The 61,238-nt window shown below is 33.3% G+C and overlaps 1 protein-coding gene across 1 annotated transcript; it reads right to left on the bottom strand.

Annotated features, from left to right (window-relative positions):
- Positions 1-5,984: 5,984 nt before the first annotated feature.
- On the bottom strand, positions 5,985-37,228 carry LOC129227429 (protein archease-like). The gene is made up of 9 exons (XM_054861987.1): positions 37,093-37,228; positions 29,010-29,034; positions 28,911-28,921; positions 25,548-25,579; positions 22,339-22,417; positions 21,375-21,457; positions 17,700-17,752; positions 8,929-8,965; positions 5,985-6,430 (listed from the first exon to the last, which is right to left on the bottom strand). Exons 1-9 carry the CDS (start codon positions 37,196-37,198, stop codon positions 6,341-6,343), a joined length of 516 nt encoding a protein of 171 aa, XP_054717962.1. The 5' UTR covers positions 37,199-37,228; the 3' UTR covers positions 5,985-6,340.
- Between the last annotated feature and the right edge of the window lie 24,010 nt (positions 37,229-61,238).

The raw sequence follows: 61,238 nt of genomic DNA, 5'->3' as shown, positions 1-61,238 counted from the left end.
AATACTTTTGATGCTAAAGAGTCTATTCTGTGTTTTACATTTTTCATCGATTCACCTGACATCAGTTGGATGTTATTAAACTGGGATATATTTGTAGTTTGTGAGGGAGGTGAAAAGAATTCTTTTAATGCTTTAATCACCATTTTAACGCATGAAGTGTTTCGTAATTGTGGGGATTCCAGGAAATATTTCAGTGCAGGTCCTTTCAATTTACTCTTTAAAAATAACATGGATCTTTTCTCAGACCAGCCATTTAGATCTATTAAGTCTTGCACTTGTTCTGTAAAGAAATCCAACGTTTCTGGATCGCCTTCATAAGGATCAATATTTATAATGAAGGATTTGTCATTTCTTCGTGGGGATCCAACCGTTGTGGTCATTTTCTTTCTTGGAGGCATTAGCAATTTTATAAATATATGGAAAATCCTCAAACGAAATTATGTTTCCATTCTACAACAGCTCTAAAGGCTTGATACATCGGCACCATATGTGGTGATGTTGGCTTCATTGCTATTGGTGAAATATATTATATATGGAGGTTCATTTGTTATATTATCAGGTTCGTTTGAATGGAAAAGAAACAGGGCCGTTACTATAATTATTTAGCTTTTATTTTAGTGAATTAATTAATATCTATATGTTGTTGCAAATACGACTTAGCCCACAACAAGACACTAAATATTTAAATATCAACGAAAAGCACATTTTCTACTGATACATTAATAAAAATGCCTTACCTCATTCTTCTCAAGGCAACAAGGCATACGGGCTGTATTCGAATCGTCTGCACTGCACTGTGCTTTATACACCCACTAAAACAATTCTCCTTCGTCCCTTCTTCCCAAACATTTCCCCCGGAACCCAGGCAAGTTCCTCGCCAATTCGCCTCCTCCGCAGTAAAACGAAACCCCGCCAAAAGCGCCAACACACGCATATTTTTACTGCTCCCGAGGCCAAAAATAACAAACATGTAATTTCAGCATTACAATACCCACTTATCAAATGTTTGTTGCCACTTATGTACGAGTCACATTTAATACAGTAAAACCTCGCTACAACGCTATCCGATACAACGATAATCCCTCCGATACGATAATATTTCGTGGTCCGGTGAACTTGCATAGGAATTAATGTTATCCGTCTCTCAATATTGCAATATTCTCTACAGCAATAAACCCCTGTAAAACGATTTTTTAAAATCTTCAACCCCCCCCCCCTTTATTACAATAATTTGGTTTTCAAATAATGGAAAATATCCTATTTTATCAACTTTTGTCTTTTTTTTCCGTTTTCTCTGACAAGAGAAGACTTACTGCTTATTGTGTACTTATTCCTTTTCACAACTGTAAGAATTATTAAAAATGTTACATACCCATTTTTGAACTTCAAAATTTTTAGTAAGAACAGCAGGCAAACCATATTAATAAAATGCTCAAGAAATCCTACAAAATGGTGATAATCAACAAGATTGTAGCACAAATTAAAAATTCTGTTTTTAAATCTATAATAATTGAATGCATTCCTAGGGAGGACAGGAGAATGACATGAAATCTGGGGACAAACTTTAAAATGACATTCCTTGATTATTTAAATAATTAAATTTAGTTCAAGGATGTTATTTTACAATTTTAAGCATACACCTTTAAGTATGCTTAATTTAATACTACAAATTAAATTTGTGGAATGTTGATATAACATTTTTGAATAATTTAAGTATAATTTGAGAAACGAATGGGGGTATGTTAAAAGAGTGACTTTCTGGGTATTCAAAAATTTTTATTGGGGAAAAAAAAGTTATTGTTTTAATAGGAAGGTAATAACATCGAAAAGGTTATTTTTTCCTATTAAAAAAAGGAAATAAAATTGCATGCCAAACAATCCTTGTGATAGGCTCCCGGGACATAATATTGTTAAGATTTTTACTATCACCCAAATACATTTCTACCTAGATATTGTATACTGTAACATTAAAATGGAATGCTCTATTGTATTTCCAAAATATGTAGGCCCTCAATATAACAATATATCCCTCTACAACAATATATTTCTTTGGTACCCAAAATATCATTGTAGCGAGGTTTTACTGTATAAAAAATTTTCTTCTTGCTCTGCATATAATGGGTTTTTTGAAAGTGGAAACTTGGATTAATATCTATTTGAGCAAGAACTGCACAAAAGTTGCAAAATTAGAATTTAATGATGATCCAGTCAAACCTTGATAACCAGAATCTCCTTATCTTGGGGTGAAAATCTCCCCTGTATTTTACATAAACTCTTATGTATTTTCCATTGTTATCTTGAAATTTATTTTTCGACAATCTTGATATGCTGAAATTTTCGCTTACAAGAGAGTTTTAATGTTGTTTTCCTCGGCAGTTTATGTAATAAAATCAATTCCAGAGACATCTGCTTGTAGTTTTTCACTTTTTCCTGGAAAGTGCAAGAATAGTGAATTGGCATTTAAGGGAGATTTCTCCCAAAATGGGAAGATTGGGCGGCAAGAACATTGGGCCAAATATTCCTGGCGCCCAAAATGCTCCACTCCCAATCTTCCTAGACCGGTTTTCCCCAGGGGTTAGATTCTTTGCACTTTTCTTCAGAATGAGTGCCCACTTTGAGGACAGATGGTCCGTTTTTCATAGCGTACAAGTTAAGCGAAAACAGGAAAGTTGTTCATCATTCTGGGTTTTTACCCCCTACAAAACGGTTAATGAAAAGCTTAAATTGAATAAGAAAAGAGATAAAATTAGTACTTTGAAGTTTGAAATTTTGAAAAAAAAAAGTCACAATTGCTACTCTTTTCCAAATAACTTGTCATTCGTTATGCAAAGTGATCACCATGTATACAGGGTGTTCCGTTTTAACTTGTAAGATCTCTATTCCCGCAATCGTTAGTCCTAGATGCATACTTCCAATTGCAAAAATGTTCAAAATCAGATGCAGAGTTGAGATATTGAAAGTGTGAAGAAAAAATAAAAATGAGTCAAAAAATACAAAATATAACTTTTTATGCGGGGTCCTTGGTCCCATTACTTATATTTAGGGAAATTTTCCCCATTGAAAAATCATTCCAGTAGAAAAAGTTTGACAAAAGTACGACCAATATTCAACGAGCTATGCAACGCAGCGTTTTGTGACTTACACCACCTTATACTAGCCATCAATTACAAATTTTGGGGGGAAATATAGTGGTTAACAAGGGTTTGAAAATATATGTGTGCATATAGTGTGGTTTTTCAAATTGTCCGAAGTTTTGTGGTGAATTTTTATGTATCATGGCATAACATATGCATTTATTTTGGAACAGCAATGAAAAATATAGATACTTTGTTTTTTTACTGACAACTTCACATTCCTCTGAAAGGGCGATAAGTTTCAATTTCATCTTTTGTATGGTCCCTTAAAACTTTAAACTCGAATATCCTCTTGATATTTGGTCACAAAAGTGTCAAGTTTTTTGTGTAAGTAATAGTTTTCAATGGAGAATATTTTCCTAAAGTAAGTCCCCTAGGGCCGGTATAAAAAGTAAAATTTTTTATTTTCTGACTTATTTCTATTTTTGCTTCAAATTTTCAATATCTTAACTCTGTATCTGTTTGGAACATTTTTGCAATTGGAAGCATGCATCTAGGACTAAGGGTTACGAAATTAGAGGTTTAAGCAGGTTGAAACAGAACACCTTGTATCAATAAATAAATGGCAATGCAATGAACATTGCCTTATTTGTCCTTCAGAGTGTGGCATAGTGAATTTCTTTATTGGGATTTTATATGAATTCTGTAAGTACTTAGGGATTAAACTAGTTCATGTAAAAATAATTCAATGAAATCCTATTATAACAAAGTTTAAAGGACTAAACTGTGTTCGGTATAATTCCCTGTTACAACAAACTTCATAGGACTGAAAACTGTGTTTGGGATAATGGAATTGAAACGACATAATGGAAAAAAATTGTTACTTAAAAATTTATTCCATTGTATTCATACTCGTTATAGGAGGATTTCACTATATTCTAAATTGATAAAAAAAATTTGAAGACAAAGTAACACATTTTTGCAAAGATATGTACATATAAATATAAGAATTTTATTTTCTAATAGGAGGCAATATGATAACACATGTGATGAACGTTATATTACGTCTTGATTTCCAAGACAACAGAGCATTATTTCAAACATAAAGGTTGATTTGCTTTTCCACTCCTTCAATCTCTCAAGAGTACATCCAAATTTTTGGAATGCCATTTATAAAAAGCTTGTGTTAGAAATCCAATTCATAAGAGACAGCACAGGATTTGGTTGAGAGGCATTTAAAAGAGCAGCAATTCTGGTTTCATCATAGTTAATTGATACAGGGCATGTCACAACTCCCTCTAGGGTTTGGAAAGCTTATCAAAAAAACATGTTACAATACAGCAAAAGTGTTCACTTTATTGGAGGAAGAAATACTACAAGTTTCGTTTCCTCAATATTTCATATGAACCTTTAGTGATACAGCAGATATGAGTCGAGTTCTTGTGTCTCACTGTAACATGTTATGACGATATTTATTCAATTGTCATTGATTTTCAAAAAAGATGGGGCACCCCTTCATTATCTGACAGAAGTTCATCAATTACAAGCTTCCTGGTTGTTGTTTTGGACAAGGTTTTGATGATGACAATCGCCTTTTTTCGTGGCCACCACCTTTTCCAGACCTAACTCCATGCATTTTTTTTTATGGGGTTACATCAAAGATTGCTCCTATGTGATGTGGTTTACAAGATTTACACATAGGATTAAAACCGCATTTTCTACCTAGGAATGTTACTGCAAGTGAAACAAGAATCAGACTTGATATTTGGGCGTAAAATGTGTAGATTCTTTCTCAAGCAAAGTCAACATTGTCGCTATATTGGCAACCTGTTTGCTTTCATAAGTTTTCCAAACTCAAGTTGGAGTTGCGGAAGGGTATGATTTGTGTACTTTATCATGATAGAACTTACGACAGACTGAAGATTATTTGGTCTAAGTGGATTTTTTTGAACATAGATATTAAATCTCTGATAGTAATTAAGAGTTAGTTTTGAAATTATTTTTTATTTAAAATCCCCATTATAATAGAATTCGCTAATAACCATACAACCTTTACCAAACTGTTCTTTTTTTATGAAGGAATATTTTAAGTCTTTTTCTTACCTTTTCCATTAGTATATCAATCTTTGAAAAAAAATTCAATCAAGTGAGGTTAGCCAAGGTTTTGTATGTTGAGATACTAACCCCTTGAGCACATTTGAGGGAGTGAGAAGCAAAGCGGTGCAAGTGGACTATTTTAAGTTTTGAGTAAAATGCATTTGAAAATCAGGTCCTAGGTAGGCTTTCATTGAATTTTTTTTCTAAATCATGCTGTACAGCAGCACCTACCAGAGCTACTAGTACAATCTCTTGCCCCAAGACAAAGGAGAGGTTCATCTACCATCTGTACTGGTTATCTCCAAATTTTTAATTTTGCCACTTGCATCCCTTTGCTTCTCACTACCTCATTTGATGACTACATTGTGTCATGCACTTTGTCTTTGTACTGGATGAAGAGTGTGTTACATCATTCACACAAGGAAAAATAAACACCAAATGAAATTCTCCTAACTGGAATTTCTTCAAATAAATCCGTAACCAATGGCCTAAAACCAGGCTTTTCACATCTTTTATTTATTTATTTTTTTAGTATCTAATAAGAGCAAATTCACTTAGTAAAGTGCAAAAATAGAACCTTTGATCTATTGCTTATATCCCAGCGACATTTTAAAGCAAAGAATAGTGTTAATGCTGCAGAGGAATTAAACTATTGCATCGATGCAAGTCATTGGTTTCATAAATTTAAATTCGTGAAAAAACTCAAGATTGATACAAAAATGTGTTAACACCCTCTGTATTTAATGCTTTATTTGAAATTTATATGACTTATAGTGTGTCTATTTCTGACAGAGAGCCAAGATAAACACCTAATTTTCTTTCTTTTTTTCTTTTTTGGTCCTTAAAATTTGATAAAGCATCAAATATATACTCATGTTTACTGTTATTACTTAACATCAGAATACATTTTGAAAATAAGTTTTAAAAATTTCAAGATGAGATCAACATACAAGCTCTTTATTCAACAAATAAGTCATGCAAATTGTTTGAAAAAGCAAAATACAGAAAAACTTTTAATTAATAACTATGCAAATGATATTTAATTGCAAAAAGCATGAATATAAATTTGATTTATGAAACACTTAATAATGTAAAATTTTCATTTATAAAAGTATGAAAAATTAGATACATATTTATAAATAAAATATTTCACAGCTTTACATTGCCTTTTAAATATCAACAATCACAAAGAGTTCACTTTTATCTTCATTTTCATGAACTTGCATGTTAGAATATGTAATAGCTTTCACTTCACTTCCCTAAGAAAAGAAAATAATCATCAAAATAAAAACACATAGGGTTATTAGTTTGCGTTCAATGCACAAAATATAGCATAAAATATTTCTTTGCGAAGTATATGATTAATATGTGCATGAGATCAATAACTGCTATGTGCTTCAGAATGTTCAACAATTAATTTTTCTTAAGTTGGTTATCTCACATTCTATTAGACAATTTGGCTTGATTTATTTTGAGGGAAAGGATTTGCATACCAAATTAAAAATAGACTACCATATTAACATCTACAGTCATGTCTGTTTATAACCAAGTCTAAGGGACCAAATAAATTTTTGTTATAGCCGTAATTCCATCTACATGAATGCTCAACTTGCTGTTAATCATGGTAACTACAGCTTTAAGATTTAGAAACAGAAAATTACAAGAATTAAAAATAAACTATCTTTTACTTTTTTATTAGAAAAAAGGCTTGTTATAAAAATGAAAAGTTTCGAAAAAATCTTATACAAATCATTATATATTCTTAGAAAATAAAATTAACAACAAAAATTTAAATACAGTCTACTCTAGATCTCTCAACTTTGCTTAACTCCATTTTACGCTTCTGTCGAAGTTTTTGGATGATCTCAAATTGCTTTTAATGTTGTGTAACAGATTTTTTTAAAACCCAAAGACCACTTTGTTTAACTCAAAGGTTAAACAGCCATCTTTTAACATTTATTGTTCTGATTTTTACTTGTTTGATTTCTAGTAGAAAAACCAATTATTTCAATTTTTAATGTCTGGGGAAGTTCTTGTTGCCATTTTTACTATTTACTTCTTTAGTAGCGAAGGACATATAGAGGGAAGGAGGGAAGAACTTATAGAGAGGGATAACCACTTCTCATGATGAGAAAAATAGCTGAAACGCACTCATGGCTATTTTTTTCAAAAGATAAGTTCTTTTCAGTAGATGTATTAGAACTAGTATAAGGGGTGAGCTAGTACGAGGAGGAATTAGCAATACACTGCATTCTAGAGACATACCGAGTAGCACTTTGGCCAAGTACCGAGTTACCGAGTACTCGGCCTTTCACTACTCTGTCGAGTTACCAAGTACCAATTATGTTTTAAGAAGAACCACCGACACACATGTGATAAATTTTGAACTTATTGGAATAGTAGTATAGACCTCCTTGTCTATATAATAGTTTTTAAAACTAAATTTCTGCTGAAATTTAATTACACATTACATAAACAATTTTGTTTGTGTCAAAAATTTTACAAAAAAAAATTTTAAAAATTAAAAATAAATAAATAAAAGGTATGATTAATCAAGTTGGAATTAAAACAAATTACAGTAAAATCCCTCTAATGCGGACACTAACAGGACAATTTTTTTTGTCTGCAATAGAGTGGTGTCCGCAGGACAGGGGTTTAATAATGTTATTTGCATTGGAACTGGGGAATTAAAAATTGTTTGCATAAGAGGGGTGTCCGTTAAGAGGGGTTTCTTTGTATACTAATCAATTATAGTTCTAGTTCGCCAAACATAAATAATTTTTAAAAGCAGATAAAACAAATGTGTAGGAACACTTCAGACCACGTGTTTCTGCCCCCCCCCCCCCCCATTACAAGGAACGTCTTTTTCAGTGCATAACATGTGAGCTAAAGAATGTAAAGACATTCAACAAAAAAATCCGACTTTTGTTGGATGCCTTTAAATCCATGAGCTCCCATTTTGTGCATTGAAAAAGGAATTCCTTGTAACGCCAAAACACATGTCTGCAGTGTTCCTGCACTGTGCTTTTAATGTTGTTTTATTTCCTTTTATTTTTTAAGCAAAAGTATTTTTATGTTTTTTATAACTAATTTTTGTTTGTAGCAAAAATCCATTTTTAATATAAAAATTCCGTATTTTCTATACTTACCCTTTTTGCATAATTTTTAATAAATAAGTTTTATTTACTTTGGGGACATTAAAATAAAGATTTATTCCATTAAAGCATTACAAACTTCATTATTCTCAAAATTTAAACTTGACTTATAAATTTTAATTGTAAATGATTGCAGAATATAATGCTTGCTCTTTTTTTATAAATTTTAGTATCTGTCATAGACAATATTCAATTTTTTGCAAATACTCGGTATAGGCCAAGTATCTGATCAGAATTTGGCCGAGTACCAAGTAGCTACCGAGTGCTCGGTATGTCTCTACTGCATTCCCTTGAATGTTAACCTTCTCCTGCCTAGTAAGTGGAAATTGTCCACAATGTCATAGCAGAAAGTGAATTTGGGAAAAGACTTAACTGGTTGAACTCCTCATTTGAAGAAGTTGTTTAGTTAATTGCAGCTTTCACACTCTTTTAGTTCGTTCTTGTATACTCAAGTTTCAGAAAAATAAGCAAAAGAATGTTTTCTTTAGTATCTTCAATCTCAATTATGTTGAATGCTTTATTTGGTCCCACACATTTCGAGATATCTAGAGTCAACTGTACTTGAGTTTGAATCTAAATAAAATAAGAGAAATGGATCATACCTGTGGATGTTTATCAAGATCAAATATTTCCCCATACCTGTGAATAAAAAATTTGAATGATTTAAAGAATTAAAATGAAGGTGCATATGGTTCACAGTCTGAAGGAAAAATTAAATAAATTTACAACTCTGTATAAAAATCTGCTGTTGGTTTGATAGTTAAATTTTGAAATAAACTTGTTAATGTAAGAAAGGGGAAAAGAATGAGCAATTAGTTTTTTTTCATTTAAGTAATTTTTATTTAGACACAAACGTTATTACTATATTTTTTACTTCATGAACCAAGTAATAAAAGTACAATAATTTGTAGTAAAATACCTATTTGTTTGAATCACAGATGCATTTACCAATTACAAAAGGTTTTAAAAGTTATTGGGAGGTGTATGTTGCCATCTCTTCAAATGGCTTTTAGATATAACCTGAAGAAATGTTTCTCTTTTCTAAGTCATCCCTTCTCTAAGTCAATCTTTTTTTTTTTTTTTTTTTTAATGAAATAAATACTAGATAAAAATTAACATTTTCAGTAATTTAAGAACGACACTCAGCCTACACTATACAATGATAAAATTTATTAAGCCTTACTAACTAACATGAAATCATAATTTTAACCTACAGAATAATGTCATAAAGCTCAAAAGATTTATCAGGGGGGGGGGGGTGTGAAGTGGCTAATTAGAAACAGTGAAGCAAAAAATGACCTTCTTGACATTGAATTTCTCCAGACCATTGTTATTGTCCTAAAATCTTGGGAAGAGGTTAAAGAAAGCATGATTACAAATTGCTTTTGAAAAGCCGGGTTCTGCAGTGAAATTAGCAAAAATCAAGAAAACAAAAGAAGCATCAAGTATATGGAAGAAATTTCAATATATATATATATATATATATATATATATATTTTTTTTTCATGTGTGTGTTGATTTCAGCATTCTACAATGCAGATGAGAATCTTCAAACAGTGAAATACCCATCAGAATTGGCTTTTCTTATTAAAATTAATGAGAAAATAGAAGAATCAAAACAGGAAGAAGGAAATGATGGAGAAGCAAATTATAACAGTATTTTTTCTACAGCAACCAAGTTCTCACTGTAGCAGAAATTTCATCAATATATTCAGGGGTGAATATCTAGAAAAGTGCCAACTTGATCATGGAAATCTTCGATTTTTAAAGATACTCAGAAATTAAAGTTAATAAGGTAGTTTAACTACACATCTGTTACAGATTTTTTTAAAAATTAGGAGCAAAGTCAAAGTGAACATTTAACCCCATTTTAGGGGGTTAAATGTATGTCGCATCAAATATTTATTTGACTGTTACAGATCTGATAAATATTACAAATTTTTATACTTATTGGGCATGACACATTACCTGTATAATTTAGTTGAGTTATATAATATAAATATGTAGTAAATATATGTAATTTTTACAGAGAAATTTTAATTTGTATTGATTTTCATTAAATTATAATATCATAACATCTCACATTGAAAATTTCAATTATAAAATGCTTTTAGAAACTGAAATTATTAATTAGATTGCGGAAAAAATAACACTTAAGTCAATAATAGTTTTAAAAAAAAATTCTGAAAACAAGCTTAAAAAACAAACTAATTCAAGACAGTCAGAGTTTGGAAGCGAAGGTAGATTTGCTCAAGTTAACAGATTTATTTTTTAACCCAAATTTATAGTTTTTCATGCAGTAGTTAGGTACGAAGGTCTGAACATTTACGTAAAAGAAAACAGGGTGAAAAACAAAGATAAAATTTTATTAGAGAACTCAAATTTTTGGGAGAAAATAATGTTTCAAAAGCATATTTTAAGAAATTAAACTACTTTTCAATCATGAGATGGTCAACAAACTCATTACACAAAAAAAAGCATTGAGAAAAGCATTGGTGATGGACACATCAGTTCAGTAACAAATGGTTTCTACTTATGTGTGGCATAATTATTGCCGACATGAAAAATTGCTGAATTTTTGATTGCTGAACTTTGCTAATTAAAGATTAGAAAATTAAAAAGCATTATTATTTTCATCACAGAAAAAAAGTTTAAGAAATTTATTTTTCGTTTTAATTTGCGCTGCCAACATGACGATTCCTTTGGTAGAAACATGGAAAATTCTACCTGTAATTCTATACAACTGAAATTAAAACGTCCGATTGGAACTTATACATCGCATAAAAGGCTTCACCCCGCATAATCCATTGTAGCCAAATAAATGTTTTTTACTAGAAATGACCATCCCGGAAGTTTGCGCTCCAGGCACGGCATGAAAACTTGGGACAAGCATAAATTGCTTTTTTTATTGACGTAAATTCATTTTTTTCTAAAACACAAGAGTCAATTCTGATAGATAAACATAAAACACATTACTTCATTTTGTATCTGTTATATCTGCTGCATGTTTTATAATGCACAGGATATTTTTCAAACTTGCAATTCGAATCTGGGACAGTTACTGACATAACATAAGAGCAACAAAATGAGTTCCAGTGTCATAATTAAAGTAAAACCTCAAAATTTTGTCATGTTTATGATATTTTTTTTTTTTTTTTGGTTTTTAATCAGAGTTGGTAAGTTTCTGCCGAGGCGGTTAAAACCACTGATAGAAACTGGTTAAAACTGGCATGGCAAAAACCACTTTCTGCCACATTTGGAGCTGAAACTGGCAAAAACTCACAAAATGACAAAAAATAAATTATTGACATACAATAGAAAATGAATGGAAAAAAATACTTAATAGTAAACAAAAGCACAATATAATTACAATATCACATTGCAATATATATAATTCAAAATCAAATGTTACATTTTTTGGACCCTGCAGTTGCCTCTTAGAAAAGGTGGTTTCTAAAATCTAAACAGATTCTCAATTTAATATGCACAAATGAGAAACTTTAGAATATTCTTGCAACAGAAGAGCTAGCAGGCAAAAGGAACAAGCAATGTTCGTGAAACTTTTATCTATTGCATATGTTTTTAAACTGGTCCACCATGTAGTAACTGTTGTAGTGGTAAAAATTTGACTGAAAAAAAAAAGTTTCGAGAAATGGGGACAATTTTTTTTGCAAAGCTGTGACATTAGGTACAAATACAAAATCTACGTTAATATTAGCAAGGGAAATTCTGGCACTTTCTTGAAGCACATCATAATTTCAGTCACAAGCAATTTACATGAAGCATATAAGCGAGCATGTTACAATCAGTAATGCCTGTTAAATTCTGTATGTCAATACTCTATCCTAAGCACCCATATGCCCTTTGTTAGATTAATCCAAACATTACGAGCATCTGCAATTGAAAAGTTCAGTTTCCAAACTAAATCAATGGCACTAGCATAGGATTTTATTTTTTTTAAATGATGAAATGAAGCTTAATTTTTTTATCATTTCGAAAATATATCTTTCGATTTTATTATCCTCATTCGAAGCCAGGAATCAGTCTCACCAAACTCAAACCACTGATGATGGCTGCAGCAAAGCAAGCCGAAACATCTGGAATTTCTACCCCAATTAGACCACGGCCAATAAGCCCGGAAATGTTATCTCCTCATATTGACGCCAGCCGTGAAAGCCTTAAACAGTATTTAATTTTTTAGTTTACTAAAACAAATTTCATTTAGCAATTACTTGAGATATTAAAGACACTTTTAAGTTTCTACCAGTTTCTGTTGGTTTTTACCGGTAATAACCAGTTTCTGCCACTGGTAAGGCAAAAACTAGTTTCTGCTGGCAGAAAGCTAACCCTGTTTTTAATTGGAAGTGCTAGAGAAATTCATCTGAGAGGATAAAAGTGCTAAGTGCTTTGAATGTATTATAAAATTTGCTTGGCAAAAAAAAAAAAAATAGTAAGAAACATGAAACAGAGCAAAAGAAATAATTTACTTCAAAAGATTTAAATTATAAGTGTCTAATTATTTAAGTACAATTAATATTGAAATTGTGGGGACTCCAGGTCAGTGAACTCCGGACCTCCTCTTCAACCGTTTAAAGCTCCAGATGATCATCGCAATCAGTAGCGAACACGTGCGCGCTACTCAACTCAGCTGGGGAGAGATAACACACGTGCGCTCCGTCGAAGCGAGGTTGTTCATGGAGAGCTTGTGTACAGCGTTGGTTCGCCTGACAGCGAACTTTTCAAATGTTCCCTTTTTACTGTTTAAAGTTTTAATGTTTTAGTAGCCTTTTGCTCAGTTTTTAATGTTCATGTAGATCTTTTACAACAATAAATATATTTAAAAGATAAGCCTTACAGCATCCTTAGTGGTTACCCAGTGAACTGTGAATACTCAACCATATCAATGTGGAGTTAGAGTTGGTGCTGCTATGTGACTTTAGTTATGCCTGCTGTTGTTTCGAGCTACCTTAGCGACTGTTTTCTGTTTTCTGGTACAAATGGATACTTTCAAGGCTGACGCTAAATGTCGGATTTCTACTTTGCAGCTGGAATGGAGGTGAGTTATCTATTTCTGTGACCAAGAGTCCCCCCCCCCCCCACAATTTTTTGTTTTGTATTTTCATTCTGTAATATGTCTGAAAACGAACAAGCAGCTCTTAACGGTTTCAGGGCTCCCAACACATTTTAGCTTCAGAAAAGGGTAAAAGAGGACCATTTTCACTCAAAAAGAGGACTAAAGAGGACCAGTTAGGATCAAAAAGAGGACCTTGGGAGGACCACTCATAGTTAAACCCAGGGAAGCACCAACAGACAAATTAGTTGCCAGCTGCTAAATTCGTGAAGATAATTTGTTAACTATAATAATGATAAAATTCCTTTATCACCTGTGAAAATCTTTTTATCCATTGAGTAATATTATTTACACAAATATTTGGATGGGGGGGGGGGGGGCACTTATTTCAGCACTTAAGGCAGCCTCTTTAGAATTAAATAGGCATAATGATACATTTCGACTTGAACCAGCGATGCTGGTAGTTTCACTGAAGGATAGATGAAGCTGCGCTTCATCTTTATTTAGTTTAAAATTATTTTCATGTTTTTCTGTCTTGTAATGCTTCTTAATAGCGTTATATTCCTTCTCACCCCATATTAATCTATCATACACAAAACAAAAAACGTTATTCTCTTGTTGTTTTCCCCAGTCTCTAATTTTGTTCCGATCTTCATCAGTTTCATCTAACTATTTGCTGAGAAATTTGCACTTCCCCATGACTCACACTGAAATCTAAAAAATATTGTTGTGATTTTCAACAAAGCTACAACTGAGTTTATAATAAAATTATTTTATATTTGAATTTTAAATTAATCTCTTATCACAGGGTTCATACCCTTTAGGGAGGAAAAAAATTAAGCACTTTTCAAGAGTAAAAAAATATTTTTCAAGGTACTACTCTAAATTTGCACTATAAATATTGCATGCAGATTTCAATTAATGCTAACATATAAATAACAGGAAGTAATATAAAAAGTATAGGAAAACAAACTGCTTTTTTTTTCATAAGAGACACTTTGATAAAAAAAATCTACTGTATTGAAAGTTTTCCTAAAAATGTCTGAAATGCCTAATCACTAAGAGAAGCAGATTACATGAGGCTTAGTTTTGCAATTTTCACATTCAAAGTATATTTTCAAGAATCATAAAGCTTAGATTTAAAAAAAAAACTCCATGATTGCAAGGCTATGAGTGCTTTGAATTTTTATGGGGGGGGGGGGGGACTAATTCCCCTATTTAGTAGTCATCATAACAATGAAAGATGTACATAAATTCAACTTTATAAAATTTTGCAATTCAACTTTGTTTCAAATACAAACACTAAGTTAAAATGTTATGCCCTCAATTGTTTACATTTAATATCCCTCCCCATTAAAAAAAAGTAATATACCGAAAATAAGCTAATAATAATTAAAATTTAAGTTTGCAAAACTAGAAATTAGAATTAAAAAAAACATTAATTTTATAGTTATTTAAATAAAAATTAAAACGAGTTAATCTAATGTAGCATGTCAAAACAACTTCAAACTGCCAAAAATATAAAAATATTTATTAGATGCAAAACGATTGAAAGCTCAGATAAGCATATTTTCACAAACCAAGTTCAATTTTGGCATGTTTTCCATAAAATAAATTTATTTATTTTCTACTAAACTCTATATTGTGATGTGCGAGATGCAAGTATCTGTCCATACGTCCCAGTGAAGTCCCGCAGGAAAGTTTTCCTGAACTATCACCGCTTGTCACACTCAGGCATTAAAGTTTCGCGTAAACTACTGCAGAAGCGTTTCGTTTGGCCTGGGATACACAAGGACATAGCGGAATGGACTCGTGCTTGTATTCAGTGCCAGAGGTCTAAGGTGCACCGACATACAGTTAGCCCTCTGAAAAGCTTCAATCTGCCTTCACAACGGTTTAGCCACGTCCACGTCGACCTCGTTGGACCACTCACTCCTTCGAATGGATATCGTTATTTGTTAACTTGTGTTGATCGCTATACCCGTTGGCCAGAAGCCGTCCCTCTGGTTGACATTTTTGCAGACACAGTAGCAGGACAGTTTTACAGAACGTGGATCTGTTGGTTTGGAGTTCCAGATTTCGTCACTACTGACCAAGGTAGACAGTTCGAGTCCGAACTCTTTACGTCTCTTACAAAATTCCTGGGAATCTACAAAATTCGGACATCACCCTACCATCCGTCTTCTAATGGACTGGTGGAAAGGTTCCACTGTTCACTCAAGCAGTCGTTACGCTGTCACACTTCGACTCATTGGGATGAGGTTCTTCCTACAGTGCTTTTGGGGCTCCGAACAGCTTACAAAGCTGACCTTTCTGCAACCGCTGCCGAAATGGTGTACGGCTCATCTTTGCGTCTTCCAGGAGAGTTTCTCCAGCCCATGGACACCAGCATAGTCCTCGACCCTACCAAGTTTGTGCACAAGCTGAGAGACTGTATGTCATCCTTAAAGCCAGTGCCTACTAGTGCCCACTTTTGTGCAGAAGGACTTGTTAACGTCGACTCATGTGTTCCTTCACATTGACTCTCTACGAAAGTCTTTGGAGCCAACTTATTCCGGTCCTCATGAAGTGCTCGCTACACAGGAAAAGACTTTTCGCATTAAAATCAACTACAAAGAGGCAGTTGTGAGTATCGATCGGCTAAAACCTGCTTTCCTTTGGGTTACGGATACTGTATCAACCCCATCACCTCCAGTACAACCTGAAAAATTGACTCCGGCATCCTTAGAACTACCTACTAGTGCTCCATCGAAAACCACAGAGGAGTTTTACACCACACAATCAGGGCGTCGTGTTCGATTCCATAAGTATTCATAAAGCATATCATTGTCACTGGAGGGGAAGTACTGTGGTGACTCCAGGTCAGTGGACTCCAGAACTCCTCTTCAACCGTTTACAGCTTCAGATGATCATCGCAATCAGTAGCGAACACGTGCGCGCTACTCAACTCAGCTGGGGAGAGATAACACACGTGCGCTCCGTCGAAGCGAGGTTGTTCATGGAGAGCTTGTGTACAGCGTTGGTTCGCCCGACAGCGAACTTTGCAAATGTTCCCTTTTTACTGTTTAAAGTTTTAATGTTTTAGTAGCCTTTTGCTCAGTTTTTAATGTTCATGTAGATCTTTTACAATAATAAATATATTTAAAGGATAAGCCTTACAGCGTCCTTAAAATTAAAACTTTGTACTTTTACAACATTTTAATTTTGGTTTTGTAAAATTTACAATTAAATTCAAATTAGACTAATGTTTTAAAAATGTCCCCCTTTTTATAATAGTTTGGATGTTTCAATAGAAAAATTACACCTGAATCTTATTCAGTTTTCAATTAGTCAAATTTTCGGTAACTCAAAGTTTATTTTAAATAAAAAAATCATATATAAGCAATGTATATACTGTCAACCCCGCTTAATCGAATATCATTGGTTTTAAGAAATATTATTCGATTAAGCAGGGAAGTTTTCTGTACCTTTCTAAATAAACAACATTTGTCTTAAAATGTAATAATATTAAATCAATAACTATGTAAAGGAAATAATTAATGTGTTTGGTAAAAAGTTTTTGAAATAAGCTGAATAAAAGACAAAATGGTTGAAAACTAAGTCCGTTTAAAAATTTTAAAAAGTAACTTACAACTTTGTTTTACCATGTTGTTTTCACTACATTATTTTTTGAAAAAAGTCCATATTAATGGATAGCTCGTTCAAGGTCCTTTAAGAACATGTTTTCTGAAACCCTTTTTCCACTCCTCATCTACTGTGTTTTACATTCAATTTTCATCAATTTATTATCGTCTTAACTGTGTACATTTGTGTTTTTTAATTTATTATCAACTGTGCTATTTTTTCTTAATGGCAAAGACAAAAGAAATTTGATAGAAAAGTAGAAATGTATTGATGGAATGGGAATGTTGTTTTCCTCACCCGTTGTCGGCAAAAACTATTACTTTATGTTTTTACGTCAATAATATTTCTTGCTTAATTTCTTTCCAACTTATTAGAGAAGATTTCAGCAAAAATAGTTGGGAAAGCTGATCAATATTATTCGATTATCCAAGGAAAATATTCGATTAAGTGGGGATCTTTAGCATTGCGTTCATGGGGAAATATTCGGTTCTGGGAGGTTTTCTTCGTATGAGCGGGGTATTCGTTTATCGGTTACCCGATTAAGAGGGGCTGACAGTATTTATATATGTATATATATATATATATATATATATATATACACATTATTTTCCCTTTTCCTTTAGACATTTTAAATTTTGAATGCATTTAGGCTGTATTGTCTTTGAAAAAGGCACTTACCCACGGGCTTTTATTTTGAAATTCTGTTTGTCAAAATTCAATATTTTCACTTTCTGAAATAAAGTTGAGAGAAAAACTATTACTCATCTTATGGCATTATCTTCACTTAGGATGTAATAAATAGAAAAAGACTCGTGAAGTGATGCATTGCATATAAAAATGAATGGAAATGAAACATGAATAAATGGTCTTTTACTATCACATTTTGGAAGCATTGGAAAAGAATTTTAGATCAGTCCCATTTTTATGCATAAGGATAATTAATTCACTTATGTCAGTGTTACTTCAGTAAGAACAGTATTTAAACAAATTGGGTCTTAAAGTTATAACAATAACTAAATCTATATTTATTTCATTATTGTAGAATTTTAACTAAATTAATGTTTTAAAAGGAAAAAACCATAAATGTTTAATAATGCTGCTAAATGTAAGATTAATATCTGACCATATTCTTGTCTTAAGCATGACATTAATGTTTTGTTTCAAAGGTCAACAGTACTGGTTATGCTATTGCAACAACTTTAGAAATAGAGGTTTGGACATGACCGTATAAAATTGTCATGTACCAAAAACCATCTTATATTGTACTCCCTGTGGCAGAATTTTATTTTACTTTGTGCGACAAATTTTCTGGACCTTTTTTCTTTCTGCAAGAATGCTCCGTGAAGTAAAAAATGAACTAATGGACAAACTTAAGTGCAGTTCATTTCAAAAGTGAAAAATTTATTTTACGAATTTCACACAACTTCTTGTTTAGGTAAATTCATTTATACAAAAACCAAAAGCATTAAAGCTCAGTATCAGAGCTTCCAACGGATTTTCAGCTCTGGAGGAAAAAACGGGGGGGGGGGGGGGGTCACTTCTTTCAGGGGAAAAAAAGTGACCTTCAGCTAAATCTATATGGTAAAAAATATTAACACCATGGTAACAGCAATTGGTAAGTGGAGAAAAAAATCAAATCAAACCAAAAGCAATCATGCTAGTTTATGTAATGCTAGTGTAAATTATTATGTTATAGCTGGGGGCGATTGTTTAAACAGAGATGCCGCTTTCATATTTGAGTTTCCAGTCTTAATCTCTTAGCACTTACTTATCTGTAGTTCTCAATACCAGAAAAATACAGATGCAACATCTATTCAATACTCAAAGAAATAAGATCCACGAAGTATTCCCCCTCCCCCCAAAGGAAAATGAATTTAATTAAAATATGGATTACAGTTTGAAGGAAAAAAAAAACTAAAACATGCATGTGATTTGGAGAAAAAAAATAAATACAGGGCACCCTCGCATCAAAAATTGATATATGCAATACACAAGATTATAAACAAAGTATCCCCCTCTCCCCAAAAGGAAAATAAATTTAATTAAAAAACACATTTTATTCAGAAAAAATGGAATTCAACCACCCCCCAGAAGAAAATAGGATTTTTTTAAAAAACTAAAGCAAAAAAGAAATCCCACCCAGGGATTACCCCCCCCCCCTCCCCCACTTAAGGGCATGGGCGCACCCCCTTCAATATCCGGGAAACCCCCCAATGAAAAATACCTCTCAAAACAACTCCCCCCTTACAAATTTTAATGTCCGAGTATGCGCCATGACCCCCCCCCCCCCCCCGCCAGAGGTGGGCTCCCCTGCCCTCTCTTTCATGTGAAAAAAAAGAATTTAAAACAAGTACTGGAGCAAACAAAAGTTCCCTTTCCATACGAAGTAAAAATAATTTAATTAGAATATCCTTTTAGAAAAAAATCTAACTTCTTCAAAGAGAGAAAGGTTTTCATTCATGTAAGCACCCCTATCTGAATAACGATTGGTCAGCTCAAAAGAAAACACAATTTATCAAGTATTCTATCTGTTTTCTGTTGCTGCAACTTGCGAAACCGCAAATAAGCAATTTTTAAGGGCTTAAATTAATTTTTCAACAGAGGTGAAAAAAAAACAAGTCGGCACAAGTCTTTCAAACAAACACAAACATGTGCGTTGCCAGCCACTCTTCTTTGATCAATATACAGGGTTGCTTTAAAATTGCTCCACGTGGTCATCAATGATCGCTCGATTTGGCGCTCGCCAAAAATTTTTTTTTTGTAAAATGTCGCAATTATTTTATTTTTCGTGGGAAATCAGCCCTTTTCCTTAATTCATAGTCCAGTTACATTTTTTACAGTGAAACGGCTATCCTCCTTTGGTATTGTTCTGCAGAATGATTTTATTGCTGACCTTTTTTTTCCCTATCCCTTTTTTTCCCCCCTTAGTGCAAAATCTTTCTGCATAAATTCTCTCTCATTCTGCGACAATGTCGCGGTGTCGGCAGCTTTCTGCCACGGGGATTGTACTCAGTGATGGATTTTCAAATTACACACAAAAAGATTCAAACCACAAGAATATTATGCATTATTAAACAAGCTTCAATTCTGTGTGATATGTACAGGAATTAATATTAAATTCCAAAACTTTAAAAATCACGACCCTGAGGACCAGACCTCATATTAAGATGAATTGCAGCCCAAAACATATATTAAGAAATACATTTAAAAAAAAATTAGATATAAAAAAGCAGCAAAAAAAAGATAATCACAATTTTTTTAGTTGCAACAGCAGAATCAAGAGAGAAAAATTGAAAATCCTCTTCAAAGCCTTGCTTATGAACTAAAACATAGCCCCACTAGATGGTACTGACACTTAATGGGCCTTAACAATTTATGACATTTCTGTGCTAAACGGATGCAGCTCATGCATCCACCAATCAATGTCAACATTACAAAGTTTGTTTATTTTTGATTGGACTTCGGCCATTTTGACTGAAAGAGGCGCTAAACGGAACCCCTGCATCCACCAATCAATGGCAACGTAAAGGAAACAGGGGTTCAATGTAGAGCTCTCTTTGTTGCCATGAGTTTCAGCGATTGTCACGGCCTATAATTAAGTGGGACCATGACTAAAATCAATTATAACTATTTTATATAACAAATAGAAAATGGCAGCAGATGAAAATTTTAAATCATTGAGCATTCACAGACAGTCTGACAATAATGAAGTTAATACTAATAGACTGAAAGGTTTAGAATTTTATTCAAAATTTACTTTAAAATGTTATTATTCCAGTTCTATAAAACTTGGAAGATCCAATCAAACTCCATTATATACAGAAAAATTTATTCTTTTGATTGGTACCAATATTTTAAATGAGCAAGTCAAATTGCAAAAGGTTCTGCTTTTCATTATTTTTAATGGATATCGTTAGTAATTCAAATCCTACAAAGATGAGATCTAACTAACATTCTTGATCAAGTCATCTTTTGAACAAAAAAATTAATACTCAAAAACTGTTCATCCTTTTAGGAGCTGCGATTCGACAGACACAGATACTGACACATCAAACTTAAAACTCTTCCTTTTTGTGTGGGGGGGTTAAAAATTATATTGCTGGTATTTTCCCTGAAGGAAATAAAGGCAACGAAATTTTTCAGGAAAAATTTTATGCTGTAATTTTTTTTTTTTTTTTTAAATATTTATCAACAAATATCAAACATATAAGCATAAATATTTTAAAACATTAATTTCATTTTTTACACACTTTTGCAATTTTTTTCCATTTGGAAACTATGTCATTACCTGTGGAACTGTCAAAAGAAAAACATAAAATGAGTCTTTCACTCTTGTTAAATAATAATGCTTACCCTTGCAATGAAGTACGGCTCAGCACTAAATATATACAGAAATTCATCAAGGTAATGAAATAAAAGTGAGAGCATATCATGACCTGCAAAATAATTATAAAAAATTAAACTTAGCCTTTGAAATTATTCATTTAATTTAAATTTTAGCACCTTGGAAAATGTGAGGAAAAGGGGGTAATTTTTATGGTACAGGAACCTTATGGTATGGAACCTTAATCATCCAAGCTAATTGGGACCTCTTGTGCCTTGGATGCCGGAAATCTTGCACAATAGAAACATTGTATAAAAACTCTTGTCGGGGTCACAAATTTTTAAAATCTATTCATTAAAAATGCAATAGACCAATTTTAAAACATGAAAATTAACATAAAAAAAGCAATGTTTTGCGGTTAAAAACTAAAATAGGCAAATAATTTGTAATAAATTTTAAAAATTGGTTAAATTTTTTTACAATGACAAGTTAATTATTGAAAGATGCTTTAAAAAAAAATTAAAAATCCAGAACATATTTTTATTTTCAAATCGAAAACTCATTTTATTAAATTTACATTTTTTAAAAAAGAAACAAAATGCCGGAAAAATAGAGCACCTTGTCTTTCTTAGGGCTTGCTTTTTTACAAATACAATAGACTCCATTATTGATTCGGTTACCAGAAACCTCGGTCAATCTAGGTTCAACTGTATTGCGTTTGAATGTTTTATTATTTTTTTATATATTCAATTCCAAAAGTAATCAAGTAACCAAGCACATAATAAAAAAATGAATTACAGTGGAAAATTACCTAAAATCAATGAACTAAATGAGAGCAACTACAATTGAAAATTACTTTTACAGGAAAGTATGACATGTTTAATTTCAAATTGTATGCCTGATTCAGAATTAAGTGCAAGTTGCAATAAATAATTTAAAGTAAAAACTATAACACTTTCTATGTACAACAAACAAGACATTTGAAAACAATACCTTCTGCTTCAATGTCTTGTGTCATCAGGACATCGACTTTATCTATTTCTGTCATGTAACCAAACATAGCAACAGCAGCCTGAAAAAGTGAATGATATACTTACAAAATTCTACATCCACTAAAAGCATCAGCAAAATGGGACATAATGAAAACACCCTGGTAGTACAGATAGTACGGTTCAAATTCAAAATGTCGACATGAACTAATTAATACATATACAATCCATCATACACATACGCCATTAAACTAAAACAAACTTTGAAATCGGGTTTTTATAGGTATTCCAAGCAGTCAAAGAATTTTCAGGATTTATTACATGAATAACCAAAACATAAGCATGCCTGTATACATTATGCTTTTAAAGGGGTATTGCTACTTCCTAACTCTCCTAAAAGGCCCTCAATCTCTTTGTACCCGAGAACATATTCTAGAATACGTACAGACGGCCGGCACCATTTTTTCAAGTTGCATTAATTGCACAACATAACTTAGCATATAAAAATTATAGAGCTTAAACAAGCTCTTGTTCATTATTTATAGTTTAAAAGGTGGTGCTTTAACATGTGGTGCCAATGTTACTCTATATTGCATATACTGGAGCTTGGACAATCTCTTTTAGTTCATAGTTAAATTTTTTGGTCTTTTGACCATATTTATTGAATCCCCCACGGCTGATGAGCTCTGGATTCATACTTTGTTCTTTCCTATTAACTAGCTGCTTGCAATTTTCCTTTTCTCATCATTATTGTTTGTATACATTGTTTAATATTTGGTATTTGGCTTGCATATTGTTTATATATATATATATATATATATTTATCCTAGTCAAATAGCGGCGGGCTGGGCATACGTAAAACGATCGGCAGGTGCAATGGTGTCTGCAGGTACGCCCTAAATGATGGTTCACTTTGGAACTTATACTGTTGTTTGGAAATGCTAATATAGAAAGCAAAATGAAACATGAGAATGCTGGAAAAAGTTAAGCTGAGGAGTGAAAAAATATAATTTTGACTTTTAAATAAACCAGTCACCAAAACAATTTATGAGAATTTGCATTTTGGCACTGCTTAAAAATAGGGTAACGGCACCAGTGACAGACGTGCTTAAGACGTTACTTTCAGGTTAACTCAATTTTCTGAGCCTTTTAATTTATAGACTTTTTAAACTATTTTTTTTTTTTTTTGCATGCAACTACCTCTTTCCTAATGTTTGGCTACTTCTGGATCCTCTGAATTAGTCAATTCTTTTTTAGCCTACTTTCCCAGTAAAAGTCAGAAAAAGAAGAAAAAAGCATGAAAGAAGGCTTAATGCATCTTAAAAATATCGCGAAAATACAAAAAAAGTCAAAAATAAATAAAATAATTAAATAAATATCGAAAAATTAAAAATTGGAAAGTAGGGTATTGAGATGGGGGAAAATGTCTGTCGGTCTGTCTGTCTGTCCCCCCCTAATAACTGTTGAATGGATAGTCCGATTCGAACAAACTTTTTTTTGTTCGAAAGATCTCGGCGAGGACACCTCATTCTCATATCTCACTTTTTGATTTGTACTATTTTTTGTTCAATTTTGAACAGTTCAAAAAAACTTAACATTAGCGCCTACGGGGAAATTCAAGGCAATTCCGAACTGTGAGGCGAATTTGCTTCAAACAAACTTTGTAGGAAAAAGCTTTTGATGAAAAACTTGTATATAAAATATCTTTTTGATTTGAACAATTTTCCGTTCAATTTTGAACAGTTCAAATCCCTTAACATTAGCGCCTACGGAGAAACTGAAAATCAATGTAGATTCCGTACTTGAAGGCGGATTTTTTTCAAAAAAATTTTGTTGGAAATAGCTCTTGACGTATCTTATGTTTCTACATAAAGATATGCGCAGACGATTTTTTTTTTTTTTTTGACAATGAAAAGTATTTCTTTAAGTTGACATTTTATTTTTTTTTATTTATTTTGGTAAGTTCATTAATTCATTAAAAAAATTATTTTTGGCAACAGGGGAAAAAAGAAACGATTTTTTTTTTTTTTTTGATACGATGTATTTATTTTAATGAGCTTATTAATTTTAATTATTATTTTTTCGTTTTGAAAGCTGTTAAAGAATTTTTTTTAATGGAAAAAAGTGTATTAGCTGCTTTGTTTAAAAGGTGCTGCTTTTTTTTTACAGGAATATTTTATTCTTAGAAATTAGCTTAAAATATTTTAAAAATATGTTTGAAACAATTTGCGATTTTAACCATTTTTGAAAATATTGATCAGGTACTGGAAAGTAGTATGGGTATACGGAAAAGTAGGCTCGTATAGTTCTAGACGGAACTTCTTGTTTATTTGTTCAATTTCGAAAAAAGGTCTGACCCCCAGTAACAGACACTGAACAATCTGATGATACCCATTAGCAGATAGGATGATGAAAGGATGAGTATTAGACAAAATTCCCTTTTTCTCTTCAAAATGTGCAAAAATTCTTTATTTTTATACTTAAGCCTCATTAAATTCAAATGAACATGAAACACCGGCAGACCTTATGGTGGCTGTTCATAACCTTTCACCACTGCCTTATAAATACCAACTGGCTCATAAAATTCACTTTGACAAGACTAGATGGTTGCTCCATATTCATGGGTAGCAGCAACATCAATTATACCTGCCTAAAATTCTTATTTAAATCCATCCTTACGACTGTCTGTTACTGGACACTTGTCTGTTACTGATGCTGTTACCCTACACGTACAAGACAATTATTTTGGAAAACAGTATTTAAAATAGAAAAAAAAATGAAAATGTTTTTAACTAATGATATTACCACAAGGTATTTTAATTAAAAATTTACAATAAATCTAACTTATTTGCATCATTAGGGATATTTAATAAATTAGTATATTATGCAAAACTTAATTTATACTGGTAGAAAAACTAAGTTCCTTTTTAAAAATTGATAATACAGTGAAACCTGCGTAAGTTGACCACTTGCGGTGCACTACTTAAGTGGTCAACTTAAACAGGTGATCAACTTACAGAGGTTGATTTATATGATAAGGGCTACTTCCATGCCTGAATAAAGTGGTCAACTTAGACAGGTGGTCAACTTCACAGGTTTTACTGTATATTCAAATGGTAAATAATTGCATAAACAATTTGACTTTATCTGATTACAAATTATCAAGTTCCAGACAAGGGCTCTGGTATCAGTCATGAGAAATATGCATCTTACCTGTTCAAATGCTTCGGTCAATGTGTCACCCCCTAATTATACAACGTTAAGAAAAACAAATTGCAATTGCAAAATAGCTAAACAGGAAACAACAAAAGTATAATTGAATTTTTGTACACAGTCAAATTAAAATGCTTGTTAATTAAACTGAATAAACTACAGAAATTTTTTTTTTAAAAAAAGTCATTATCAGTAAAGATAAGTTTTGGATAGGTTACAAACTTACGAAAAATTCTCAGGACAGAAAGGTTTTAGATAAAAAAAAAGGGACGTTCTCGAAATTTAATTTTTAAAGTAAAAAAAAAAGGTTGAATACAGAACTTAATACTCAAAAAATAAAAACTTATCTTTTATGAAAAGCCCTCCAGAATAGAAAATATAAATAAACACACTGAAGAACTATTATTGCTTGAGAAACAATATCATGATAAATTATCTCAATTTATTCAAAAATTTATTTTTCATCTCACAGGATAATGAGTACTATTTTTCTCTTAAGCACATCACAATACTGCACATTAAAACTAGTATGTTGTGGCCATCACGAAACTTTCTTCTATATTTTTCTTTTTTTTTTCTGATCCCTCCCCATGCTTGACGAGGAAGCAATATTCCCAACAAAAACAAAATTACACATGCAAAAACTTGACGACCATCCCAATGTCTGAATTATTGCAAAAGCAAAGCAAAGAGCGAAAATTGAAAGTTATTTTAAAAGCCTTGCTTGAATTAATTACAAATATTTTATTTGTTAACAAACATAAGATGGCAACAGTTAAAAATTTTAAATCATTGAGAATATATTTCCGATCATTTCCATACAATTAAAATCACGAGAAATACGCAGACGACAATCTATTACGATTTATCTTTCTTATTGTTGCATTAATAAAGCTATTTTTATTCGCAAAAAAAAAATCAACACCTCTTGGAGCGATTGGCGTCAAAATTGAACCAAAGCCTGTTTACATATGGATTCACATATATTCCAAATTTCAACCTAACCAGAGCATAGCATTACTTCTTGAGATAGGGCACTCACAATGGAAAAAAAGAACGGGCGATTGCGCTACCCCCTTTTTAGCTGTCGACACCAAAACAAAATCCGCTCTTATACCCACTAAGGGCCACTTGCCGATACATTTTTCTTTCATTCCGTTCATTATTTCTTGAGATACAGCAGTCACAATTGACCAAAAAAAAACGTTCTATAGCTCAACCCCCCTTTGAGTTATTGACACCAAAATTGAATCAGCAACTGTTCCTGTTAATGGCAACATATGGACCAAATTTTGTTTGATTCCGTCAGTTACTTCCTGAGGAATAGCAAGCACGCGTAACTCAAAAAACGTCCCATTGCTCCACCCCCCTAGGAGGAATTCGCGCCAAAAATCAATGGGCACAAGTTCACATAGGGGCACATATGTGTACCAAATTTTGTTCGATTTCATGAGGTAGTTTTTGCTGTAGAGCGGCCACAAAAAACTGGTCACACACAGACGTGACACACGTACACACACATACATACACACAGGGACACACACACACAGACAGACAGACAGACATTTTCCAAAACTAGTCGAAATGAACTCAGCAAACCTCAAAACGTTCGAATCCGTCAAAATTCGAAATTCGAAAATTTGCACGAATCCAATACTTTTTTATATATATTAGATATAGAAGAAAGTAAAAATGAAAGCAAAGTTGTCAAAAATTTTCTTAGGTTACTCACACTCATTATTTATTAGTTTTTAAGTTCTGTTTTTAATGTCTCACTGAGTCGTAAATTTTTCTAAAAAGACAGAAATCCAACAAACCACTAAAAATCCTAACTTCTGATCACAACATTCTCAAAACCTATTAATTTTTTCAATTAGAGGAATTATTTGTAATTAACTGTAATACTTGTAATACTATGCGGTACCTTTCGAGAAGAAAAATACCATGAAAAAAAAGGGCCGTTTCAATGGGCACTTTCGACCCTGGAAAAAACCTACTTTTCATTGCATTCTGGTTATTTGCGGGGTTTATGTGGAATCTTTCTACTTCTGCTAGCTTCTGGAGTAAAAACAGTGTTTTTACCCAGAATGCATTAAGCGAAACAAGTTCGTTTACTAGCCACTAAAGATGCTGGGTAAAAACCACTTTCTCTGGTACGATGGGAGAACCTCTTTTTACATGGAAATGGGGAATTTTTCAATCAGTTTTTTGTGGAGCCAGAGCGGGGATTTACGGGGTCGATAAGTGCGTTATGAACGTGTCTAGTGGGTGAGGTTTAAAATTATTGCAGAAGATTTCTGTTTGTGTATAAAATGAAATCAACATTAAAATAATTATAAAGTTTTTTTTTTTAAATATTTTCTTTTAAACATAACATTACATGTATTGGTATTAATTTATTAATGTTCCAAAGAAAAAAATGAACCAGTAAAATTAGTATTTATTTTTAGTTTAAGCTGTTTCAAATTAATTTTGATTGAAGAAAAATGTGATTTTTTAAATTATCTAAGATGTTTTATGAATTTTAGAAATCATAACCCTTAACAATTAAGCCAGGGTTCACACAAGGGAAATATCCAAGGTGGGAGTTTTCACCATTACCAGAGTGTTAGGTGGGAAGTGCCTGCAAATGGATTTTTTGTTGAGAGTAAGTTTGGAAAAATTGCTGGATTCACGTAATCCAATGGTGGTCCATCCTTTTTCTGCCTGAGGGCTGCACCTCATAATAAAATCAATCAGGCAGGGTAGAACAGGTATAAAATTTTAAAATATTTCACTTTTCTGAATAACATGGGAGCATATGAAAAAGTAAAGAAAATTACAGAACAATAATTTTTGTTATCATTCATCTGGTGCTTATTTCATTAAAAGCAAGTTTTTCAAAACCCATTAGCTGAATATTTACTTTTGCGGACCAGATGTGGCCCTCAGGCTGTAAGTTGAGCACCACTGTGTAATCAATCTTGCATCTTGGGGGAGCCCTTCAAGCATTCCTGTGAAAATACTTTGCTTCAAAAATAAACTGTGTTGCTAAACATTGGGCCTTGATAAGGATGGTCTAAAGGTGCAAAAAAATTTGCGAATCAATAAAATAAATACAGTATAACCCTGATTTAAAGATTGTCAAGAGACTGGAAAAAGTTATGGTTACATCAAGGACCACAGATATGTGTACCAGTCAAATGTGAACCTGTGAAATGCATCAAATTGAGGAAATCCTTAAATCGGGTATCGTTAAATCGAAGTTATACTGTAATAGCCAATATGTTTTTACAGCAATGTATCTATAAGTTAAATAAGCAGTTGATATTCCTTTCAACACAGCTGAACAGAATGTATTTTTAGTCTACCATAAAAGGATACAGGAATGCAGCCTAAAATGAAATAAATGAACAAAATTAGTTTCATTTAAAATTGATAGAAATAAAATAAATAATATCGGTAATAAACTTATGAACTCACTGAATATCGGCAGGGTGATCCAAGTCTATAAAAAAATAAATAATAATCAACGAAATGAATAATTAATGAACCATATGCAAACAATTGCTAATCCCCCCCCCCTCCCTGCAGTAGCCATAGCTAAGCATAGCTGCCAACAGGCCGACTGAAAAAAATCTTACAATGCACGCTGTGGCTATGTTTCTACTTTTTTGAATATTATAAAGCAAAGTATTAAAATTTAAAGTATTATAACATTTATAAAATCCTTACCTTTACTTGATCTGTGCTTTTATAAGCAAAAAATAAATAAAGAAATTTAAAAATAAGTAAATTGATAAACTTTTATTTCTTTGAACTTAAACTTTAAAAAGTTGCTGATTTCGCAACTTTCAAAAATTGTCTATCCAAAAACTTGTTTAAAACAATAGTTTTTACAGATTAAAATGTTCTCTATGCTGTTATCCGATAAAGAAGTGCGCAGTTCTCACACAAATCGTACAAGTTTGCGATAAGACTATACGATCGTACAAAACATCCAAAAATCTTACAGTGCAAGGCTAAATCGTACAAGTTGGCAGCTATGGCTAAGGAAGAATTGAAAACTGAGCAACATTGAATAGCTCCATTACAAAATCAAGAGACTGCAGTTTTGCCTTTATTTTGGGCCTAACAGTCTAAAATACACTCAGTGCTTAACCGTGGTTATTTTCCAACAGTTCAGTCATGACTATTCTAGACTGATAAGCATAGGCGACTGGTGCACAAAAAAAGTGGGGTTCAAAAGAAGTGAAGGGAATAGGGGGCGTGGCCACTAAAGCTTTTTTTTTTTTTTGTAGAATTGGGCAACATTATTTGCTGCCTTTTAATATTACTGGTTTAATAACTTCTAAAAATGTAAATTATGGCTTCAAAAATTGGAACCAATGGCCACCGAAGACTTCCTTTTCCATTCTAAAGTTCTCTTATGAAATTTGATGAGAAAAGTTCATTTATTTGAAAATTTTCAGTTTTTACTTTCGTGAAATAAATCAATCCACCCTATAAAGAATAATTTCCCAATTGATTATTAATTTTCAACTCTGAAAAGTGAGGATGCAAGACTCCTATACTTTTGGAAGTGAGAGGCGGCAGTTGCTCCCCCCCCCCCCCCAATGTGCGAGCTGCCTATGCTGATAAGCTCAAAACAAGGTGAAACTGTAGTCTATGCATACTGTAACTGAGCAACTAAGAAACTATTACATTAGCAACTTATTAAACTACTTATAATCTGTGTTATCTTAAGGTATTGAATTATGTTATTTCATTCACCCTTCTTCACAAACAGGAATACAGAACAAACATTGCAATACATTATTGAAGCCAGAATTTACCTTCTTGGGGAGAGCAGGGTCTTAACACTTTACACATGCAGAGTTTACCAAACCATACCCAGGGCGAAAAAACTCACCCGGGGTTTTGCAGGTATGTGTGGGTGTGGGTGCAACTTTTTATCAACCTGACTTTTGAATTTCGGAAAAAAGATCTTTTTGATACACCCTACTGACCCGGATCATTCAGATGCTAATTGGGCTCACCTTGCGGCCCCTTGACAAAATTCCATATATTACAATTATACTTTTCACAACATTTCATTTGTATAATCAGTTCTTTTATCACTTTCAAGCTCAATCAATTCTTCTGAAATCAAAACATATTTAAATAAAAATGAGAAAACTCTCTTAGTTTCCAAGTCATTTCAAGTAAAGGTCTGCAGGAAAAAGGGATTTCATATTAGATTTGGGATAGCTAAACATGCTCTTTACGATAGGACAAGAGTTTTTTACAAAAAAAATATACAAAAGAAAAATCTCCCAAAAAATAGCTCATTTTTCTAAAATAAAAAAAAAAAAAGCAGAAAAATTTTTGTTTTTTAAAAAATGCGGACCTAAAAATTAAAACCTGAATCGACACCTGCTGACAAGGTAGATGAACGAAATGTAAGTTTGTAAATGAACTTAAAAAACTGAGTTCATCTCAGGTTAACTTGATTATCAGACTTTGCTTTGCAATGCATGAAATAAACACCACGAAGAAAGTTCAATGGGCTACCCTAAGCAATTGCAATTACTTAGGATTGCATTCATATAACAGAAAGTCTTAAAGATACAGCAGTCTTTTTTTACTACTATTAATGTGTAAAAACTGTCTGCATGGAATATGTACACCAAAAGTAAACAAAAAGGTTAACAGAAAGATTTGCAACTATGCCACTTTTGGAGATTTTCTCTTGAATAAAAAGGAAGTTAACCAATAAGATTCGCATTTGAGTCTGCATTGCATCAATTTGTTCTTGTACAAGCTAAGCATATGATTGAGGTTGCCTCAAATATACGCTCAATAATGACTTAATGCTTTGTTCACATCTAGTCCACCTTTCCTGTGAATTAAGTTCAGTGTCATGCATGGTTCGCCAATGTATATCAGTCGATATATCATGACATATATCCGATATTTATTTTGAAGATATTTTGATGTTTTCAATATTTATTTTTTAACTACGGTATTTTCAATATAAAACAGTTCTATGTTATTCATAGTAATATTGCTCATTTATAATTAAAAATAACCAAAAAGTTATTTGTATGATGCATAAATACAGCATTAATATAACAAAATATAATATTCTTTTTTTTTATTTTATATTCATAAAATTAATAGTAATGTAACAATTTTAATCCATATTAAAAGTACCTAATTAAATATTAGACATTGGTTAGAAAAAAAGAAAATGTCTTATGACTGTGCACCAACTACTGCATGTAATTTATTTCTGAATCATATAACTATGTAAAACTAGCTAACAGAAGACAAATGAGTAAAACAGCTAATGCTAAATTAACTCTATTAAAGTTGACAAAAATGTAAAATGAAATATTAGTTAGGAATAATGAAAGAAACCTTAATTTAAGTCTGCATATTTTATTATAATAATAACGTAAGAAAATAAAGAGTGATTTGAGGATGCATTTATTATTTTGAAGACATTTGTTTGTGCTGATTGAAAATATCGGATATATATATCAAAATATCGGATAAAAAGTAGAATGGGAATATTTAAAAATTGAAAACATATGGTTCATATTTCTTCAGTGAGGGAGTAAATAGCTCTTTTACCGGGTGTGAAAGCCGATTAAGGAATGATTGCCTAGGTAATCAGTAAGGTGTCAAACTCAGGCCCGGATTTGCATTAGGGTGGTGCAAAATTTCGAAGGTGAAAATTCTTTGAGTCTTACCCTCCCATTTGGTTGCAATCAGGGTTGGCCGAATTGGACCCAATGGGTTTTTTTTGAAAAAACCCATTTAAAAAAACCCATTATTTAACCCACTTTTGGGTTTTTTAAAATTTTCTGAGAAGTTTTTAAAAAAATTAACTAATTTAAATACTTTTACAATTTAAACTTCTTTTTTATTTGTTCTTCACCACGGACAATGAACGTAAAAAATGAATTTTGAACTTTAATAGTATTTCTTAACTCTTAAGGGCATTAAAAAAATACTTCAAAGATTTTAAATAAATGTATTTAACTTTTTTCTTTAACTGGTCAATAAATAACTCAAATTATATTAACCAAGTCCTGTCACGTCTGATTTTCTCAATATTTGTAGATTGTACAGAGGAAACTAATTTAGTTAAAAAGCTTTCATGTGAATTATTTTCTGCAAACCAACCCGTCACAAATCTCGAATAAACACAAGGTATATATTTTAGAAATAAACGGATTTTTCAAACGGTCGACAGAAAACAGATCAGGCACAGTATTTTCATTATCTTACGAATAAGTTTAATATTTCTTACTCTGTACACAGAAACAGAAAAACGGGCAACATAAAATTCAAAGAAATGTCTTGATTAAGCTGGAATTCAGTAAAAAGGGATTTAAACCACTTGAGGTTCTACTGTAGTTTTGCATAACAAAATGAAATACGATAAAGTAAAATGAAAAAAAAATGTCGTAATTAAAACAAACAATAGATTTTATCACTCGAGAAATAACTTTGCCTTAACTGTTGGTAATAATGAAAATTAAAAAATCTGAAACTTCACCATTCTTGGGTTTTTTGTCTTTGATACTTTTCTTCAGAAAACGTTGAATTTTAACTAGTTTTCCAGCTTTTTTTTACCCGAAGACAATTTTTGCACTTTGTCCATATACTTACGCTACAATATGCTACAAGTACCCCACATTTTCCCTAAAAAAAGACAAAAAAACCCACTTTTCTTTTAAAAAACCCAAAAAACCCTGGGTCCATGGGCTTTTTTAAAAAAACCCGGGTTTTTGCCAACCCTGGTTGCAATGCATAAGAAAATAAGAATACAAAATTTTATAACAATTGAACAATATTTAGAGGTAGCTAGTTCAAAGCAGATGAAGTTTGCACCATTGCTGAATATACACTGGTGTGCAAAAATTAAGGACAAGGTCGAAAAATTAGCATATCAGCTGAACGAAGAGGCAGAGCAGACAGAAAGACCAATCAGGAGATTAAGTGAGGTGATGTACGGTAGCACATGCGCCGATATGCAGGCAGACGTAATGGGGGAGTGTCTGAGCAGTATAAAGCATGTTGTCGGTGTAAGATCAGTATTTCTGGCAAAGAGATTGCACGCCATATAGCAGTTAAAATCACACAGAGTTGCTGAAATGGCGAATAATTAATCTGTTGGACGACATCTGGATGCTTTTACCCGAGGTCGAATCATTGGGAAGTTTGAGGAAGGCCGCAGTGTGACAAGTGTGGCTGCAGAGTTCGGAATTGCTTACAGCATCGTTTCACGACTTTGGACACAATTTCAAACTACAGGAACAGCTATCCGGGGGTTCAGCAGTGGTTGTCCACGAGGAACCACACCCGCAGATGACCGGTATATTGTCTTACAGGCCAGAAGAAAGAGGCGGCAGACAGCGGGAGAAATCACTAGACACACGACACAGGCGACTGGACGACCGATATCGCGTTTTACCGTGGCCAGAAGACTGCACGGTGGTGGGCTGTTTTGCACGACGCCCTATACGGTGTGTACCTCTAACGCCTGCCCATCGGAGAAGGCGTTCTCTGTGGTGCCAGGAATACCTGAATTGGAGAGACAATAAATGGGGACGAGTACTCTTTACAGATGAGAGCAGATTCAGTCTGAGAAGCGATTCAACGAGATTCTTCTTCCATATGTGCGTCTTTTTAGAGGCGCTATGGGTCCGCAGTTCCTTTTCATGGACGACAATGCACCATATTATCGCACAGTAGCTGCCGAACAGCTCTTAGAGAGTGAGGATGTTGAACGTATGGATTGGCCGGCACGATCTCCGGATCTCAATCCCATCGAGCATGTATGGGATTTTCTAGCCAGACGCTTGGCAGCTCGTACCTTACCACCAGTAACGATTCGGGAGCTTCGATTGGCGCTGCAGGACGAATGGGCTGCAATGCCTCAACAACTCATTGACACCCTCATTCTCAGCATGGGCAGACGCTGTGAAACCTGCCTAGAAGTCGGGGGAGATCATATCCCTACTAAAGACTGGATGTTTCTTGCTGGACACCCATCACAGGGATGTTTCGGCCTTCAGTCGCAATGTGCTCCATGCTACTTTTTCAATAAAGCTTCTTTTTATCCCTTTGATTTCTCTTCTAGTAAATGTTTCTTACATTACACATGTCCTTACGTATTGGGGATCTTACGGTATTAAATGTGTTGATTTGGAAAGCTTTTGTACAAAGTTATATTGAAAAAACCGTCTCGTCCTTAATTTTTGCACACCAGTGTAGGTGTAGACAAAGGACCAAACTAATCACAAATATGATTGCAATTTCCACTAACAGAAATTAATTACGTTGTAAAATTGCTATTTTATGTACAGTGTTTCAACATTAGCCATGAAATATATTCCACAAATAAACAAATGTTTTTTCTAAAATGTTGCAGTTTATGCAATTTTGTAAAATTTTTTGTAAGTTGACAAGTGTTGGGCTTAGACCAAAGGAGCATCAATACTGGCAAAAGCAAAGCACCTGTTTTACTGGTACAAACGAATTAAGAAATAATTAATTCTGGAATGTTAACACCCCATAATGGAATTATTGGGTCCTGTTTTAATGAATGCACAGGGTTCTCTTTTACACTAAAATCACTTTTCTGTAACCGATTCTAGACCTGCTGAAAGTTCATTGATATGAATAAATGCATTACAAAACTCTATAAGGAAAACTAGCTGATGTAAAGAACCATAGAATACAATCTGTTAAAAAATTGCTGTTCAACTCAAGAGACGATTATCGAGAATTTCTTGAACCGGTTTTAATAGTTCAGCATAAAACCCCTTCTCCTAGAATTCAGATTTATTGCACCTAGAGCTATGCACCATACTCAATGAACGTTAAAAATCTTGTACTGTTTTAAAATATAAATGTTTAATCAGTAATCACTAGCTCACCATCACTTCAGTAGAAGATATTGGATTGTAAAAGATAAGGTATATTTGCAGAACGTGTTTATTTAAAGTCTTAAGTGGACCGCTCCTGTACTTTAAGAATGCACGTTGTAATAATTTCAATTTAATGAAATCTAAATTTCAAAATTGCAATTTAAAAATATTCATGAAGAAGTAAGTAAAATTGTGTGGCTCTTTCGAAAATAAAGTGACACACTTGAATAGAAGACAATTGGTAAAGCTGTTCAAGAAGTGAATGAAAAAATAATGCTGCAAAGTAAGTACCTGAGATTATGCCCCAAAATATCATGAAATTTGAGTACTTTCTAACTTGTCATCAGCTTGATTAGCTGAAAAAATGAATTTTCCAGACACATTCAATCATGCAAATTCAAATCTGAGGGTCTTTGAGAATTATCACAAAGCACTAAAATTTATTGAAGGAAGTCAGTTATTAATGCCCATGCTGAAAGGAATTAATACATATTATAAAACAGTTTAATGAAAAAATAATAACCATTGAAGATCAATTTCAGTTCCTGTTGCAGGTAGTTGAGAACATTTCTGCCGCTTATGCTGATAGCAAAAAATAGTTGGGTAGGTACTAGCACAATCACATCCATAGTGAGTTAAATATAATTGTGGTACTATAATTTTCAACTTATAAAATGCTACAGACATAAATGAAATAAAATTATATTGCTTTCCAAGCCTTTTTTTTTCCTTTTGTGTTTATTGCGTAAAATTAATATTACCAAACTTTGAGGCTGTTGAGCTACCTGTAAAAGTTAAAATTATGAGTTCAAACTTCACAATAATTATTTTTTACATAAAAGGAACTAAATAGGAGGGTAAGACCAGTAAAAATCAGAACTTTTTAAAAAATGTCCTTTTTGCACCACCCTAATCTGCATACCTGCAGACCTCGCAGTACAGGAGGGCCTATGTTGTTAAAGGACCCAAAGGCCCAAGGAATTGAAAAAAAAAAGGCTGAAAAAGACTGGCCAGACTTATTTACATTGCAAATATACACTGCCAGCCTCTGGGGCCCTACAGATTTCTGCTGCAGAATTCCAAAATTTATAAATTTAGGCCTGGCCAAACTCTTAACTCTGGAGGGTTCCGGGTTCAAGGCCAGCTGGCTGAAGATCCTTTAGGTTCCTTCATGGTGACTGGAGCATGTTAAATATGTTCCTGGTTACAAAATCCTCCCAAGTTCCCGTTCGAAATCAATACCTCTGGGGTGCTGGATCCGGGGTTGCTTGGTTCCTGGATAGGATCGAAGAACAGAGCTATCCTCAGGGTCCCACACAACCCGTTACACCACGAAAAGTGGTAAGTAAGGGGGACTCTGGAGTGTAATGTGGGAGCTAATAACTGAAGATGACATGACTGGGTAATGAGGAGGGAAAAAATGCATTTGTCTATCATTTGTACAAAAGGTCTATGAATACATAGTGGTAGATTTTTGTGAAAGAGATATCCATGAATGCAAAACTGGGCTCTATTTACATTTTTACAATGAACAATAATATAATACAACTCCCGTCAGGAGATCGAAACGAAAGCATAAACGCTACGCGGTGGAGGGGGCAGGGGGAGCGAGAATTTTAAAACATTGTTAAGTTTCTTACATTCATACTTTATAGGAGGAATTCTCAAATCTTCTTCACTGAATTCCTGGTTAGGAGGATCACTTTCGTGGTCATAGCCATCATCAACATCACCGGCTTCGGCCATAATTGTTGATGTCTGCTAGGCGAAATTACCATGTTGCCACCTAACAAGAATTACGATTTGAGGACGTCAGTAATGGAAAATGCTAGAGGCATCAACCCCGTCTAATGACCGAAAAACAACACTATCCCTTAAAAAAATATCCCAAAATTTTATCATTCTAAAACATTATGAGACTGAAAGGTTTTTATACAAGCTTTAAAGAGTTTCATTGTAAAACGTCATAGCATGTATCTCGCCTTCTGTCATTTAAAGGCGTGGTTTCTATGAACCAATGACAGCGCGTCAGATTTGTATAACTGCTTTGCTCTCACGCTCACTGCCGTAGCCTACGAGGATGCAACGCTTCTCTGTTTGAGGAGCCTGTCATTTTCGACCGATTTCCGAAGCTGAAAGGGGACCAGAAATATAGTTCAGTTTCAGTTCGATAGATGGAGCTTTTAGCGTTGCCAACAAACCGCCCGATTGCATATGTTTGCGTGTTAAAATGCGGTTTTGCTTTCGCTTTGAATAGCAAATAATAGATAAAATTGAAGCTGAAAGGAAATATTGTTGGATACTTTAAAGTTCAGCTTCTAAGGTACTTCAATGAAAGAATGCCCCTCCAAAAAATGTTCATAATAAGTTTTAAATAGTGCTTTCAAGAAAATGTTTTATCGGACCAAACCCTGCTACACTTTTTTAAATTACGTAAAATAGAAAACATATTTTAAACCGAATTGCATTATTACCATGGGCGTATCTAGAGGGCGGCGAGGGAGGGCAACTGCACCTTGACATTGGAAAACATATTTTAAAATAAAACATGAGATTTCAAAAAATTGATAATTGACGTTTGTTTCAATTTCAATTTGTTGATAATTTGGCTCTAGTGACCTGACTTTTAAAGTGTAAATTTTTCTTTGGGAGCTAAAGCGAATATAGATAATTTCAACTGTGTATTTTAGTCATATTAATTGTTATTGGCATTGGGGTGGGGGGATTTTTTTAAATTATTTTTTATTTATTTATTACTTTATTTTATTTTATTTTTATTTATTTATTTTATTTTATTGTTTACATTTTTTTTTCATTTAATTTTTTAGTTTGCGTGCTCGTATGTGTGTGTGTGTGTGTGTATGTGGTATATCTTTCGCACAGAACTTTTCGAATAAAGTAATAATAATAATAATAATTGAAAATAAATAAGTAAATAAAAATATTCCAAAAAAAATAAATAAATAAACAGGGAAAAAAAACAAAAGCTAAAAAATAAAAAAGGAAAAGAGGGTCGAGTTTTTTTTTTGGTAGGAGGGGGCACCCCTAACTGACATAGATTCTCGCTAAAAAAAGAAAATTATGATTATCTGGCCACGCCCGCTATCTCAGTGGGTAGCGGAAACTGAAAAGCAACTATAAAATTTCTCTACTAAATTAGGGGGATTATTGTCCCCTCCTGCTCCCCCTCCCCCTTAAATTTAGGAACCGAATTAAAGGAATGTTTTTAAAGTGGTGAAATTTTTTTTTATTTTAAATGCATTTTAAATTTTGGAGCTTAAAGGAAAGACTATGCTAAAGCGTAAGATGATATACAAGGCCGCCAGGATCCCAACGCCCCCCCTCCAGGACTGACGGAATTAGCTCCCCTATAAAATTATCCTCCTTCAAAATAACAATGGCGGAATTGGCACCATGAGTGTCCCCTCATAGGCACTTCTAACACAACTAGTTATCTGAAGAAAAAAAAAAACACGAGCGCTTTATAGCATGGCTTTGATAAAAATGTTATGATCTTAAGAGAGTTCATTTCTGTGTTGAAAGAGAAGACATGGTTTCGATGGGAGTTCCTGGCGCAGACCGCTCCGCTGTTTCTTTCTTTTTGGAGGGGGAGGCGGTAATTTTAGAAGGTTTTCAATCTTATTTTACTGCTACTACAAAACCCATCCGCCCTATACAGACCTCTCAATTGCTATGAAACGCTTCCAAAGAACAAAGCTGTCCAAACCCTCTAAAATGACCCTCCTAAAGCGAGAGGGTTATCAACGCAAACTGCCTCATTATTTTTTTTTTTTCTGGTGGAGGGGAGGTGGGTAATTTTTGAAAGCTTTTCATAGTGCAATCTCAGCTATAAGCCCCCAGTGAGCTCTCCTAACATTACCCACATTATATCTATCGCGCACTATCAAAAACGTATAACTAAAAACTTGAAGAGTCGTTCTGATAAAAAGATGTATGACCTTGAGAGAGTTCATTTCTGTGCGGAAAAAGATAGGTGTGCCACGCTGGGGACTGACAGAAATTGCTCGGGGGGGGGGGATCGTTACCGGGGCGTGCTCCATAAAATTTGAGAGTCATCCTGGGGAAATACTTCTGATTTGGGTTCACACGGGGGTACGGTACAAGTGCAGTCTTTTCCACTGAAATTTACAGGGAGGGGGTAATTTGGGTAGTATTGTCATTGGAGGCCACTATATAGCATTCGAATGGGTGATACAATACATAGCGCATGATCTCAGTGGCGGATCCAGACGATCCTGTTGGGAGGAGCGAGTGAGTCATGCATTACACTTGACTTATGAAAATAAAAAATTTCCATTAATTAACTGAAGCATGATGTGTTTTTTTTTTTTTTTTTTTCAAAATATGTAATGGTTCAAAGAGTTTAAAGAAAGTTGTGTTTTAATACCAAGAATAAACTAGTATGTTGTGGCTATTACGAAACTTTCTTCTATATTTTTCTTTTTTTTTTCGGATCCTTCCCCATGCTTGACGAGGAAGCAATATTCCCAACAAAAACAAAATTACACATGCAAAAACTGAAAGTTATTTTAAAAGCCTTGCTTGAATTAATTACAAATATTTTATTTGTTAACAAACATAAGATGGCAACAGTTAAAAATTTTAAATCATTGAGATAATATTTCCGATCATTTCCATACAATTAAAATCACGAGAAACACGCAGACGACAATCTATTACGATTTATCTTTCTTATTGTTGCATTAATAAAGCTATTTTTATTCGCAAATAATAATAATAATAATAAAAAACACACCTTTGAGCGATTGGTGTCAAAATTGAACCAAAGCCTGTTTACATATGGTTCATATATATTCCAAATTTCAACCAGAACGTAGCATTACTTCTTGAGATAGGGCACTCACAATGGAAAAAAAGAACGGGCGATTGCGCTACCCCCTTTTTAGCTATTGACACCAAAATAAAATCAGCTTTTATACCCTTTAAGGGCTACTTGCCGATAAATTTTTCTTTCATTCCGTTCATTATTTCTTGAGATACAGCAGTCACAATCGACGACAAAAAAGTTCTATAGCTCAACCTCCGTTTAAGTTATTGACACCAAAATTGAATCAGCACCTGTTCCTGTTACTGGCAACATATGGACCAAATTTTGTTTGATTCGCCAGTTACTTCCTGAGGAATAGCAATCACGTGTAACTCAAAAAACGTCCCATTGCTCCAACCCCCTTGGAGGAATTCGCGCCAAAAACCAATGGGCACAAGTTCACATAGGGGCACATATGTGTACCAAATTTCGTTCGATTTCATGCAGTAGTTTTTGCTGTAGAGCGGCCACAAAAAACTGGTCACACACAGACGTGACACACTCACATACACACACACATTCACACACACACATACACACACACACACACACACACACACACATACACACACACACATACACACACAGACAGACAGACATTTTCCAAAAATAGTCGAAATGGACTCAGCACACCTAAAAACGTTCGAATCCGTCAAAATTCGAAATTCGAAAATTTGCACGAATCCAAAAGTAAAAATTGAAAGAAAAAAAGTAAGATTCCTCCTACTAATACTCTAGATCCTGATCTGAATCAGGATCCATTATCCAAATTAAACCCTTCCGCTTTTGATTTGTTTGAGCAATTGTATCTTTTTCCTTACGAACGGAAGTGTCAAGATGGCTTCTTTTTTACCAGTCTTCGTAACGAACACAATGAAATGCTAATATTGCATTTGTAGATAAAATTTGAAGATAGTTATGGATTTCTTTGTTTGCGCTGTTTAACATTCGCGCATGAGTAAGAGAGTTTTGCGGGCACTCTCTAAAATTTTTTGTTAGGAACGCATTTTTAGACTATTTGGTGGTTAATAGGAGGATTATTTCAGTATAAATATGCATATGTGTTTGACATATTATCCCGTCAGAATATATGTTGTTTTACTTTTCCTTCGGAAAATTCAACAATTTTCAAGCATTTTTTTTTTTTTTTTTTTTGGTTTTACTCATGTCCCCTTTTAGAATTAACCTGTTCTCGGAAGGGAGGGGGACGCACCGCACATCCTATTGACTTTTTTTTCACTCAAACGTTATATACAGGCGTTTTATAGAAGTTTACAGATCGAAAAAGGCGCTATTTTATAGTCCTCATTAATGGTTTTATTTGATATTTTTGTTGAATGCATCAGTTTATCAGAAACTAATTGCTGAATGTTTAGTTCAAAATTTGTAGCATTATCATTAAACATGCTTTTCGATTCGTAGCATTTTGAAAAACCACGGGCCACATTTATCGTACCGATTCGCACGTCGTATGTGCCCCTCTGGTCGCAGAGTGGGTGCCACTGTTCTTATGGTTTTACTCTTACACTGTTTCGATTCATTAGAGTTCCTTTCGTGAAACATTTAGCGTAAACATAAAATCTGAAAAGAAAACCTGAAATTTATTCAAAAGTATTATTTTAAAAACATAGATAAACCCGCTGTGCTACGAAAAAAAAAAAAAAAAAAGATTGCAAAAACTTTGTTTGAAACAAATTTTTGTTTTCGAATGCTTTGCTACTTCAAAATTTATTCTGAAAATTTATTTATTCTTCAATGAATTATGAAAACAGCATGTTTTAAGTCCGAAAAATGCGTTCCTTGATAATTCCATTGGCGCATCGATAACGGGAGAGGGGGTTATCCGTAATTTACTTTATCAACCCTGCGTCTGCTTTTGATTTTCAGATTGATAATGCTAATACTACATTTCGCACGAAAAAGAAATGTTTGTGAACTTAACTGCATATCCTTCTTGCATAAAAAGTAGCATGTAAGAGCATTTTAATAAATCAAATTTAGAAAACAAATAACGAACATAATGATTAACAAAATTTCGAGTTGCAGTACATAAGGAAAGTTAGGCACATATAATAAACACCGATTGTGTAGAAGATTTCGGACGAAACCAAGATGCGGCCCACTGCCAATAAATTTTGAGCGTTGACAGTCGTTTAGAGGGGAAGGGGAGGTCCCCCAAAACCAGTCAGCAGATCCACGCAGAGGGGAAGAAAAACAGTGCAGCTCTCTCTCTCTTCCCGAAAGCTAGGAAATTTCTGTCGGATGAGTCACAGGGCAGAATTAGCCATAGAGCAGAAGTAGCAAATGCTACGGGCCCCGCGCTTCTGGGGGCCCCGCACCATGAGAAAAAATTCCAGAAAAAAAAAATACTTTAACCCGTTTAATTTTCTCTCGATCTTTCTCTTTTTATTTAGATTTAGCTTTTCTAAATGCTCGAGTAAATTTAAAATCTTATTTTTTTGATAGATTGCTTTCCCGAAATTTCCCCCAATTGAAGTCTTAAAAACGCAATTTTAATTGATCTTTCTTAGTGAAAAGAGAAAAAGCTCTGTTGGGTCAGAGAAGTTTCAAAATTGAACTAAAAATTACAATTTTAGGCAAAGTTTGGAAAACGGAGAATTGGGTTTTTTTCTGGATTTTTTTTTCTTTTTTCAAAATGAAGTCAATTTTAAGGTATCTTAGGAAATTTAAGGGAATTAGGGTCCTAAAACTTTCAGCTATTCAAGCCTAAAAAAAGGAGAAAGTTTTGGTTGTTTCATAACAAGGAAAGGGGAAGGGGTTCTTTCCTGAAATTGTGCTCAAAACTGAAATCAATTTCAGGCTATCTTTGGGAGGGGATCCGGACAAAACGTCCACGGACATAACGTCCACGGACATAACGTTTCCTTTGGGAGGAAAGGGTTTGAGGGATCGACCCATGGTATAGCTAAAAACAAAATTTCAAGCTATGGCAAGATTAGAAAAAGGGATGAGGGTCTGAACTCCCCCAGAAACAATTCTGACTTCAAGTTTCAAACCGTGGTTTTAGATTATCCCTGGAGATATTATCGGGGGGGGGGGGGGGACACGGGTTTGCTTCGCAAAATGTTAGAAACTGAAATCTTCAAGACGCCGGCTATCTATAGTTCTAACTATAGGTAAAGAGTGATGCTTCGTAGCCTTTTCCCCCGAATGTTGAGAAGCTAGGTCAGTAGGTGGGTATTCTCCTTTGGATTTTTTTTGAAATCGAGATGGTTTAAGGGCTTTCTCCGGAATTTTTCGGAATTCAGGCTCTAAAAACTCAAATTTAAGCAAGTTCTGTTCATAGCAGGAGAAGGAGGATGCTGAAATTCTTAAAGCACAAATCCTAAAACCACATTTTAAGGCTCTCTTTGGTTATGTTAGACAAAGGGGAAAGGGTTACCATCCAGAAGTTATTTAAAAGTGGCTTGCTTCTTAAAGCTTTCGAAATTGGGGTCCTGGAAAGGTAATTATTAGTCATCCTAAACTCTTTTTGGTTGCTTAACTTTATGTCAATTTATCACCTTCAAAATTTTTCGCCCGTGACACGAGCCCGTAGATACGGCACTGTAAACAACAATGAGCAAAATTAAGAGATCATGATAGAAGAAAAGAAAAAGATTGAGACTTCACACTTATACTGAGCGAAATAAATGAATTGTTAAGAGAATATTATTATTTGATGAACTAAAATAATTATGTGTATAAGAAAGATTTTAAATATCGCTTGTAATTTTTTCCTCTGAGTGGGAGGGAACTAAAAAACAGCCACCCATGCCCCGAACCTAACTCCCTTCCTTTTGCATGACCAAAGGTAGCCGAAAACTTTTTATTCGAACTTGAAATACAGAAAAATTCAGGAAAAAAATTGTTTTACAAAATCGAAAATCCACTAAAACTGCTTTCTGGAACTTCAGTTTCGAAAAATATCCATGGGTCCGTCGTCCAATAAGGTGGCCTACAAATGCATATTTTGGACTATAATTTCGAAAAATTTCAATGGGAGTGTACCTCTCTCCCTCCAACATTGTTAAAAATGGTCTAAAATGTACTTTTAAGACTTAAACTTCGAAAATTTTCCGGGTTGCCTTGGAAAGTACCTGAACCCCATCCCATACCGAAACGTAACTCGCGATGGCCTACTATCTATCACGTTTTCACAACTTCACTTTCGAGAAATTTGGCTTTCGCAAACTCCACCCCAAAATCACCAAAGAACGTAAAAAAATACCATTTCAGAGTATATAATTTCGAGAATTTTTGCTTTAAATTGTGTTTTTATATTAATAACACATAATAAATTCAAAAATTTTATAATGGGACCTCCTTGAACACCACTTTTTCCTCTCTCTACAACATCATTAAGGATAATCTACAGTTTTATTTAAAACTTCAATTTTAAAAAACTGCCTGGAGAGTCGCTGTGATCAAAATTTTTTTCCTTTTATCTTACCTAAGATAGGATGCAATCGCGTTCTTTGACTTCAGTTTCTCCAAATAATGTGACCTCCGAATATTTTCTTCCTAATATGATCAGGGATCGTTAGAATTGAGTTTTTAGAATTGAAATATCGAAAATTTTCCGAGGGTAAGCCCCCGGACCCCCCTCCCTTTACATCGTCGAAAAATTGCGTTTTCGGAATTAAAAAGTTAAAAACGTGTAGTAACGAAAACACGAGGGGCAATAGAGGGAGATCGTAACCATCGTAAAGCTCTAAAACTATATCCACATTTATGTATTCATGCATGTTATAAGTACACCTCCCGTCTCCATGAAGAAGGGCTATATTGTTTACTATATCATTCGAAAACGAGGGCCCCTTGGAAACATTTGCAACGGGCCCCGCGCTGGCTTAATCCGGCTCTGATGAGTCCTCTTAAGAGCTCAAAAATACATTTAGCATAAACAATGCCATTTGGTAAATGCACCGAAAAGATAAAAGAAGTTTGAAAAGAAATGTTTTACCGGATCCAACCCTGTGTGACATATTTCAAATTACTTAGAGTAAAGAAAATATTTTGAATCGAACTACATTATTACCACCGAGCGTGGACGTACCGAGAGGGGCGCAAGAAAGAGCAGCTGTCCCCACCCCTAAATTGGAAAATATTAAAAATAAAAAAAAAGTAAATATGAAAAAAAAAAAAAAAGATTAATTGACCTTTGCTTTAATTTCTCAATTTATTGATCTGGTAAAAGTTTAAATGTTCATGGCACAGCTCAACATGTTTAATGAAAAATGGATATTTTGGTAGTGCTTTTAATGTAAGCATTTGGGCCCCTCCCGAAACAGAATCCTGCCTACGCCAGAGAAAGGAAATGTCGTGGACACAGCATTCCCCTTCCTCACCAATTTCTTTTATTGTAACTAAAGGGGCTCATACACAAAGGGGCGCAGTTAGAGGCTCCCTGCCCCCGAAATGAGGGATTCTATTGTAGACGAAATAAGCTGACAAGTAACATTGACCTAGTGTCGCATGTCGATTTGAATTAAAACTTTGCACATCGACAGAACACTTACTATTAAACACGTACTTTTTTTTTTATCGTCAATAAAGATTTTTAATGGGGTGAAATTTGCCCCTAAATACTGTCAGTCCCACTTAATCGGGTAACGGATAAACGAATTCCTCGCTTTTCGAATAAAACCTCCTGGAACCGAATATTTTCCCATAGACGCAATGTTAACATACCCGGTTAATCGAATATTTTCCTCGGATAATCGAATAATATTGATCAGCTTTCGCAAATATTCTTGCTGACATTTTTAAAAAAATAAATTATAAATAAATTAAGTAAGGAAAATTATTGACTTAAATATGAAGTAATAGTTTTCGCCGCCAACGGGTGAGAAAAACAACATGTATATTACATCGAAAATGTCCACTATTCTATCAAATTTCTTTTGTCTTTGCCATTACAAAAAAAAAAAAAAAACAGATAGCGCATTTGAGAATTAAATTAAATAACACACACACACACAAAAAAAAAAAAAAAAAAAAAAAAAAAAAAAAAAAACAAGAAACACATTTTCAACAACAATTAATTAATGAAAATTAAAATGCAAAGCACGGTAGATGACGAGGAGGGGAAAAAAGAGAGTCAGAAAATGCGTTCCCAAATGACTTCGAACAAGCTATCCACTATTATGAACTTAATTCAAAAAATAATGAAGTTAGAAAAGATGGCAAAGATTTCATAACCTAAATTGTTAGCTACTTTTTTTTTCCTCATAGGGACTCGAGATTAATTATGAATCTATTTTGTCCTTTATTTATCTTATTTCAAAAACGTTTTACCAAAAACAATAATTATTCCCTTTATATAGCTATTGATTTATTATTGTTACGTTTTAAGATATTGTCATAGGCGGATTTAAGACTGAGTTCCTGGGGGGGCAGGATTTTTTTTTTTTTTGGAGAAACATTTTTAATTGCCCTCCCCCCTCCCATGTTTTTGTCTGTTTTCTGTGATGCGTGAGGCCATTCTTTACTTTTTTATGTGTCGTTTTCATTACTGTGTGTAATCATGCTGTCATTTTTAAATTGACCTTAAAAGAGAGGGGGCTGGTATGAAAAGAGTAACGCAGTGCTCCCTTTTAAGTGGGATATAGAATATCTCCAGTTTTAGGGGACCCTGGGGTTACTCCCCCGGAGGAAATGATCTAAAATAGATATAAAGTTCTGCATTTTGAAGTCTTATAAAGGTTAATTGGAAATAATAGGCAAATAATTTTTTTTTTAAGTTTTACGCTTTAAAAGTGCTTTGTGATGCAAGTTAATACTTTAAAAGAAATGGTGCACAGATTTAGAGAATAGGTATCAAGAGAGTAACATACTACCCATTTGAACAATTCTTAATTTATACATTTGATAAGAAATAAAATTGAAGCACACTTTGCTTAGGAGTTTCAAAGACTTGTCTAATTATTTTCAAGGTTTGGTTGGTTAGATTGGGTTTTTGGTTCAAGAGCCCTTGTAGGCTATACTGCGCCAATTCTTTTCAGGGATTTTAGAACCTATCAATAATTTGCACTTTCCAGCCTCTGAAATTGTGTAGTAGATTATGCACTTGTACAGTATTGTTCAAACTTTGTAAGAAACGGCTATTTTAAGTTTAAAAGAAAAAATAAACTTTAATTTCTTATTCAAAAAAGAAAAAATCATGATTTTTTTTTTGTTATAAGATTTCGGAAGATAAGTTGTTACTATATAAACTCCTCCCAAAACTGGGGAGCATTGTCCCCTTTGCCCCCTCCCCCCTATAAATCCACTCATGCTCTTCTGTACTGTTCAAAAACGAAAAAATAATAATTTTTTTTTTTTTTAAATTTTTGGAAGATGTGTTGTTACTACATAAAGTCCTCCCAAAACTGGGGGTGCATTGCCCCCCTCTGACCCCCCATAAATCCGCCCATGGATATTGTTGTCAATTTAGAAAAGTAAAGAACATTTCCCCCCTTAATCAAATACCCCGCTTAATCGAATAACATTTCTTATAACAGACGATATTCGACAGCGGAGCCAACAGTACTGAATAATTGGGATATTTAGAGGGTACAATACATTCTTCTTCTTTTTTTCTGTTCTTCTTTTTTTTTTTTTTTTTTCAAGTTTTAAATACAAAAAGTCAAATTATTATTAAAAATTTGAAAAAAACTAAACATATACTAAAACTGACGTGCTTCAGGGTTTTACTGAAAATACTATTAATGGCGGTAAATCAGTGCAATAAACGCACTTTTCATCGTTTCCATAGCCGCGCGCGCGACGGGTTAAGGTTACGAGGAACGATTTACCACTATAAATAGTATTTTCAGAAGAATGCAGAAACACGTCAATTTTAGTTCGTTTAGTTTTTTTTCAAATTGTCAATCATTATTTGAATTTTAGTATTCAAAATTAAAAATGAAAGAATATATTGTACTCTCTAATATCATAACTATCCAATATTTAGGGATAAATTTCATCCCGTTAAAGCTGTTTGTTGCCGATTTAAAAAAAAAAAAAAAAAAAACGCGTGTTCAATATAATTAAGTGTTCTACCGAAGGATGTGCAAAGTTTTATTCCAATCGGTGATTGACACTTTTGAAGGATTACTTGTGAATATGAAGTAAAGTAATTTTCAATCGATATTTTAAAATTGTGTACAGATTAAATAAAATTAGCCAAACATATATCGAAAAACATTCGAATTCTCATAAGCTGTAATCTGCAAAGACATTTCAGTTGGTGTCAAAGGTTAGTATTTGACGCCGAGGGAGGAACGCCGAGTAGAGTACAAAGAAATTGCCAAAGGGGTTTTCGGGGAAATTCTTTCTATGACTGGAAGGTTGTGGGAAAGCGAAAGACACTTGTTATCAACTTATCTTTTATTCGAGTTCTCGATTGCCCAATTCTAAAGGGATACAAAAAAGCAGTTTATACTTCCTTTCTGTGATCGAAGATTACGGGGACATACAAAACAGTTTAATACACTAGGTATTTAAAACTATTCACCGTATAGTAATTTAAATCAGTGTTTATTTTATAATTTGGTGTTTAGTTTAGTTGATTTTTGTACTGGAATTGTAAAATAAATTTCATTTCTATGTTTGGGTAGGAAATAGAATGTAAGTGTAATCAGTTATTTTTTGCTCTTAGTACCTGGGTATTTTTTTGAAGGCGTTTTTTTTTTTTTTTTTATTTAAAAAAAATTTATTTTTTGCTTTTTAGTGGTGTAAATAACACGGCGAGCGTCTCGGAGACTTCCGACGACTGTGAAGAAAGGCTTTTTCAAATGCGTAACTATGTACTAGTACCAAAAAAATTGTCTTCATCATTTGTTCAACTTGATCAAAGTTTGCTTTCCGAAAGCAAATGCACGGGTCACTAAAAAAAAATGAAAAAATAAAAAAAAAGAAATCGCTTTAAGTTTAAAATTGTAAAATTGTAAATTTTAGAATTGTAATATTGTAAATTGTAATTTATGTTTCGCAATTAGTGTCATGTAACTCGTGATAAAAGTCGCATGTTTCTTCACATGGCCCCGCTATAGATGAAGATTAAAAATTCCACTAGAATGAATTTTATGTTTGCTTCAGAGAATCCTTAATTCAAAATTTTCATTGTCATTACTCTTAATAATATATATTTTTAGTACTTTCTTTAACAATAGGTAAAGAAAGTATAAAACTTTGTTTCATGGTTTTCGTTTATCAATGGGTTTTATATTTAATCGTTTGTGAGGGAAATTGCATGAAATTTATTGTTTTACCTTTAACTTTTCCCTGAAGAACAAATGGGGTAAATCAAAGATTTGGAACTTAAGTTAGATCACCCCTAAACAAAACCACCACTAAACAAAAAAAATCATAAAAACCGGTTCACTAAGTGAGACGGTATACAAAGTTAATAAAGTACAAATCGATTTAAATGTGAGTATGATATTTGAAGAGTTCCCTCAATTTCATCAAACCTGAACTTGATTAACATTAGACCGCAGAGGAACAATGCTGCTTCAAACAAAAAAAAGACTTTTCCTTATCGGTACAGGCAGGGGCGTGCACAGAAAATTTGGAGACCATCACAATTGACTTTTCCGGGCCCCTCTCCATATTGTTTACCCCTATATTTCACCGTTAGTTACAAAAATATAGGGCCCCTCCAGGCTCGGGCGAACAGGTGTCCCTCCCCCTCCCTGTGCACCCCCCTGGGTACAAGTGTCTTCGAGTATTTATGGAACATTGTACAAAGAAAAAACAAATCCAACGAGTTCAGAACCTCCTCCTTTTTTTGAAGCCTCTATTTAATATAACCCTAATTTCAAACTGAACTGGCGGCATCATGAAATAGTAAATCCAGAATATTGGTCAAACATCAGAAATCATACACAGTTGTAATTTATATTATTACAGAATGCAAATTAAATCGTGGGGGAGGGGTGTTCTGTATTCAATTCCCCCTCAATTGAACACTAAATATATTTAAAAATTGGAATAATAAATAAAAAACTTTATATTTTAGTGCCGAAATAAAGTTATTTATTAGTAAATAAAATATTAAAGTAATTGATTCAACTATTAAAATAGCAAAATATATTCAATTTACTGATTTGCTACGCAGTAATAAATACATTAATAACACCTATAATAAAAAATTACCATGCGGCGCAGCGTTGAGAAAATTAATCAACCGTGTGCCGCGAGAATCAAATATCGTTTAAGAGAAAGTGAAAACCTTAGGTGTGAAAATACACCGATCACAGCAACACCACGTGACCATGACGTATGAAATTTAAAGTTTCGTGGATTTCTCCGAGACCCCTTATCAGATCCAGACCAAATTACAATGGGACCATCTGGGAAGTATACCCTTCCAAACAAAACAAAAAAAAAAACTAAAATCGGTCCAGTAGTGTTGGAATAATTCGAAAACAAATATGCATCTAGAAAAATAGAGAAAATTAAGTTTAAAAAAATGTTTCCCATGGAGGGACTTTTGTGGTTCAAATATATAAGATTAAAAAATACAATATCCTCTGTATTTCAATAACTCTTTTCAGAATTTTTCAACAAAACTTTACATATTACTTCCTCTCATAAAGGTCTAAAACTCATAAAAATTTCAGAGCTACATTTTCAAAATTAAAAAAAAAAATAATTTTCTTACTCCATTGTAGCATTGAAACAAAGCAAAAAAAACTTTAATTGAACGGTTGCTTCAATTTCTAATTTATCAATGAGTTAGATAGAAGATGAATACATTCTCTTTGAGAGCGCATTGAAGAGGGAAAGTAATTGGTGTTTATTAGGGGAAATACCGGTATCCTTTTAGAATTAAAAATAACAGTGCTGCCAAAAACTTGGAGGGAAAAGGGGGAAGGAATAGAACAGTTCCCTATTTGCCCAAATGATGGGTCTGCTCACACGTAACTATTTAAGTAATAACGTCCTCGTTCGACATTAGAAGTTGGATCTACTCTATTTCTTTCTCTATATACATTTAAGAAAGAACTGAGAGACCACCTAACTCGTGCCCCCCCCCCCCAACTGCGTTTGATATCACGACGGCTGTGAGGAGAGAGATTAATACTGAAGTGCTATACGGGTGTTCTGTAATATGCCGTAGCATTTTATACAAAATGTCAGGGCTTCGAAGGTTGTCCCTCCCCCCTTCCACCAATAATTAGGGTGCGGTGACGCCTATGCATCAATGTCCAGTGTAGCTTTTATTGTTATTTATTTATTTAATTTTGTGTGTGTGTGTGTGCGCGCCCCTTTGCGCGTGAAATAAAAAATGTGTGAGGCCGGTGTCAAAAAACATTTTCCAAAAAATATACTTCGTAGCATTTTTTCCATGAAAAGTGGATCCAAATATTCTCAAATTTTTTCACTCAAGAAACATCGGGGTGCGAAGCCAGCCGATCACTGACACAAGAGATTTGTCCGTTAACCTTTTTTCTTCAGAGCATTGTTAGGAACTATTCAACCAACCGAACGTTCTCATACAACTAATTGCCGTCATTAAGAGTATAAAGGAGTGTGGGGACTTATTCCTTCTGGGCTTGCAGTGATCTTGCCGATTTCTAATCGGACCTTCTGTTTTCTCCTGATGACCCCTAGACGAGCCCGGTAGGTCGGAGACAATATTGTTTTCAACAGGGGTCTTCCGTGGGAAATGACTGTTATGTTACGTGTTTTAGAACCTTTATTGTACTTCCTCTTCCAAGAAAAAGAAAGTGTGTGTGTGTGTGTGTGTGTGTTTCTCTTTCCTTTTTTCTCCAGTTATAAAGGTTTTCGCTTAAATCCGTGCTTTCGTTACCATTCGAAGCTCTGACTTTGAACAAGCTCGAACCCTTCAACTCGGAATGAAAACTGCTATTTACTTTTACTAGGTAAGTTGACTTTTTGAATTATTATTCACTTTTAAAACTTATTAAAAAAAACAGGATGTTTTTTTTTTTATTTTAAGGAAAATTTTACTAAAGTTTTTTCCTGTTGCAGTTTAGAGAAGCTCCGAATTTCAAATGCAGTATGCTTGAAGAAGAATTAAAAACTACCATTTTCACCTGCATACAAAGGTTTTAACAAGGTAAGTTGAATTTTGTTTAAATATTATTAAGTTTTAAACTTAAAAAAACAGCATGAATAATTTTTAAAATTTTAGGTAACTTTTACGAAAGTTCTTTTCTTTGCAGTTTGAAAAACTTATTAATGCGACGGAAATATTCTGCATTAATTTCAAGTAAGAAAAGCAAAAATATTCCCTTTAAATAACTAACATTGTGATCAACAACAAACCCTTTCTTTTTCACTCAGAAACCATCCTCAATATTTTTTTTGAAAGGGAAAATAACGAAATAATATTATTTACCTTTCTCTATTTCTATACTTCAACTATAGGGTATCCACTTTGATACCACTTCTAGCAGTTCGGAATTGGATTATTATTGTTGTTGTTGTTATTATTACTGCAATAATTTATTATTTGAATGTTTCTTATTTAGCTAGTACTTGCTTGAACTTTGATGAAAAATTGTTTCTAAAAATTGTTTTTAGTAATTTTGGTGTATTTATTTTTAATTTCGAAATTCCCTTCTTAGTTAGGAAAATAACGAAAGTTTTCTTTTCGATTCTGACTACTATTTCTCTACGTGTTTAAATTTAACTACACATTACAACACAGGTTGCTTGCATTAAAAAAGATCGTGGCAAGTCAAAACGTATCCTAAATTCTTAATACGTTGATAACTTTTTTTTAAATTGAAATTTACTAAATTTTTGTGCTCCTGTTTAAAATAAAACAATTTTAGCAAAGATTACATGAACCATAAGTATGGCGTCTAATCAAAATGAGTCCAATATTTTTAATATGATGTTAACTATGTTTTCTTTCTAAGTACTATACTGTTAATTGTGTTTTTGTTTAAAATAAAGTGTTTCCATTCTGATTGCTTATAGCTAAAATATTGTGCCAAATCAAAATTTATATTAAATCCGTAATATGATAATAACAGTGCTTCTTTTTTCCATAGTATCTCATAAACATTCGTGTTTATGTTGCGATGATAAAGATGTTCCTTTCCGAATGCATTTTACTACTATATTATTTCGTTTTTTGATTAAAATAACTGTCACTTAAAGTACGGTATCAAATAAATTATATCAAATAATTTATTAATACAATAATAACGATGTCTTCTTTTTGATTGTATTTCACTGTCATTTTTATCCCAGTTTAATATAAAATATTGCAACTCGCACTGTTTATATTTACAATATGGTGCGAAAATTAATGTTCACGTTCTTAATACGATGATAACAATGGTTGCAATTTATGTTGAATAACTACCTTTGTGCGTATGCAATGTGCGTAATAAATACCTTTGTTGAATAATTACCTTTGTGCGTAACAAGTAAAATAAGATATAACAACGTCAAAAAGCACAAATTGCAGAGTACCACAGACACGTGTTTCGGCGTTGTAAGGAATGCCTTTTTCAATGCAAAAGAAATGAGCTTATGGATCTCATTTCTTTTGCATTGAAAATGACGTTTCTTATAATGCCGAAACACATGTCTGCAGTAATCTGCAATTTTCTTTTTGACGTTGTTATTTCTTATATTACAATTCTGATTCACGATTCGCATTTAAAACGTGTCCAAATTTGTCATAAATTTGAAAAAAAAAGATGTTTTTTTTTTTTTTAAACTGTATAGATAACCATATTTTTTGTGCTTAAAAAAATAATACAAAATATGAATTCTTCTACATTTCAAAGATGGAGTGAAATATAAATTTATCCAAAATTCATAATAGTATACTATGATAACAATGTTTTCCTTTTTGATTGTATTTTACTCTAAAATATGGAATCCGAATTAAGGTATATCTGAAATTCTTTTTCGATGATATCATCGCCTTTTCTCCCTTTGGTATTTTACTACTATTGTGTTTAAAATAAAATATTTAAACCCACATAGCTTACATATGAAACATGGAACCTAGTACTGAATTTTATAATAAACATGTTTATTTTTTTTAAATTATATTTCAAATTTTTTTTCCTTTAAAAATAAAATAGTACGAATGAGATTGCTTATATTTAATTACAATAGGAATAAAACATTACATGTTTCGTTTCTTATTTGATCTATGGATGTTACTTAAACCATTGTAACTTATATTATAATGTTATATCTAAGAAATTTGAGCTCCTGTGCGAAAACTGATGTCATATTTGAACTCAGGGGACCAAATTCATACGAAAACAGCTCTAAATACCCGTGCACCAGCATGACCCTTCCTCTGTGATATTAGTCAGTTTAAAAACCGATGGAAAAATACAGAATGCATGATTTTTTCATTTAAAAATAATTTTACATTTTTTTTTCCTATTGCAGTTTTCAGAAGGTTTGACTTACAGCTGCAACATATTTAAACTGGAATGAAAAACCTACCACTTGCAACTGCATACAAAGGATTGTACAAGGTGTGTTTATTATTTAAATTATTACTCAACTTTAAAACTTACATTAAACAGCATGAATGATTTTTTCCATTTTATAAATAATTTTACAATTTTTTTCCCTATTGCAGTTTTCAGAAGGTCTGACTTACAACTGCAACATGTTTGAACTGGAATGAAAACCTCCACTTGCAACTGCATACAAAGGATTGCACAAGGTGTGTTTATTATTTAAATTATTATTCAATTTTAAAAGCCAGCTCAATCATTCCAGCCGAGGACTGCAGTTTCGAGCTTATTAGCACTCATCAGCCCGGCTTAGGAAGTGCCTGAGCTTGAGGTGCAAAACCTGTTAAGGAAGTCAAGAGTGCCAAACAAACTGGTAGCAAATATAGAATTAGCACTGCCGTTGCCCGGGCTATAGGGCGGTAACTTACTGAAAAAGGCATGAATGGTTTTTTTCATTTTAAAGTAAATTTTACTAATGTTGTTTTACTTGTAGTTTGGAGAATAGATTACTGAAACGTTAATATTTTGTATTCCGTTCAAGTTAAATTTCAAAATGCAAAAATTAGTTAAGAGATGTATTTTTAGAGAAAAACTTAACAAAACCATGTTAGCTGATAGTGAACACTGTCTTTGATCCAAGTGACTGAGGTCCATATCAGGAGATGTGAGAAGAAATTGATCCTTCTTTCCAAAAAATTTTATTGAGCCAGTTCTTTATATATGAGCGAGTGAGAAGTAAAGGGATGTAGTGGACATTTTCAAGTTTTGAGCAAAACGCGTTGAAAGATCAGATCATAGATAGGCTTTCATTGAAATTTTTTTCTAAATCATGCTGTATAGCAGCACCTACCAGGACTACTAGTACTATCTGTTGCATCGAGACAGAGGAGAGGTTTACCTACCATTTGTACTGGTTATCTCCAAATTTTTTAATTTGTCACTTACATTCCTTTGCTTCTCACTGCCTCGTATGCAGTCTTTAAAAATGTTTTTAAGAGCACAACTGGAAATTTTAAGTGTTCAAGCTTCCTGAACCTTTTGGTTAGTCAGGTCCTAATTGGGACCTTTAAATTACTCAAAGGAAGAGAAATTGAAAGCTCTGATTAAACAAATAAGAAATATCGTGTGATAAATAATTATTAATTCCGGTTATCTTATTTTGATAATGGGTGATGAATGATTGTCAGCTCTTACTTTAGATTGAAAACGAAAATCCGAATCTATTGTGATTAAAAAAATATAAAAAAAACTGAAATTAGATATTTCTGTATGCATGTGTGTTTGAATTCAATCTATAATTAAAATTTCATTTTCAGATTTTTTCTATCTGGCTATTCTCGGGCGGTGAAGTAAAATGTCATCCCTTCAGTTATGCCAATGAAAACAATTGCTTGAATAGAAACTAAAATGAGGTACTGCTGTGTACCCTTTTGTAACTCTAGACAAGGGGGACCTATAAACGTATGCTTCTTTGAATTTCCATCAAATGCAGAAATCAGAGAAGCATGGTTAAAGGCTATATCCAAGGAAGGAAAGAAACATGGAAGTGTTTGGGTGCCCACCGATTACTCATGTGTCTGTGAAAGACATTTTACAGATGCTGATTTTAGCAAAAGCACCCTCAAAAGAAAAAGATTGCTTCCGGGTGTCATTCCAACCATTTTTGCAGGCTATCCAGCTCATAAATTGCCACAGTCCTCTAAAAAGCGCAAGCCTCCAGCTCCAAGAATATGTGACAGTCCAAGTTCAAAAAAAATTCGTTTGGAAGAACCAAGTTCTGAAACACGTGATGTTGAAATATCTGAGGAACCGGTCCAAAGTGCCCATTGTGACACTAAAAGAAAACGAGGAGTTCAAACTTCAAGGAAACTTCACAAAAGATTAAAAGCATTAAAAAAAGTAAATAATAAATTGCGTAGTAAAATTAAGAATTTAAATAAAAAGATTTCTGCCTTACAACCAGAAAAAAAGAAAGAAACTATCGAAGAAAAGCAACTAAAGAGAATAATGGGGGACAAATCTGAAAACAAAATTACTGCGATTATGCTAATGGAGCAAATTTTAAACTATGGAAAGAAAAAGATGGCTTTGAACCACACAGCTCTCAAATTTTATATTTTGTGGCAAAAACGTTCTCCAAGTGGTTATGAATTCGTGAGAGATATGGCCATTTTTACTCTTCCTCACAAAGCCACACTGAAAAAATATCTTGGTTATTCTACAGGAGAAACTGGAATAACGTCATTGATAAAATTACGCCTTCACCACGAATTCAAAAATTTAACACATGAAGAAGAAAAGTTTGGCTCTTTAATAATAGATGAAATGGCTATAAAATCAAAATTAATATATGACAGGAAGCTGGACATGTTTCATGGCAGCTGTGACACTGCAGTTGAAGATTTAGGGCTCAGCGACAGGCTAGCAAGCCATCTTTTGTGTTTTTTTTTTAAAGGACTGTCAACTAACTACAAAATACCAGTTGCATATTTTTTTACGAATCAACTTACTGGCAATGAGTTATATGGATTGACAATTTCTGTCATAGAAAATGTCGAAAAGGCTGGGTTCAAGGTAATAAGACTTACAACAGATAATTTAAAAGTTAATGTTGTTTTGTTTAATCTGCTGTCTGAAGGTTCAGCAAAACACATGATTCCACACCCCTGTGACCCTAGCAGACCACTTTTTCTGAGCTTTGATCCTTGCCACATCATTAAAAATGTGAGAACTCAGTTTTTACAAAAAATGTTTCATTATAAAGGCAGAACAATAAGTGCAACACACTTAAAGACTCTATATCGACTGCAAAACAGGCAAGTTGTGAAACCAGTTCGCTTCTTGAGCTATAAACATTTGTTTCCTAACAATTTAGAAAAAATGAATGTAAAGAGAGCCGTTGAAGTATTTTCTAGCAGCATGACAGCTGGTTTGGAAACGATGGCAAAAGTTGCTCCTAATGCCACTTATGACCACAGTAGCTTATCCGCCACCATACATTTCATGAAAGTATTCAAACGCTGGTTTGACATTCACAATGTCACAAACAAGACCTATGGTCATTACAGCCGCAATGATTCCTTGTTAGCTTTTTTTTCAGATAATGATGAACGGTTAGACTGGTTGGAAACGGAATTTCTTCCTTACATCAATTCTCTTCAGTCAGCTGTGAGTGATAAATCCAAAGAGGGCTTTAGCAATGAAACATTTCATGCTCTAACTATTACAACCCTATCAACTGTTCATTGCGTTAAATACTTATTGAGAAATGGGTTTCATTATGTGTTGACAGAAAAACTATCGAGTGATGACATCGAAAAATTTTTCAGCAACCTCAGACACATGGGAGGTGGAAATGATGCTATGGACTCTCGCTCGTGTCTCCATGCAATAGAGACAACATTGAAAACTGGCATCATTTATGCATCAGTCCACGGCAACACAGGCGGCATCCAAAAAAGAAATGCAGCAAATTCATCTTCAATGATACAGTTGGCAAGTCCAGAAACAGAAAAAGAAAATTGCCCACTTCCTTCAGAAGTCATGGGAATACTGAAGGAAGAAATAACCAGTAAGTTTTTCATTTTATATTAGCTCTATCAGTTGAATAAATTGTTTCGCATGCAATTGTTGGTAAATAATGCTTTATCTGATTACATTGAAAGGCTATATAGGCTTTCAATGTAAAATGTCTATATAAACAGGCCTATATCTTCTATTCTTGACATTTAAAATGCATCTGTGTAAGTAAGTTAAATGTTAAATAACAGTGCCATAAAAACCGTATACAATTTTAAAATACTTATTTATAAACTGTTCTTATAATTTTGATGTTTTTTCAATTATTATATGGGTCATTCTTCAAAAAGTTTAACTTTTCTGTCACATGCCTTTTACAGTAAAACTTTTAAGGAACAATTCATTTAACAATGCTTTTTAATTCCATCAAAAATACATCCAATTAAACCTGCAAACAATTTTTTTAATAATTATTTTTATTTTAGTATATTTTTGGTTCAACATGCGAATTCTTACCTTCATAGCATGTCACCTACTGTGTTTGACTGTTTATGTTGATTAATAACTTGTTTAATTAAAAGTATATGCTTATTTATTTATTATTCCTTTCACAAGTGTCTCAAACACTAATTATTTAAGTACATTTATTTTTTAAATATTGTGTTTTAGTTCGTTTTAGTAGGATAAAGAGCAGGCTCGGCTCTTGGGGTAGGCGACCTGGGCGGCTGCCTAAGGCGGCAGATTTTAGGGGCGGCAAATTTCGAAGTCGAATTTTTTTTTAAAGTATGAATATGTGTTTTAGCGATATAAGATACTTAGCTTCGATGGTACAAAAAATAAATAAATAAATAAATAAATGAATAAAAAGAAATAAATGAATAAATAATAATAATAATTTAGAGTGTACCAGTGCTACGATGAACAAAATCAATGATCAATGTGAAAAAAAGATATAAAATAAACCAGTAGGAGGTACGCAGTGCGTACTGTATGTAGTAAGAAAAACAAATGACTATAGTTGTAATGTATATGTCAGATGAAGTAATGATATTTGTAACTTAATAAAGTGAAGATGGATTTATGCTACTTGATCCAACCGTTGTTTTTATATATTTTTAAATAAACAATACATTGCTTCGCTATTTTTTTTTTTTTAAATAAAGTTTCCATCTATGGTAACACCCCTCTTCCTGGTTTCTTAAATTCACAATACAAGAGCAGCTTCCATTTCCATAATTTTTGCATTTTTCTAAAATACCACTCGGTGAATTTTTGCGGATTTTTTCTTGACTTGTAGTGCTTCCTTCAACGCATTTTATAGCTGTTTATGCATATAACCTTTAGTTTTTCTTTAATAATCAGAAACTTTCTCTTTTTCTTTCATCTTCATAAACTTTAGATGAAACGGCGCTCTTATGTGTCATTATATTTCACCAAAATTCACATTTAGAATGAAAAAAATAAATGGAAAATGAGGAGTATTTGTATAAGCAATGTTCAGACTCTAGTACGATATGGGAACGTCTGCTCTCAGTGATGCTAAAGGGATGAAGGTCCATTCACGAAAAAAAAAAAAAAAAGAAACACTAGAAAGTAACAAAGCCGATACTTACACACCACAATTCGCTTCCGAAAATTTTCGTGTTGCGGGCGAGGAATTCGCGCTAGATCTAAAATTGTTTACTGGGAGGAAAATCGCTTTATAGAAATTTCGCGTTAGTCGGATCGTGATCGCGTTGTAGCGGAAGTCGACTGTACTCCCAACTTACTAAATACTATTTTTAACACACATTTGATCTAAAAGGATAACTACTAACTAAGCCGTATTTTAATTAAGAGTGCTTAATATTAGATTCCCACCATTCATTAAATTAGCTCATTGTTTGCACAATTAACATAAATACGACTGCGATATTAAATTGGCTTCGATTTTTTACATAAAAGGGTTTTTCTTTCTTTTTTTTTATTTCCGTGAACAGAGCATTTTTTAATTTTTTTTTATTTATGAATAAAAAAATAGGAACTAAGCTGGGCCATTGTTTATGGTTGTATCTAGTAGGCAACACTTTGATGTAAGAATGAAAAGAAAGAAAAAAAAAGAAAAATTAATTTGAATTTTGACATCTTGAATTCAAATTATGTTTTTCGCAATCACGAGTGTGTGTATGTAGGCGTGTGTGTTTGTGCGTGTGTGTAGGGCGTATGTGTATGTGTGTGTAGGCATGTGTGTTTGTGTCTGTGTGCTGGCATAAGTGTGTGGGTAGTTGTGTATATGAATGTGTGTGTGGGGGGGGTATGTGTATGTATGTGTAGGCATATGTGTTTGTGTCTGTGTGCAGGCATGAATGTGTGGGTAGTTGCGTGTATGTGTTTGTGTATGTGTGTGTACGTGTATGTGTTTGTGTGTGTGTGTGTGTGCGTGTGTGTGTGTGTGTGCAGTTGTGTATGTATGCGCGTGTGTGTAGGACATGGATGCAACCTGGAGACGGCTTTCGCTATAGGAGCAGCATCGTGAGGACCCGGTCAACGGTGATGGTGGCGGAGGGTGGCGGTGGGAAAATAAAATCAAAGGACATCAAAATAGTCAAATGCGAACAATAAGCAATCGTGATTGCTCAACAAAAGATTTCGAAATTTAAAAATAATTGCATTCAAAAGTTTCATTTTCTGGAGAATGACCCATACTTGCATTACATAAATTATTTTAAACCCATGAAGAGAATATTCAGTGACAAATAAAAATTTTATACTTTTTAAAAGCAGCATTAAAGTTAGTTAGCTACAAACGAAGTGTAAAGAATAATATCTGAAACAAGGAACTATATACATTCTTTATTAATCTTACTGCACTCTCTCTCTCTGAATATTATTGTGAAAAAAGTCAGTGAATTAGTATTGTCTTAACAGCACTTTTAAATGCAATAATAACATTAACATTCATAATATGCAGTGCATATTT

The sequence above is a fragment of the Uloborus diversus genome, chromosome 8, assembly GCF_026930045.1.
Source record: "Uloborus diversus isolate 005 chromosome 8, Udiv.v.3.1, whole genome shotgun sequence".
Lineage (NCBI taxonomy): Eukaryota > Metazoa > Arthropoda > Arachnida > Araneae > Uloboridae > Uloborus > Uloborus diversus.
Note: the sequence above shows the minus strand (reverse complement) of the source record. Positions and strands in the feature narration are given on the sequence as shown.

Excerpts from the sequence above, each read along its gene's own strand:
- LOC129227429 (XM_054861987.1), bottom strand. The coding sequence starts at position 37,198 with ATGGCCGAAGCCGGTGATGTTGATGATGGCTATGACCACGAAAGTGAT. Across the intron at positions 8,966-17,699 it reads TTCAAAATAAAAGCCCGTGG|GTATGGGGAAATATTTGATC; the intron begins GTAAGTGCCTTT and ends TTTTATTCACAG. Across the intron at positions 6,431-8,928 it reads ATCTTGATAAACATCCACAG|GGAAGTGAAGTGAAAGCTAT; the intron begins GTATGATCCATT and ends TTCTTTTCTTAG.